Raw genomic sequence first — 72,089 nt, 5'->3', positions numbered from 1 at the left:
AAATTATACAGCAGCATATGCAGCTGTGAAATTTGCTTTGTGCCTTATGCCATATTGTTGAGTAAGTGGTAAGCTCCAAGAAGCCACTAGCAATCCACAATCTAGGAAATGACACATCAGCGCTAGCTTCTGACTAGCATTTATTAAAGCACTAACTGTGGAAAAGGCAAAAAGGCATGACATTGAAAGAAAAACTCTGCAGGTCGGTAGGTGCCCAAAATGCTAATGGAGAAAAGTGGAGAAATAGCTCCAGAAAGAAAGAAGAGATGGAGCCAAAGCAAAAACAACACCCAGTTGTGGATGTGATGGGTGATGGAAGTAAAGTCCAATGCCGCAAAGAGCAATATTGCATAGGAACCTGGAATGTTAGGTCCATGAATCAAGGTAAATTGGAAGTGGTCAAACAGGAGATGGCAAGAATGAACATTGATATTTTAGGAATCAGTGAACTAAAATGGACTGGAATGAGTGAATTTAACTCAGATGACCATTATATCTACTACTGTGGGCAAGAATCCCTTAAAAGAAATGGAGTAGCCATCATAGTCAACAAAAGAGTCCGGAATGCAATACTTGAGTGCAATCTCAAAAATGACAGAATGATCTCTGTTCATTTCCAAGGCAAGCCATTCAATATCACAGTAATCCAAGTCTATGCCCTGAGCAGTAATGCTGAAGAAGCTGAAGTTAAATGGTTCTGTGAAGACCTACAAGACCTGCTACAACTAATACCCAAAAAAGATGCCCTCTTCATTACAGGGAACTGGAATGCGAAAGTAAGAAGTCAAGAGATACCTGGAGTAACAGGCAAATTTGACCTTGAACTACAAAATGAAGCAGGTCAAAGGCTAACGGAGTTTTGCCAAAAGAATGCACTGGTCCTAGCAACACCCTCTTCCAACAACACAAGAGATGACTCTACACATGGACATCCCCAGATGGTCAACACCGAAATCAGATTGATTATATTCTTTGCAGCCAAAGATGGAGTAGCTCTATACAGTCAGCAAAACCAAGACTGGGAGCTGACTGTGGCTCAGATCATAAACTCCTTATTGCCAAATTCAGACTTAAATTGAAGAAAATAGGGAAAACCACTAGGACATCCAGGTATGACCTAAATCAAATCCCTTATGATTATACAGTGGAAGTGACAAGTAGATTCAAGGAATTAGGTCTGATAGACAGAGTGCCTGAAGAACTATGGACAGAGGTTTGTGACATTGTACAGGAGCCAGGGATCAAGACCATCACCAAAAAAAAGATGCAAAAAGGCAAAATGGTTGTCTGAGGAGGGCTTACAAATAGCTGAAAAAAAGGAGAGAAACAAAAGGCAAAGGAGTAAAGGAAAGATATACCCATTTGAATGCAGCGATCCAAAGAATAGCAAGGAGAGATAAGAAAGCCTTCCTCAGAGATCAATTTAAAGAAATAGAGGAAAACAATAGAATGGGAAAAACTAGAGATCTCTTCAAGAAAATTAGAGATACCAAGGGAATATTTCATGCAAAGATGGGCTCGATAAAGGACAGAAATGGTATGGACCTTAAAGAAGCAGAAGATATTAAGAAGAGGTGGCAAGAATACACAGAATGATACAAAAAAGATCTTCACGACCCAGATAACCACGATGGTGTGATCACTCACCTAGAGCCAGACATCCTGGAATGTGAAGTCAAGTGGGCCTTAGGAAGTATCACTAGGAATATAGCTAGTGGAGGTGATGGAATTCCAGTTGAGGTATTTTAATTCCTAAAAGATGATACTGTGGTAGTCCTGCATTCAATTTTCCAGGAAAACTGGCAGCAAGAAAAGCAGCCAGGAAATCTGGAAAACTCAGCAATGGCCACAGGACTGGAAAAGCTCAGTTTTCATTCCAATCCCAAAGAAAGGCAATGCCAAAGAATGTTCAAACTATTGCACAATTGCACTCATCTCACATGCTAGCAATGTAATGCTCAAAATTCTCCAAGCTAGGCTTCAACAGTATGTCTACCATGAACTTCCAGATGTTCAAGCCAGATTTAGAAAAAGCAGAGGAACTAGACATCAAATTGCCAACATCCATTGTATCATCAAAAAAAACAAGGGAGTTCCAGAAAAACATCTACTTCTGCTTTATTGACTATGGCAAAGCCTTTGACTGTGTGGATCACAGCAAACTGTGGAAAATTTGAAAGAGATGGGAATAGCAGACCACCTGACCTGCCTCCTGAGAAATCTGTATGCAGGTCATGAAGCAATAGTTAGAACTGGACATGGAACAACAGACTGGTTCCAAATCAGGAAAGGAGTACATCTAGGCTATGTATTTTCACCCTGCTATTTAACTTATATGCAGAGTACATCATGAGAAATGATGGGCTGTATGAAGCAGAATCTGGAATCAAGATTGTTGGGAGAAATATCAATAACCTCAGGTATGCAGATGACACCACCCTTATGGCAAAAAGCAAAGAAGAACAAAAGAGCCTCTTGTTATTGAAAGTGAAAGAGGAGAGTGAAAAAGTTGGCTTAAAACTCAACATTCTGAAAACAAAGATCATGGCATCTGGTCCCATCACTTCATGGAAAATAGATGTGAAACAATGGAAACAGTGACAGACTTCATTTCTGGGGGGTCCAAAATCACTGCAGATGGTGACTGAAATTAAATTGAGAAATTAAATTTCAACATGAAATTAAAAGATGCTTGCTCCTTGGAAGAAAAGCTATGGACAACCTAAACAGCATATTAAAAAGCAGAGACATTACTTTACCAACAAAGGCCCATCTAGTCAAAGCTTTTTTCCCAGTAGTCATGTATGGATGTGAGAGTTGCACTATAAAGAAAGCTGAGTGCCAAAGAATTGATGCTTTTGAACTACGGTGTTGGAGAAGACTCTTGAGAGTCCCTTGGACTGCAAGGACATCCAACTAGTCCATCCTAAAGATCAGTCCTGAGTGTTCATTGGAAGGACTGATGCTGAAGCTGAAACTCCAATGTTTTGGCAACGTGATGCAAAGAACTGATTCATTGGCAAAGGCCCTGATGCTGGGAAAGATTGAATGCAGGAGGAGACTGGGACGACAGAGGATGGGATGGTTGGATGGCATCACTGACTCGATGGACGTGAGTTTGAGTGAACTCAGGGAGTTGGTGATGGACAGGGAAGCCTGGCATGCTGCAGTCCATGGGGGTCGCAAAGAGTCGGACACGAATGAGCGACTGAACTGAACTGTGGACCATGTGATATTCCAAGTTCTTTCTATGCATAAGTTTAATTTTTATTGCAACCCTATGAGATAAGTACTAGTATTATCTCCACTTTGCAGATGTGGAAATGAAAGCATAGAGAGTTTATATAATCTACCTGGTGGGCTGCAGTCCATGGGGTCGCTAAGAGTCGGACTCGACTGAGTGACTTCACTTTCACTCTTCACTTTCATGCTTTGGGGAAGGAAATGGCAACCCACTCCAGTGTTCTTGCCTGGAGAATCCCAGGGACGGGGGAGCCTGGTGGGCTGCCATCTATGGGGTCGCACAGAGTCAGACACGACTGAAGCGACTTAGCAGCAGCAGCAGCAGCAGCAGCAGAACACACAACTGTGATATAGAGAAGCCCGGATGACAGTGTAGTTTACAGATGACGCCACTGTGTTCTACTGCCTCCAAAAGGAGAAAGTCAGTATTGCAGCAGATTTCCGAAGATGCGTTCAACGTCCTGTCTGAAATATCTCATTTGCGACCTTAACATTTTCCTTTGATTATGTTCAATTTGTGTTGCTGTGAATTTCCGATGATTCACCCAAACAAAGCTACTATTCATACTTTACCCTTTATGTTTACACTGAGCCAAACATATGTCTCCAGTATAAAATTTAAGGTTCTGTTCAACAATTTTTCATTTATAGGCTTAGCTTTTTTCTCACCTGACTTTAAGTTGTGAAGGTGGAGTACATATTTCATTTGGTTCCTAATCACCAATATTTGGCAAAGTTCTGCTTGAAACACTTTAATGAATGAATGGCAATGATCTCAGGCTGTCCAGTCTTTCCCTAAGAACAGACCTGCCAGTGATTTTAGCAAACTCCTTTTAAAAAGTGTAGCTGCTATCTTGAATTTCACATGTTCTGTTAAAGCTCAGAAGGAGCATTAACATCCTGGGAAAGAGTTTGTAAATCTTGGCCAACATCCTACCTGGTTTATCTGATACTTCCAAAAGTAAAATAAAATGTTTAGTATGCGTCAATGATTCTTTAGCTAAAGAAATTTTTCAGAGACCCTGGGGACCTACATTCCCTATCATACCACATGCTATATGGTGGATGTTTCCCCTCAAGATGTTCCTAGTACAAAAATATTATCAAATTTTCCATTTTAGTTAATGGGCTGGAAGAAGCACAAGCTGGAATCAAGATTGCCAGGAGAAATATCAATAACCTCAGATATACAGATGACACCACCCTTATGGCAGAAAGTGAAGAGGAGCTAAAAAACCTCTTGATGAAAGTGAAAGAGGAGAGTGAAAAAGTCGGCTTAAAGCTCAACATTCAGAAAACGAAGATCATGGCATCTGGTCCCATCACTTCATGGTGAATAGATGGGGAAACAGTGGAAACAGTGGCTGACTTTATTTTTTGGGGCTTCAAAATCACTTCAGGTGGTGATTGCAGCCATGAAAGTAAAAGACGCTTGCTCCTTGGAAGGAAAGTTTTGACCAACCTAGACAGCATATTGAAAAGCAGAGACATTACTTTGCCAACAAAGGTTCATCTAGTCAAGGCTATGGTTTTTCCAGTAGTCATGTATGGATGTGAGAGTTGGACTGTGAAGAAAGCTGAGCACCGAAGAATTGATGCTTTTGAACTGTGGTATTGGAGAAGACTCTTGAGAGTCCCTTGGACCTCAAGGAGATCCAACCAGTCCATTTTGAAGGAGATCAGCCCTGGGATTTCTTTGGAAGGAATGATGCTAAAGCTAAAACTCCAGTACTTTGGGCACCTCATGCGAAGAGTTGACTCATTGGAAAAGACTCTGATGCTGGGAGGGATTGGGGGCAAGAGGAGAAGGGGACAACAGAGGATGAGATGGCTGGATGGCATCACTGACTCAATGGACGTGAGTCTGAGTGAACTCCGGGAGTTGGTGATGGACAGGGAGGCCTGGCGTGCTGCGATTCATGGGGTCGCAAGGAGTCAGACACAACTGAACGACTAAACTGACTGTTTTTATTTTAAAAGCAGCTTATTGAGATATAATGCACATACTGCAACATTCATTATATGACATACACAGTTCAGTGTCTTTAATATATTTAAAGTTATGAAAATATCAGTATTATCTATTTTAGAAAAATTTTATTACCCTCCAAAAAAAATTTATACCTATAAGTAGTCACTCCCCCTTCCCTTAGCACTGGGAACCACTAATCTGTTTTCTATCTCCTAGAACTGACCATACTAACCACTTCAGGTAAATCAAATCCTAAAGTATGCAGCTTTTTGTGATAGTATTTTTTTCTTTTAGCATAATATTTTCATTGTTCTTTTATGCTGTATAATGTAATTTATACCTTTCTAATGTCAAATAATATTCTATTATACAGATATACTACATCTGACTTCTCCGTCTATCATTGGTTAATTATTTGGGTTGTCTCCACTTTTAACCTATTACAAATAATGCTGCTCTGAACATTCCTGCGCAAGTTTCTATGTGGCATATGTTTTTAATTCTCTTAGGTGTATACCTACAAGTATATCAAATGGTAGTTCTGTGTTTAACTTTTTGAGAGACTGTCAACTTTACATTATCTCCATATCTTTATCAGCACTTGTTTTGTTTCATTTTATTTTAGCCATCTCAGTGGGTATGAAGTGCTACCTCATGGGAAACCTAACTTGTATTTCCCAAATAACTAGTGAGGTTGAGCATCTTGTGCTTGTTAGCCATTTGTTAATTGTTTTTGGAGAAACATCTATTCAAATCTTTGCCTGTTTTTAACTGGGTTATTTGTCTTTTTATGGTTGAGTTGTAATTCTTATTTTTTATATTCCAGATGCAAACCCCTTATCAAACATGATTTGCAAAGACTTTCTCCTATTCTATGAGTTATGGCTTCACTTTTTTTTTTGACGATATTGCTTTTTTGATAGCAGAAACTATTGCATAATTCAAGTTCATGAATATTTACTCCTATGATTTTTTTCTAAGAAGTTTATGGTTATATATCTTACATATAGGTCTCTGATACTTTTTAAATGGATTTTTTGTATATGATGTGAAGTACAGGTCCAAATTCATTCATATGTGTGTGAATGCCTTGTTGTTTCAGGACCATTTGTCGAAAACACTATTCTCCACACTGAATTTTTTGGTATCACTGTATAACTTATTTGATCATGAATGAATACATATATTTCTGGGGTCAAGTATGCTCCTTGATTTACGGGTCTAGCCTAAGTCACAATCACACTGGCTTGATTAGTGTAGCTTTGTAGTAACTTCTGAAACAAGAAAGTAGAAGACCTCTCATTTTTTTTCCTTTTTCAAAATTGTTTTAGGTTCAGAGTACCATGCATTTCCATAAGAAAGTTAGAAAGAACTAACCAATTTCTGAATAAGAGCTAGCTGAGATTTTGAGAGATTGCAATGAATCTGCAGATCAATTTTGAGAATGTTGTTGTCAACAAGCTTTCTGATTTATAAAGATGGGATGTCTTTATTTCCTTTTAACAGTATTACATAGTATTCAGTAAATACTTGGGCTTCCTTTATTATTCTTTCAGCAATTTTAATATATCATCCCATTACTTTCTGACATCCATAATTTCTGATGAGATGCCAACTGTTAATCTTAAGATCACTCTTACATAATGAGTCACGTTTACTTCACTGCTATCAATAATTTACCCTTGATTTTTGGCATTTTGACTGTGATGTGCTCAGGTGTGGATCTCTTAGATTTAATTCTGCTTGACGAGTGTTGAAATGCTTGGATATATATGATAGATTGTTGGTTTTTTTAATCAAATTGAAGTTAGAACATTATTTCCTCAAATAGTCTGACCTTTTTCTCTTTCTTAATTTTTAGATACTTCCCATGTGATTATGTTCATATAATGTATTGTGTCTAGTAAATCTCTGAGAGTGTGTATTCATGGTTTAATTTTGTTCTTTTTTCCCTTTTTGTTACTTACCCTGGATAATCTTAATTATTTTGCCTCTCTAGTGATTTTTTAAAATTTTATTTCATGTACTTTTGAACTCCAGTGCTTTTATTTTTCTCTTTCTCACAGTTTCTATGTCTTTATTGATATTTTCTATTTAGTAACACATCATTCTCATACTTTCCTTTGGTTCTGTAAACATGATTCCCTTAGTTATTTGAATATGTTTATAATGACTGTTTTTAAGTCTTTATCTAATAAATCCAATGCCTAAGCTTCCTTAGGAACGGTTTCTAGTTACTGTTTGGTTTTATTTTGCTTTGCTTTTTGGTGTTTGGGCTACAGCTGTTTGGTATGTCTTGTAGATTTATTTTTTCATGAAACCTGGAAATTTAATAATACAGGCAACCCACTCCAGTATTCCTCCCTAGAGAATACCATGGACAGACTATGGGATGGCAAAGCATCAGACACAACTGAGGAACTAACACCTTCCCTTTCATTTTCTTTAGATGCCAGGGAAGCAGAAGTAAATACTTACAACTCATTTTCAACCTATTAGGAATATATATGATTTTTTGTTAACCATTGTTGGCTCTGGTGTTGAGTAATAAGAAAAGGAAGGAGGTAGGTCAGAAGTCCTGGGGATAAATAAATTTCAGACCATCCCCTTGTACATGTAATTGCAGGTGTTGCTCCTGGTGTGCAAGTAATCAGATATTACTTTCATGAAAATTTTTAATGTCTTAATTAGTCAAAGTTGCTTTCTGTTGTTTACATTTACATGTAACAGAATGAACTTTTCAGAAGCATACAGTGCAAAAATCCAGTTCAAATCCATAAGTAGCTTTTCAAGTATTCTGGTTAATGTTCTCTCTGCCCCTCAGTAATGCACATAAAAATGTACATAATGATAAATAATAGATAAAAAATAATAAATGTGCTTAATAAAAAACATTGTAACCCAGCCAAAAGAGCAGCATAATACATTTAATTTCATAGATTTAAGAACTGAAAATTAGAATTAAAAAAAAGTTATGGCATTATTTTTATTTAATGTGCAAAATGTATTAATTTCAATATTTTTAAAGAGTTTTATAGACAATTCTAGACAAATAGCTTGTATATATGAAGGAGGAAACAGACAGAGCTGGACTTCATCTTAGGCCAGGCTGCAAACATTAGGCTACACGCATGGTCACCCTCCCAATGGACTCTGAACTTTGTGCCCGGCGTCTATAGAAATGGCATAGCAATGAAAAACCAGACGCCCCAATAAAAGAGCCTCAGACTCATACTTGGACTCTCCGTTGCCTAAAAGAATATGCTAATTATCTCTGTAACAGAACAAAGTGGTAAATTCCATTATGTTTATCAGGATATGACCACAAGCCTATTGATAAATATCCACTGTTTATCTAGTCTTGTGACACATGAATCATGTGTTAACTTTGATCATATCTCTTTTTTACCTTGTCCAGACTAGTTTTAAAAAATTTGGGGAGATGAGTTTTGGCAAGTACACCTAGGGTGTATAAGGTTTTCACAAAAACTGGTCGGGGTCCTTGGCTGAGAGGAGACTCTGCCTTGGGCCCGCCGGTATAATAAACGGCACTCCACTATCTACATTGTCCTTCTGAGTGAGTTTGTTTCCCAGAATGCGTGGCTACAACATATACACAAGGGAGAATGCTTTTTGAATGACTTGGGAAATTTTTAAAGTGACTTTGTAATGCCTTTCCTGTCTCCTTTTGGAGCACCTCTCTGAAATACATAACGCAGTCAGTGCAAATCTACGGTAAAGGGAAGTCAGCTATAATGATTTCCATTTTCTTTTTCATTTAATTGGAAAAGTCTTAGTCAAAAATATGTACATATTATTATAATGCTAAGTCAGTAAGAAGAAACCTGGGAGTAGTCCCATTTGATCATATCTTAGACGCTTCCTATAGTGAAGAATTTTCTAAAGAAATAATGCATGCATTTTCAAAGCCCACGTGCTTTTCTTTGCCTTTTCACATTTTATATGTAATTAATTTCGAACATGCAAATATCCCTTTCATAACTCAATGTGCTACAATAAACTGAAGAACAATTTTTGGAGAAAGGAGGTGGTTTGGACTGAACAGATTCCATGCATTTCTGTGCTAATTTGGGTTGACAGCTCCATGATTGTTCTGTACACAAAGTTAAAACAGCAGAAACAAAGACAGCTGGGTAGCAACCACCAGGAGAAGTTCTCTGCTTCCCTCTGCTGGCTATTATGGGATGTGCATGCATTCTGTATGCTTTTATCCACAGGGAAAGAAGCAAACGCTGGGGAAAATGTTTGCTTTCTACTCATAATTCCTATACATGTTTTAGCGGATGGAATAATACCAGGAATAAATTAATTTCATTACAGAACATTTTTTAATGTGCACTGTGAATTATTTTTAGATTTCTGAGTTTCCAAAGACAATCATTTAAGAAAGGCTCCTTATTTAGTGTGATATTTTGGGGGGAATAGGAATAATTTTTTCCCTTCTATAATTTTGCTTGTATGATATTTGAAAGTAAGCCCACTTTACTTATTTCTAAGTAGCTAGTAACACTTCTGGACTTGTATCCCTTTTCATTGTTTTTCATTAAACAACTAGAGGTTTACTGTTGGTCATCTTCATGTGCTTTTGGAAACATTCCTAACAGGAGGAAAGAAAAAAAGGTAAAGGATGAGAAGTGGGCTTGCCACAAAATTTACTATGATTTCTTGGCAAGGTGAAACCAGAAATGTGAGCTCTATCAGTAAGAGAAAATCCAATCAAATCAATAAGTATTTACTGAATTCTATCTAGATAAAGTTTCTTTAGTGTGTAATCAGAAGTTAGCATCTAAGCATAGAAGCAACAGAACCAGACATGGAACAACTGATTGAAGGAGTACGGCAAGGTTGTATGTTGTCACCTTGCTTATGCAGAATACATCATGCGGAACGCAGGGCTGAATGAATCACAAACCGAAATCAAGATTGCTGGGAGAAATATCAATAACCTCAGATATGCAGATAATACCACGCTAATGGAAGAAAGTGACAAGGAACTAAAGAGCCTCTTGATAAAAGTGAAAGAGGAGAGTGAACAAGCTGGCTTGAAATCCAACATTCAAAAAACTAAGATCATGGCATCTGATCCCATCACTTCAGGGCAAATGAAAGGGGAAAAAGTGGAAGCAGTGACAGGTTTTATTTTCCTGGGCTCCAAAAATCACCGCAGACCGTGACTGCAGCCATGAAATTAAGATGCTTGCCCCTAGGAAGGAAAACTATGATGAACCTAGACAGAATTTTAGAGACATCACTTTGCTGACAAAGTTTGTATAATCAAAGCTATGGTTTTTCCGTGTACAGATGGGAGAGTTGGTCCATAAGAAAGACTGAGTGCCAAAGAATTGTTGCTTTTAAATTGTGATGCTGGAGAAGACTCTTGAGAGTCCCTCGAACTGCAAGGTGATCCAAACAGTCAATTCTAAAGGAAATCAACCCTGAATATTCATTGGAAGGACTGATGCTGAAGCTCCAATACTTTGGCCACCTGGTGTGAAGAGCTGACTCATTGGATAAAACCCTGATGCTGGGAAAGGTTGAAGGCAAAAGGAGAAGGGGGCAGCAGAAGATGAGATGGTTAGATAGCTTTACCAAATGAATAGACAGGAATTTGAGCAAACTCCAGGAGAGAATAGACAACAGAGGAGCCTGGCGTGCTGCAGTCCATGGGATCGCAAAGAGTAAGACACAACTTGGTAACAAAAAAACAAAGAATAGAAGAGAATGGCTTCTCTCTTTTTCTTGTTTGCTTTGTTTCTCTATCTTCTCTTTTTTTCTCTTTCTTTTCCCATTTCCTACCAACAGAAAAGAGTGAGAATGAAACTATTGACCTAGTGTTGGAAAGTGACGAAATAGAGTCAAAGTTGTAATGAGCATTATGTGTTTATTGTTTGACAGTTATACAAGTTAAGCATACTTGACACAGAAAATAAACTGAAAATTCTCCTAGGCAGTGTTTTCAAGTCTCACCTTTTGGGAGGGGCCAGGTAATTAACTGCTACTAAGAAAGCCCTTAGAATGGAAATAAGCAGCCTTGGAATGCCATTCTGAGTATGAGAAGATGATGTCATGAGAAATGAGAAGATACTAAGATTAAAGTGTTAAGTGTAGGTGGAATTAGTCTTTCTGTTTAGCAGGAAAAGAGGGAAAGCTGAATGGAGGGTGGAATCTTCCAGCTGTCATTTATGGGCATGGTACTCAGGGCCTACAAAGTTGCTGTGAAAGGGAGTAAGATAAATATTAGCCCCAGTCAATTGTCAGAGAGATCTCTTATCAGCCAGGTAAATAGAAGCTACCTTTAGTAGTAGAAGGAAATAATTTGATGGAGAGAGTTAAAGTCTTGCAAAACCATTAGAACGGTGCAGCACAGATCTCTAAAGCCAAAACATTCAGGAAACAAGAAAGAACTGGGCTCACTGGAAATTACTTCTGGAGTTCTTAGCCGATCCGCAAGTGAATCAGCAGTGCTGATCAGTGGAAGCCAGCTCTTCACAAATAATGTAGCCAGCACTTCTGCCTACAGATCTTTTGACTCCATACAGTCTTTATTCCTGTAGAAGTTTCATATTTTTACGTAATCGTAGTGATGATGGTTTAGTTGCTAAGTCATGTCCAGTTCTTGTGACTCCATGGACTGTAGCTGACCAGGCTCCTCTGTCCATGCAATTTTCCAGGCAAGAATACTGGACTGAGTTGCCATTTCCTTCTCCAGGGGATCTTCCTGACCCAGGGATGGAACCTTCATCTCCTAAAAATGTTTACAACTCTGTTAAACAGTTCCTGATAGGAGAATATATTTGCTTTTACAACTTTTGTTTATACGAAAAGATGTTCTCTACTGTATGTGCTATTTTCTATATTATTATTTTACTTAGCAAGAGATTTTGAACATGCTTAATATCCACAAATGCATTTGCATAATATGAGTTTTAAATGGTTGTGTTTTATATCAGGCCAAGCAGAGCCAGTATTGCCTATTGACTGAGTTTGAAAATATGGGATGGTTCCTCTAGAAATTAAACAACCTTGTGACTTTGGGTGTCATTTTACTTTCCTGAAACTTAGCCACCCTCTTTGCAAATGTGAATAATAATAATATATCCACAAATAGCATATAATGAGATTGAATAACATAATAACTGAAAATATAAGAGCTATAATTTCACCTTCACGTAGTCATTCAATACATTAGCATTGAGGCTTTTTCAACTTCTTCATGTAGTATGCAATAGTACAATTAAAATTCTATTTAAAAACTTTGAACCATATATCTAATTGCTGAAAACTAATAGATAAAAGTGGAATTTCTGCATTAAAGAATGTACGTAACTTTAAGTAGCATACTACAAAAATGCCTACCAGATAGTAAATGCCAATTTCCAGTCCTACCTTCATTGTGTGAAAATAGCTTTTACCCTAGTTCTTATCAGTGTTGAACATTATCATTTTCAAAAAGAAAAAAATATATACCAAAACATAGCCCCACATTGCTATAAACTGGGTGTTTGTTTTATTGTGCTGCCCATTTCCCTTTCTCTTTCAGAATTATATTTTTTTAGCATTTCTGCCTGGGCTGCTGAATTTTTTTTTTTTTGGTGTATTTAAAATATATTAATTCCTTGATTCTCAAATATGTTCCAAGTTTCCTCCAGTTTGACTTTTAAATCTTGTCTTTAGAATTTTAAAATGTCAAATCTGTAACTGTGCATTTCGTTATTAGCTTTAATTTCTTTCTTCTTGAAATAATATTGTCACCCATTTTTCTTTCATATTTTGAAAAAAAAATTTTTTAATTGATCTAACAGTTATTTTGACATCTGTCTTAGGATAGATTCTCTGAAGCAAAGTCTGGGGCAGAGTTGTATTTGGGTTTTTGTAGTTGCTGGGTTTGTTTTTTTTGTTTATTTGTTTGCTAGGCTTTTCTTCTGGAGGGATTATTTGTGAGTGTTTTACAGAGGGAATACTATCAGGAGAAACTTGTAAGGGGTTCAGGAAAGTGGGGTAAAGAAGACGGAGAATATAAGCAGGAATGAGGTTCCAAAAGTTTAGCTTTAGTGTCTTTATGATTCTCTGTAACTGAAATAGAACTGCAGAGCCTCTCCCACCCTGTGGCAAGGAAGTGGGATTTTGCACAACCCTCCCGCCTTCAGCATGCAGTTTCTGGAGACTCAAGTATGACTCAGTCATACCTCTGAGGGGAGAGGTGCCCCAGATCACCCGAAAGCAGTCCTCTGGAGAGGTTTGCAGATGGATTCTTTGGGAACAGAACCCACAACCTATGACAGATGGGTACACCAAACCAGTTAAGTGTCCTGTGGTAATGACCTCATGAATAAAAATGACCTCATTTTTTTTAATTTAAATTTATTTATTTTAATTGGAGGCTAATTACTTTACAATATTGTATTGGTTTTGCCATACATCAGCATGAATCCGCCACGGGTGTACACGTGTTCCCCATCCTGAACCCCCCTCCCACCTCCCTCCCTGTACCATCCCTCTGGGTCATCCCAGTGCACCAGCCCCAAGCTTCCTGTATCCTGCATCGAACCTGGACTGGCGATTAGTATGAAAACCTTTTTAAAATATGACATTATTTAAACAGTGACCACCACATCCTTTGCTGGGTTTTAGCTCCTCCCACTTCTGCTCAGTTATTTTTTGCAGCTTTCCTTAAGTTCATCATGAGCCCATATTGGCTGAGCAGACATAATTTAAGTGACAGATAACACATGGTATTCTTTGTTTCTCTTCTTCTCAGACACTTACCTGATTCTCCTCAATTCTCTCTTCCTCCCAAGTTATTTCCCAGAGCATTTTCCATTGTTCATGTAACTAGACTCCTCTTGGATACAACCACTGTCTAGGAAATGTGCCCTAGTCCAAAAGAAATCTTAAGCTCATGCCTAGACTCCCATAATATATGGGAGGGGTTTTCTTTGTTTTTAATAGTAGACATTTTATTTTTTTTAAATCTGGTGAATATGAAGAGAAAAATCACAAGATGGTGTATTAAACATCAACATTTCTCTTACTTTGTTTTCCTGTATATGAGAATTTACTCAAATTTCTTAATTTGAGTACAATTTCATTTTTCAGTGAAAGCTTTCACAGATAAACTCTTCATGACTGGTAGGACTAAGGACAAAAACCCAGAATTCTAAACAGGAAAGCAAGGAAATGAGAAATCTTGCCTATATGAAGAATAACAGAAATGAGATGTAAGTTATGTAAGAAGAAATTCTGAGTGTTAAATTTAGCCAAAGGAAATACTTTATAATGTATTTTCTACCTGAGTCTAGCACTTCTTACCCTGACTTTGCTCTGGCCACGTTAAACTGATAGCATTTCCTCAGCAGCATGCTGTTCCCTTCACAAATCATGCTGTTCCCTTCACAAATCATGCTTTTCCTTGTCAAACTTTTTTTTGTTTGTTTCTCCAAATATTTCTCCAGAACCCTAGCCTCCAGTCCAATTTCATTTTCTGTTCTCAGTGTTTTCACGGCATCACAGGCTATGCCACTCACCACATTCTGTTATAATTTTTGAGTTCTTGCTATATTCTTATTGGAGGATAAGCTTCTTGAGGGTAGAGATTATGTCTAATTATCCTTGTCCCTCAAATGACTATCACAGCATCCACACCTATTAAGTTACATTCAGTCATTCAATTTGGGGACCTTTTTCTTTAAACGGTGGTGTTTCAGTAATAATCTTTCTACTGTGTTAGTGATAAAATCAGAAGAGATCTTTGCTTGGCTCCATTTCCCTATAGATGTGAGCTTCCAAAAAGCTCATGTTATATTCCTGAAGAGCAGCCTTTACATATTTGAAGAAATTATTTCTCTTTTTCCACATGTTCTTCTACCTTAGTTATTTTTGGTCTTTGAAATTGGTTTCTACGACCAACCCAATTTGAAGGCGGTCCTTTGTCCTTCGGACCTTTATACTCCCGTGGCATGTTTCATTGTGTGTGTTAGCTTAGTCAGCCTGTAGTCCTCAGGTGACCATTCCAACATGAATCTAGGTCCTGTTGTGAAGGTATTTAGTAGATGTGATTACATACAATCAGTTTATTTTTAAATAAGGAGACATAACCCTTGCTAATCTGATCCAATAAGCTGAAAGGCTTTCATTACAAAACTGAGGCTTCCGTGAAGTGGAAGAAATTTCACCTGTGGACAGCACCTCTTTCCTAAGAGTTTCCAGCTTATCCTTTCTGACAGTCTGTCTTATGGATTTTGGGTGTACCCAACTAACCTTCACCATCATGGAAGTCAATTTTTTTCCCCAATATCTGTCTGTCCATCTATCCATCTGTCTCTCTATCCATCCACCTTATTATATCTTTTTCTCTGCTGGACCACTGACTGATATATTGAGTCTTGAGGTGAGAGCAACCGTAGAGTTCACACGAGTCTGTAGACATGAGTGCTGGCTTTTCCTCATGTACCCTCCAGATGCCATTTCCACCTTCCTTCACCTGGTCTGACCTGAGACGCTTGTCTCTGTGGCCTACATCGGTGAGGCTCCATTCTCCTCTGTATTCAGGGTGCACCCAGTACTTCTGGCAGCAGACTCGAGGGCCAGAGGAGAATGAAGTTCAGGTAACTCCTTCCCCTGCTTCTTGGCTGTTGGATGTTTCTCCATGCAAGCAAGCTTTGACAGCTCCTGTTCCCTCCACTTGTACCTCCATGTTTAGGGAGCATCATGGCTCCCTGATATTACTACAGTAGAGCAGTGCACCGTCTGGAACTGGTTGCCTTAAACCCTGCCCCACACCCTTGCAAATAAATTTTCAGTATGGTCCCTCCAGTTATCATATTTGAGCAGTCTTCCCGCTGCCTTCTGGGCTTTGTACTGATACATCAGAGATGCAGAGGAGATTTGTACATTATTCCTGATCTCCCAGCCTCTGCTAATACAACTACCTAGACCAATATCAAGAACAGATGAGATGGAGTGACTTGAAAGCATGAGCCTGACTGCAAATTGAGAGAATATGCAGAAGCCCCATCATCATGCAAATCTGTGCACTATTGCTGTGTTAGCAATTCAGAAAAAGGTAGCAAGTGATAAAAGTAAGCTTATTTGATAGTCTACATATTCTAAGAGGACAGGGAAAACATGTAACTAAAATACAAATTATCTGGGTGACTTTAAAGGATCATTGCTAAAATAAATACAACGTATAGTTCCTCAGATGTGAAATATTCTAAATTTATAACTTCGACATTTTCATCTAAGAATTTCAAAGCAGCTTTTCACCGCAAACAACAAGAGCATCAGATATATCTGGGCATCCAGGCTCACAGCACACTGCTTATGTAACCGAAGAGACTACCTGTGCTTTAACAGAACTTTTAAATAATTCTTCTAATGTTCATTATGTTAAATATCACAGTTGTCAGCTCACTTCATAATCACTAGTCTTTCTTAATAACACAGATAAAAAATAATCAAGTTTCTCAGTTCCTTATTAAAATTGCATCAATTGCATCCAGTTTATCCCATCTTCTTGCAGCAACCAAAGTCAGGAAAAGCAGTTAATATATCATGATGTACCCTAAATGCTTTATTTCTGGGCCAGCTGTCAGTATTTAAGAACTCAGCTTATTACAAAGATTTCTCAATGGGAAGATATAATAATAAATAATGATCTAAGTTATGGTACTAACAGCATTTAGAGTTGTTGAGAACATTGCTTGAGCTCGCCTTAATGGCTCACAATAAACTGAATGTAAAAGGTCATGCAAGCAAATACAATTGTTGTACATAAAATTTTTCATTAAACATTTAAGAACCTCTGATTTCCTTTAATCATTTAGAAATCTAAGGATTTTAGGCCCTACTGACTTTAATGCAAAACGTTTTACACCAGAGTTCATGTGCCAAAGTCTAGAATATGAACTTTATCTTTTACAGTGTTATATTTTAAACTAATAAAGATTTGAAAATTATTTAGAGTTTTTGTTCAGGAAGACTAGTTCTGATATATTTCCAAACATCCATTGAGTGTGTGCATGCTCAGTCATGTCTGACTCTTTGTGACCCTTTGGACTGTAGCCCACCAGGCTCCTCTGTCCATGGGATTTTCCAGGCAAGTATACTGGAGTGGGCTGCCATTTCCTCCTCCAAGGGATCTTCCCAGGCCAGGGGTCAAACATGCTTCTCCTGGGTCTCCTGCATTGGCAGGCGGATTCTTTACCACTGAGCTGCCTGGGATGCTAAATTTGAGAAGACTTGGTAATAAAAATATAAAAACTTCAATACCCAGACATGCAAAAAAACAGTTTCAAGTTGATGTCTGCTCTGATGAGCAAATTGAATTAATGAATGCCATGTACTTTTAAGTACTTTTAGACTTGTATCTGCCTGAAAGATACAGGGAAGTCTTTACAGAAAAGAGAGCCACAAAACCAAGACTTAGAGAATGATCAGAAGTTTTCCAGGAAGATGAGTGGGAAAAGCTATTCAAATAGAATTTATCTCTCTTATTATGTCAACTATAATATATATGCTAACATCTCTAAGGTGTTTATCTTTAGCTCAAATTTGTTTTCTGCCTCAGCATTCTATTCTCAAATTGCTAATAGGATATCTCCATTCAGATAACCTAGTGGAACCTTAGGTTAACTATACCTAGTCTCATCTCTATCCGATCCGTCTGTAAGGTGTTCTTTCTCTTATATTCTCCATATCAGAAAATGCCATTGCATCCTGCCTAGTTGATCAAGTAAAACTCTTTGGTATAATCTTTGAATCCCATTTTCTTTCATATCCTGAATTGAATGAGTCACCAAGCTTAGCCAATCCTACTTGTTTCATTTCTCCTAACACATTCAGATTCCCTCCTATATGTCTGTTTTTGGATGGTCCATCAGGATATTGTTATAATCCTTGAAATATTATAACAACATCCTGATGGACCATCTTGCCTCCATCAATTTCCTTCAATTTTGTTCTCCAAACCACCACTAAAACTGCCTTTCTGAAAATTACATTTGATTACATTTCTCCCCTGTTTGAAGTCTTCAGAGGGATTCTCTTTATGGCTGAAGTCATAGCAGAAAAATCCCTCCCTGACCTGGATTCTACTGCATTTCCAGCCTCACTTCTATCTCTAGACCTCAGAGTAACCCACTCTCTGACAGGCACTGTGCTTGAGGTGTCCTTGAGTCTTTATAAATGTTCTGAATGGCCTTGAAGTCTCTTTTAATCCTTTAAATTCTATTGGTCCTCTGCTAGATGCCACTTTTTCCAGGAAGATTTTCCCAATTTATATCCTATAATTCCCACTCTCCTTCCCACTTAGCTCTTCCCTCTCTATACTTTGCACATAATTGGAGGTTGACTTCCTGCATTTTAGTTGAAGGTTGGCCTACTGCATTTTACTATCTGTCTTCCAATCTCTTTCTTTGCACTAAGGTACATCTTGAGTATTTCAGAAGTCAATATATTGGCTATAACAACTGATAGATTGTCTTCTTTTTTGCAATAAAACTTTTTCACATTCAAAAGTCTATTTTTGTTTTCTCAATAAATTTAAATGTGGGACACCTTTTTGAAATTTTTCATTTAAGGCAGACATATTCTTCTTCACCCACTGCCAGATATTTCTTAAAAGAGTACTGTGAGAAATAAGAGAGATAAAAAGTGGATAAATGGCAGCATTCTCCAAATTGAATTTTTTATAAAACAAAATATAAGTTAATTCTAAAAATAGGTATTTAATGTGTATTATATTTTGATTAATGTACCAGGACTGAAATTACAACAGCTAATAAAAAAGACATCCCATACACTCAATGAGTTTCCATGAGTTTATATTGCTACATTCAGGGCTTGGAAACAAGTTACCTGAGTATGAATTGGGACTCATATATGTCCTATGTCAGCTGGTATATCAGTTTTCTCATCTCTAAAGTTATGGTAGGAACATGCATAACAAATTTAGAGTAATATTATAATGTACCATAGTTTATTAGGGCTTTCAACAGTAATTCACATTCTTTATCTTATTCAAAGAAGCATTCTTTGATTAATATTTTAATTTTATTAAAAATTGGTTTCATGTTAAAATATATTAATATTTGCAAAGTTCTTAGAACACTGCAGAGGAGCTTGGTAGGCTACAGTCCACGGGGTCGCAAAGAGTCGGACACGACTGAGCAACTTGACTTATTCACTTAGAACACTGCCAAGTACAAATATGCTTTCCATAAATGTTGATCACTATCAATGTTGTTATTTGAAGCGTGAATTGAGTCTGCCTGTCTGGAACACACAGCCAGTGAGAATCCAAATCGGGTTCTTTGGTTTCCTCTCCTTAAAACTGATAGGAACCCATCCTGAACTTGCAGTGAGGCACACACCCTACTGTTTCGGAAAAGAACCAGCACAATGACACGTGTTACAGATGCACAGAGTGCGTGAGTGCGTGAGTGATGAGCAAGTGAAAACACCAGCACATCAATGGCATCGTTCGGTCAGTAAAAACCAGGCACAGGTCTAGAACAGGAAAGTCTGTAGAGAACAAAGTCAATTATTTGCCCAGGGCTGGTGGGTCAGGGGAGGAGTGTCAGTAAATAGCGAGATGTGACTGCTAATTGGTGGCGAATTCTTTGGAGGGGTGAAGAAAATATAAAATTATATTAATGATGGTGATTGCACAACTCCAAATACACTAAAGACAATGGAACCATACACTTTAAAGGGGTGAACTTCATACTATGTAGATTATAAGTTAAGAATGCTAGTTTTTTAAGTAAACAAAAAAATTTTGGACATCTAGCAAAATGCTTTTGAAAGAGTGAATGAATGAATTTGAGAAAATAAAGCTGAAAAACATTATGTTATTTCCCAGGGACAAGTAAACCTGTCTTTAAATTGTTTTACATTTTGCGTTTTGGCTCCTTCAGGCCACTTAAAAAAATACTGACTGAGTTTTAGGCTTATTTTTTAGTAACTGTATAAATGCAGCCTCCTTATAGGCTAATTATACTTTACCATCATCTTGTGGTAACAAAAGGTAATTGCTATATTTTAAGTACATGTAAGATCCCTGGGTCTGGAACCTCTGAAGAAGGCAATGGCTACCTGCTCCAATATTTCTGCCTGGAGAATTCCATGGACAGAGGAGCCTGGTGGGCTACAGTCCACCGGGTTGCAAAGAGTCAGACATGACTGAGCAGCTAACACTTTCACTTTTCCCTTTCAATCATATTAGAATAACAATCTCATGCATTGTGCTACATTATAAATTTCAAAAACCCATCCCATTGTTAACCACACTCAGCTTTCACAGAAGTGCTATGAGATTCATGTTATCATCATACCTGTGGTGAAAAATTATAATAATATATAACATAGCCATCTGTCCATTGTGTTGACTCCACAGACTCCGTCCATCTCACCTTCCCCCCATCCCTGCAGATGAGTATAGTGAACACAGAATGCTGCCCTTCTGGTCACGAGGGTCAGTCTATGACCCCGAATGTCTTGACCCCCTTGCCTTGTGTAACAAACAAGAACAGTAGCTCCTGGGCAGGGCTTGTGACCCAAACCAACCTTGCGCGCAAGCTCCTTGGAGACTTTCAAATGTAGATAATTAAAAGAAGGTACTTTTTCTCTTTGATTATGCATGAGCTGTACATATATGTCAGTACAGAGCGGTCCAAGAACATGTGTCCTTTCATCCAGTAAAGCTAAAGTCAGAGGATAAAATCTCCCTGCAGAGAGTATCTGAGCAAAGAGGTACAGAGTACAAGCACTCACAAAGCCCAGTTTTAGGATCTTGTAGCTCTCCTCTGCACCTCCTAATAGAAGTGCTGTATATTAGGTACCTGGGCCAATACATTGTTTCCTTAATGTTCAACAAACTGGATTTCCATGGCTTACAATCAAACAGTTCCTTCAAATACAAGTAAACAAAACAGTGGCTTGTGTATCAGTTCAGTTCAGTTGCTCAGTCATGTCTGACTCTTTGTGACTCCATGAATCGCAGCACGCCAGGCCTCCCTGTCCATCACCAACTCCAGGATTCACACAGACTCACGTCCATCGAGTCAGTGATGCCATCCAGCCATCTCATCCTCTGTCGTCCCCTTCTCCTGCCCCCAATCCCTCCCAGCATCAGAGTCTTTTCCAATGAGTCGACTCTTTGCATGGGGTGGCCAAAGTACTGGAGTTTCAGCTTTAGCATCATTCCTTCCAAAGAAATCCCAGGGCTGATCTCCTTCAGAATGGACTGGTTGGATCTCCTTGCAGTCCAAGGGACTCTCAAGAGTCTTCTCCCACACCACAGTTCAAAAGCATCAATTCTTCAGCACTCAGCCTTCTTCACAGTCCAACTCTCACATCTTGTGTATGCTGGCACATTAATGAGTGAGATTTGAAGGTGAAGCCTGCACACAGCTCTTCTGATGACAAGTAGCTTTAAAATAAAATATAGGATTGCTGCCTCCTGCTGAAGAAAAACCTGAGGAAAATATAGTTCATGTTTGTTGAGCTCTTCATCTGTACCATCAGAGACCAAGATCTTTATGTTCCAGCATCCTTAGGATGCTGGATTACATCCTCTGCTGCTTGTACTTTCTTTTTTCCCTTTTAATTTCCTTTTGGCTATGCTGGATCTTCCTTGCTGTGATTGGGCTTACTCTAGTTCTGGCGAGCAGGGGCTATTACCTAGTTTTGGTGTGCAGCCTTCTCACTGTGGGCTTCTGTTATCGTGGAGCACGGGCTCTAGAGTACCAACTCAGTAGTTGTGGCACGTGGGCTTGGTTGCCCCAGGGCATGTGGGATCTTAGTTCCTGGACCAGGGATCTAAACCATATCTCTTGCATTGGCAGGTGGATTCTTAATCATTGGATCACCAGGGAAGCCTCCCATGCTTTTACCTGTAATGATTGCCAGATGATAGGAGAAAGAAAGAAAATGTAATGGAGGAAGGGGGCAGAAAAGGTAAGGGGCTTTCAGCCAACGCTCCCCACCCAAGATTTCTGCTTACATCTCACTGTCCAGAACTAAGTCACAGAGCCACTGCACAGGAGACACAATTCTCTCATTTCTAGATCATGTAACTTCATTAATGGAAAATGACAGAGGAGAAGGAGGTTGTCATTGAAAGTTGGTTCAGCTAGTCCTGCTTGGTCAGATTCTGCCAAACTTTCTCTTCAACATAGTAGACTAAGCATAACTGTTTACTTCCCCTTTTAAGATTCTCATTAAAATATATGTATATATAATAAAACATGTAAATCAATAATGGAACTGTAAGAAGAAGAAAAATAATAAGATCCATTCACACATCCTAAGATGGGCATAGAAAGCAGACGAGACAGACCTGATGAGAAATGAGAGGAGTGTAAACAACGGACTCACACAGAGAAAAGGGCTGCTGTAGTGAAAGCAAGTCCCAGGAATCAGAGTGGTCATTGGGTAGTTGTGGGGTAATTAATGAAAGGCCTATTAGCCAGGGCTATAGAGTTTGTCCTCAGACAAAAGCACTGAAAATTAACTCTGAGCAGAATAGGAGACCTGTAGGAGGGTGAAGCCCTGGAAAGTAGGGCTGGGCATGGGAGATAAAAAGAGATAACTGATGAGGAAATTCTAAAACTCTGAAACAGTAAAGAGAGGGGGAAAAAGCAAAGACAACCCTTGCTGTTAATGAAATACACTAAAAATCTCCACAATGAATGTAAAGTTTCTTTATACTGGCAATTATGCACTTCCCAAATTCAATTTTTGCCTCTCATGCAAACACCATCAAGGAGAAACAGTCAAGATATTCAGCCCAAGAGCCGCAGAGGAAGCAGTCAGCTCACTGTCAAAGGGCACAGCTAAAGAAGGAAGAAGATGGAATTAGCATTCTGTAAGATAGCATCCCTTATGGCAGAAAGTGAAGAGGATCTGAAGGGCCTCTTGATGAAAGTGAAAGAGGAGAGTGAAGAAGCTGGCTTAAAGCTCAATATTCAAAAAACTAAGATCATGGCATCCGGTTCTATCACTTCATGGCAAATAGACGGGGAAACAATGGAAACGGTGACAGACTTTATTTTCTTGGGCTCCAAAATCACTGCAGATGGTGACTGCAGCCATGAAATTAAAAGATGCTTACTTGGAAGAAAAGCTGTGACCAACCTACAGCATATTAAAAAGCAGAGATATTACTTTGCCAACAAAGGTCCATCCAGTCAAAGCTATGGTTTTTCCCGTAGTCGTGTATAGAGGTGAGAGTTGGACTATAAAGAAAGTTGAGTGCTGAAGAATTGATGGTTTTAAAGCGTGGTGTTAGGGAAGGCTCTTAAGAGTCCCTCAGACTGCAAGGAGATCCAACCTGTCAATCCTATAGGAAATCAGTCCTGAATATTCATTGGAAGGACCAATGCTGAAGCTGAAACTCCAATACTTTGGCCACCTGATGGGAAGAGCTGAGTCATTGGAAAAGACCCTGATTCTGGGAAAGATTGAAGGCAGGAAGAGAAGGAGACGACAGAGGATGAGATGGTTGGATGGCATCACCAACTCAATGGACATGAGCTTGAGTAGGCTCCCGGAGTTGGTGATGGACAGGGAAGCCTGGCTTGCAGCAGTCCATGGGGTCGCAAAGAGTCAGACACGACTGAGAGACTGTATTGAACTGAAGGTAGCATCAAAGAAATTGCCCAGAACATAGGAAAAGAGAGAGAGAGAGAAGCAATTAATAAGTGAAAAGAGTTGTGGAGAAAAGGTAGAGCAGTTTCAACATCTGTATAGCAAAACTTCCAGGAAAAGAAGAATAATAAAAGATTATACAGGGGGTATGGAATTGTGGGGAGAGAAGTAATAATTGTGACCAAATCAATAATTCATTGAAAAAGAATTTCTACAAACTGTAAAACAGAAAAGTCTTGAGATTAAAGTGGCCCTTTGAGCAGCAATGAAGAAGTAAGTGAAAAGGCACTGATCTAAGCATATATTACTGTAGCTTATGAACTCAGAACAGGGGGAAAAAAAATCAGAACAGGTAGCAGAAAATTTCTCATTGAGAATCAAGCTGACAAAATGTTATTCAATTTTTTTTTTTTAATTTGAAGGAAAAATTATTTGAAGTTAGAAATTTTCTCTTTCCAAATCATCAAGGAAACATGAGGACAAAGATATCGTAGAACAGGTAAAGATTTAAAAATGACACCAATAAAGCTATCTTAGGGAAATAAAAGCATCAAAGAGCCACAGCAGCAAAATAAAATATAAGAAAGGAGAAGAATTAGGGTTTAAGAAACATGAGTCAATACATAGTAAAGTTAATCATTAAATCTTAAAATGTATTTGTAACGTAAAAGTGAAAATTACTGATAGCATTCAGAAAGAATTGCCTTCTGATTCAAAAATTAGCCTGCCACTAGAATGTCATGTATTTAAACAACAGGTAATGAAAGTTGAAGCAAATGATATTCAAATATCCTGGCTTGTTCAAATAAAGAAGTTTGTATATACTCATTATTTCATTATGGTGCTTGAAAAAAATGTTAAAATATGTTTGGTTGAGCTTTAATTGTGACCATTATAGCAATAAAAATAAGATTTGATATTAATACACCCAAACACTAAAGGAGAGTGAGGGGGGAAATTTCTTTTTTATCTGACAGGTATATGGTCTTTGCTGTTGTTTATGTTCTTTATTTATGTCTATTCATTTAATATTCATAATATTGCTATGAACTATTTGCTATTATGGAGGAGGAAATGGCAACTCACTCTAGTATTCTTTCCTGGAAAATCCCATGGACCGAGGAGCCTGGTGAGCTGCAATCCATGAGGTCACAAAGAGTCAGACATGACTAAGCAGCTAAGGACATTTTCTATTAATATTCTGTTTCATATTGAAGGTTTATAAATTATGTTAAGTAAAAAAATTTAATTGACAAGGAATAAGTACAAACATGGGCTTCCCAGGTGGTGCTAGTGGTAAAGAACCCGCTTACCAATGCAGGAGACAAAAGAGACACATGTTCGATCCCTGGATTGGGAGGATCCCTTGGAGTAGGGCATGGCAATCCACTCTAATATTCTTGCCTGGAGAATCCCATGGATAGAGGAGCCTGGCAGTCTACAGTCCAGGGGTTGGCAAGAGTCAGACATGACTGAAGAGACTACAAAGCATGCAAGTACATAAGATTATTCAAAATATTTGTGAAGGGTTAAATTTCCTACATTAAGGAAAAGATATTCTCAGATTGAGTAAAGTAAATCCAGCTATATTCTTTTTGTATGATAAAGCATTTAAGTGATGATACTAGAATACTGAAAGCGAACAAAAGGAGATTACTTAGTGAGAGACTGGTATCCTTAGCCTTTAAAAAATCATCAAAGGGTCGAGAGAATAAATGCAACTCTTGCTTTAAGAGTATCATATCAGGACTATTGTGATAATTCTGTAAACATAAACAGCCACCCCTCCAAGATCCTCTGAGAACTGTGCTCATTGATTATTAGGTAATTTTATTCACTGTACTCAGGGAAGGGGGCTATTTGCTCCTATTATTTGAAACCATCCACTTGGAACCGGGGCCAAGATAATAAAATAAAAGAGATCCTGCTACTTGGTGCCTTTCTTTGTGAAGACCTGCTATCTCAGGTCCACGCTCCCAGACGTGTGTAGTTCACAGAAGAAAACAGAATGTTCAGTGAAGCCACACTTGAAAAGCCGGTGTTAGTTCTCTTTGTATTTTAACTTGCTCTGTAAGCGACCTAGGTCGTATAGGCTCCAAGGCACAAAAGGCTTAATTTATAAAATCTTCTAAGTAACTGATTGCTTTTACACTGTGGGTTCCTGAGCTGTATGATCAGTCACAAACACACTCGCTGGGGAGAAAAAAATCATTCATTTTCTCTGTTTGCAAGAAATGCAGAGAAATAAGGACATTCATGGGAAATAAGGAATTGCATGATCTTAGGAAACTATCAGATCGTTATTTTTGTGACATGCTGTTTAATAAGCACATAATGTTGCCAGTTCCTAATGAGGGGATTTCTCTGACTTGTCAGATGTCTATGTCAGAATGAAGCAGGACGGTGGTGTATCCAGACCTTCCAGAAATACTGTTCTCATTCTCTTGATTATACTCAAGAAGAAGAGATTGTATCCTTTCTCAATGGAAAAAAAAAATATTAAACTGAATGCTGTGTGAGCATGCAGCATGTGAAACAATAAGTCAATTATTATGGAAAGAAAAATATCTCTTTAATGTAAAGCTCTGTTTTTAATGGGAAAATTCTCTCTCTTTTTAATGAAAAACATAAAACCCTATTATTTTAGATCTAAGATAGCTTATTTGTCATACTGATTTTCTGTCTTGGGCTTTATTATAATTTTCAGAAACACATATTCTACTCTCCCTTACATGCACACACATGTGTGCATGTATACACACACACACACACACACACACACACACACATACTCTCTCCTGATTTTTTTCTATTCTTACTTTTTTGCCATGCCTCCCACAATAAGCCCAAGTTTCCAAGAGTCTACTTTTAGAACTGGGCCCCTGACTTGCAGCCTGATGCTTGGCTTTTCTCTGTATGTCCTGGGTTCTGGTCAGGAAACTGGGTTTGAGATCTTCTCACAGAACCATGGTGCTGTTCTGATTACGTGCATCATCTTGTCCCTAGAGGACTGGCCTTTTCACAAGATCAGGGAACTTCTGACTCCCATACTGCCATTTCTTATCATTTCCCCCATCCCCAGCCCATTACAGAGGTTTAAATATAAATCACAACAGCGCTCTCAAAGCTTTTGTCACCCATGGTATTTTCTTTCGGTTGAATTTCTTCATTTCTTCCGACTTCTGAGTTATCCATGAGGGTTGATACTAAACAGTATTTTTAACTGGTCCTCATATCAGACACGACTGAGTGACTTCACTTTCACTTTTCACTTTCATGCATTGGAGAAGGAAATGGCAACCCACTCCAGTGTTCTTGCCTGGAGAATCCCAGGGACGGGGGAGCCTGGTGGGCTGCCTTCTATGGGTTACACAGACTGCCGCGATGCAGCAGCAGCAGCAGCAGCAGCAGCAGCAGCAGCATATCTTTTTTTAGGTTTCTATTGACAGTGACAGTTTCTTAGATTTATTATTTTGATGACTTTGATATTTGAGGGGTATTGGTCATATATTGTACAGATTGCCCCTCCAACTCAAATATGTCTGCTGTTTTTCTCATGATTAGACTAGCAATGTAGGACTGAGGAAGGAGGACCACAGAGGTAAAGTGCCATTTTCATAACATAATATCACATGTACAGTTCTATCATCCTAAATAAGCAAGAATTTATTAAAATGGTATGTTCACACATGTGTCCAGATTTAGAGTTAGGATTTTTACCAGAACTTGCTGAGACAATTCAAATTTGACTAGTTAATCATGGTTTCCTAAATCTTGAACATGGTGAAGACCTAAGATAAATAAGGTGAAGATTCCAGAACTTCCTTAGCATAGTATTTCATGGGAAGGGATTAAAGAGTTCAGGAAAGTGGACATGTTAGAATGATTTTCACCTTAGACCTTAAACACACCATGTGATTATGTTCCCTTGGAGGACCTAGACTACATTCTTTTCACCGTCTTCAAGTGTTGGAGTTGACAGTTGAAATGTTGCATAGAGCTGGGCTTCATCATCTAAATGCAGATGATAAGATGCTAGCATGGCAGGGATAAGACAACAATTGACTATCAGAGGCAAAGCAGGCATAGGTATCATTATGATCAGAAAGACATGATTTGTAACCAGGGAATCTTGATCTATAAAGATCTGCGAGTGCTCAGTTGCTCAATTGAGTCTGACTCTGGGATCATGGGACTATAGCCAACCAGACTCCTCTGTCCATGGAATTTTCCAGGCAAGAATACTGGAGTGCGTTGCCATTTCTTCCTCCAGGGGATATTCCTGACCAAGGGATTGAATTTGCATCTCTTGTGTCTCCTGCATTGGCAGGCAAATTCTTTACCGACTGTGCCACCTGGGAAGACTTGATTAAGACCTATGGTGAATGCTAAATACATCAATCTGGTGTTAGGCATGAAATAAATGGACAATAGACTACAGAGCCTCTTAATGTGTACAATTTTAAAACTCAAAACTTGGTGAGGAAAAGGCTTATATCAGCTGTTGCAATGGAAAGTTGGCATTTTTCAACAAATACCCATATCTAATTTATTCACAGATTTATATAGCTCATTGATTAAAGAGCAAGCCAGTTACCATGATGAAGGTCACTACAATATCATTGTTAAATACCCTTTTGATCTTTCACAAATAGGGTCTGAGCCATTTGCAAAATAACCATGCCATGGGAAAATGAAAATACTCCAACTTTTGAGGAATATTAAACATATGATCTGAGATGAACTGAAAAAAGTCACCAAAAATATCTTCATGATTTTCTAAGACAGCTTAGGGAGATGATAAATAGAACTTGGCCAAAATCTCTCTCACAATGAGTTCACTAAATCCATAGACCCACATATGGTTATTTCCTCCTGACTCAAACATTTAATTGGGATAGACAAACAGCATCTGGAAGAATCCATATTATGATTCTGTAGCCAATGGAATAAGAGCCATAATTTTAATATGGTCAAGTGAAATCCCATGAAAAAGCCTTCCACTCACCCCATTCAAAATAGAAGCAATATTATAACTCAGAAGGCTTAGTTATATGCACCAGCGATATCAGCACTACCAGGGAAGAATTTACAGAAGTTGGGGTGGTTATGTTCATAATATCCCTATTTAAAATACCTGTTTAGGCCCTGGGGACAATGTCAGAACATGGCAAAGGATGGTGAGCTACTGAAGCCAGTACAGGCAATTGCTCTCATTGTAGTTCATTACTAATGCTGATCAATACAGCCTGTGTTGTGTCATATGCCATTGATCTGGTGAATGAGTTATTTATTCATACCTGCAGAAAAGAACAAAACTTACTTTACAAGCAATGTGAATTAACTCTCTTCCCTCTTAGCTGTGTTAACTTTTGCATACTCTGTCATAATGTATCAATAGTCTTGAGGACTTTGAGCATCTTAACATTTTGAAGAATATTACACTGATCCATTCTCCCCATAACATCATATTGGACTTGATGAGCAGAAATTGATGAGTACCCTAGAAGACCTAATATAGCAGGTATATACCAGAAAGTAGTAGGTAAACATCACAGAAATTCAAACTCTAGTCAGTTAATGAAATGTTTAAGCATCCAGTGGTTAGGTTTTGGTCAGGATATCACTTCTAAGATAATGGACATTTAAATAATAGCTACTCACATCCCCTGCCACTAAGAAAAATACATAGCACTTTGTAAATCTCTGTATATTTTGGAGACAGAATGTATCACACATCAAATATTGTTTAGACTGATTCTTTTTTCTGAGTAACTCAGAGGCTGATAGGTTTGAAGGGGGCACAAAACAAGAGAAGGTTCTGCCTCAGTTCCAGGTTTAGTTATCCCTTATTCTTACTGGTGGTGAAATAGAAAGCTAAAATAGTCAAAATGCTATATTTGATAAAAATATGCACAGTGCATTTACGTGAAGAAGCCATATATGCAAAAACTTGGGGGTGGAGGATTTTACGTGCTCTAGTATTGCCAAGAGACACTGATCACAAAATGCTTGGTCATTTAATTAATAAATTAAGGAGCAGCAGCTATTAGCTTTCTAAATTTCAGCATATAACTTGGAGAACAATAAGTGTGCATTTCCAAAGGGGCAAAATTTTACTTAAATTTAAACATCCAAGAACAATATTTTTCAAGAGAAAGTACTAATATAGTCTCTCTAAAGAATAAAATACATGCATTGAATTTGGAGTAAATGACACACGTTAAACATATAGATGCACCCATGACCCACAATAGGGAGTGTTTATTCTCAGCAAAGAATTATTGTGAACAATTTATATAAATGTGAAGGGAAAATCCAAAACCCCTCTCTTTTGATAAGGCACACTTTAGATTTTGACAAAGAAAATTGCAAGCATTTGAAGGAACCAAGATTTATTCCTAGTAGTTTCTTTCTATCTCTCCTAACCTCAGCCATGCCTGACAATCGAAATGCATAGGCTCATAGGGAAAGTAAGAAAGGAGATGAAAAAGAATGATTATTAGGTTCGACTAAGAAAGAAGATCTTTTCAATGGTAAATGGCTGCTTGAAAAATAATTCATTGATTTCATTGGAATATGATTTTTATAACTTTCTTTATTCCATAAAAGTCAGGGAAAGATATAGTTATAAAAAGGTCTTCTGCAGGATTGCATTAGTACCTTCAAACGATTCACATGCAAATTCTTTTAGTTCCGACTCAGAAAGAAGCCTGAGACATTTTCAATCAAGAATATGCTCTTGGTTACATATGGGAGACTCTGCCAAGAGCAGCAGAAAGAATATTAGGAGGAAAAATTGACCCAAGAGTATTTTTTTTTTAACTTTGAATACACTTTATTCATTGTTATCAAAATTAAATGAAAGGAAATTTTCAACAGATAAGAAGGTTTTATTTGGTTTTCTTTTTACCTTTATTTCTTGTTTACTATCATATATGGGGGCTTCCGTTGTAGCTCAGTTGGGAAAGAATCTGCCTGCAATACCGGAGACCCAGGTTTGTTTCCTGGGTCAGAAAGATCCCCTGGAGAAGGAAATGGCAACCAACTCCAGTATTCTTGCCTGGAAAATCTCAGGGACAGAGGAGCCTGGTGGGCTACAGTCCATGGGGTCACAGAGTCGGACATGACTCAGTGACTAAAGCACCACCACCATCTTATATGGAGAGTTCCGTATATTCATATTGAATATGTATTTTACGTCATCCAGCAAGTTTTGTGTTTGCAAGGAAAACTTTGTTGAAATGTTTACATTACCAGAGAGACAGCTTAAAATTCAGAAAACAGTTACTACGTACATGGTGCATGATGCTACTTTAAGTATTGGCAGAATTAGTCAACAGGCCAGATTTTTCTTGAAATTATCATTCTGAATTCTAGGGCATCTATCAATGTTCTTTAGAATGGTTTCTTAAATTGCATATATTTTAATTAAGATTTTTATAACAAATTTCAGCAAATAAAATTTTATATGTATACACAATGTATGTGTGTGTATATATATATATATATATATGTATTTGAAAGAGCTTAAAACACTGTTAGATACATTGGATTGTCTCTTCTTTCAAGCTCCAACTGTTTCCTATCTCTGCATATATTAAATTTTTTTTTTCACTTTAAGGGTCTATTAAATTTCTCCGATTTATATGTCAGGATTTCAAAATTTATTGGGCTGCACTAGAAACCCAAGTCATTGATAGTGCTTCTCTAACTTGCTTTAATAAAGAGTTTATGATGTGTGGTCTGCCTTCATTTTACCTAGCACTACTTTCAGTGATTTTTGTACTCTGCATATACTCAACTCCTTTCTGCTTCCTAGGTTCATAATGTGCTGTTTTGCCTATGAGGTTAACAGCTCTGGCCTCTTCTTAGAATGACTTACTTGATCAGTGAGTTTGGAACAAGCAATGGTGATGTCTAAACTGTCCTCTTTTCCTTTTCTCTTTGGGACGCACCTCCTCTCAGAAAGCACAGCTGTAGTCTCCTCACTACCCGGCAATGAGAAGCTCGCAAGTCTTAGGGCACCAGTGCAGTATATGACTGGGTGGGGAAAACCCACCTCTTTGAGGTGGTACCATATTCAGAAGTCCACTGTTCTCACATAATAAGCCATGCTCTTAAATACTTTGTCAATAATAAAGGTGACATATTAATTTCCACTTGTTAAACATCCTTGTTCCTCAAAGGTGGTCCAGAATTTGAGCTTGGAAAAGATATTTGTTAGCCTTCTAGCATACAAATAACTAGTGTGTTACTATTTATGTCTTTTTTCCATATTCCACATACACACGAATACCATAGACACATACACACACACACATATATATATAAATGTACATGTTTACATTGTATTTATTTCTTTTATCTATCTATCTATATAATAAAAATTATAAGATCATACTGTTATTCCAACTCTTGGCCAAACTCCCACATATATTTTCACTTTCCTGTTTTCTACATTTGTAACCCCCTCTATGTACAATATATGGCTTCTCTGGCACCCTCTATGGCTTCCCTGGTGGCTCAGACAATAAAGCGTCTGCCTGCAGTGCGCGAGACCTGGGTTTAATCCCTGGGTTGGGAAGATCCCCTGGAGAAGGAAATGGCAACCCACTCCAGTACTCTTGCCTGGAAAATTCCATGGACTGAGGAGCCTGGTAGGCTACAGTCCATGGGGACGCAGAGTCAGACACGACTGAGCGACTTCACTTCACTATGGACAATGAGTTACCTGATGTCATTATCCTTGGTATATTTATGTATTTAATCAATCTCTCTTTTCATATAATCTTGAACTATTAGGATGGAATTTGTTCTATAAGCTATCAGTAAAAAGACTGCCACTGAAAAAGCAGTCATTACAGAGTATGAATGAACAAATTTATTAAATTCTATCTCGTGATGTTATTTGAAACAAATGCCATCATGCCTATTTTATAGACGAAGAAATTGAAAAAACAGAAAGCTTAGGTTCTAACTGGGTAACTTTGAAAAGGAGATAGCCATACCAGTATAAGATTCTTCCTCCCCCATAAACTAACTTGTAAAATAGTATGACACCTGAATTTTTTAAAGTTAATGAATATTAAACTATAATAGTATCTCTAAAATTTACTATATTTTGAGGAAGTGAGAAAACTAATAGTGATGGCTTTTAAATCTGTTTCTCTCACTGTATCTTTCTATTGGCAGCTGGACTTTTAAAATATTCACAGTGGTTTAGTCTTTTCTTCATAAATGCAATGTAGGACTATTGAGATTTATGATAGTGGCATTCTACTTCAGTTTACAGATACTTAAGCTGAGGTTGAACTGAACTGAACTGAAGCTGAGGTTCTGAAAGAGGAAATGGCAACCCACTCCAGTATTCTTGCCTGGGAAATCCCACGGACAGAGAAGCCTGGTGGGCTACAGTGGGATCGCAAAGAGTTGGACACAAATGGCAACCCACTCCAGTGTTCTTGCCTACAGAATCCCAGGGACAGGGGAGCCTGGGGGGCTGCCGTCTATGGGGTCGCATAGAGTCGGACACGACTGAAGCGACTTAGCATGCATGCATGCATGCATGCATTGGAGAAGGGAATGGCAACCCACTCCAGTATTCTTGCATGAAGAATCCGAGGGACAGAGGAGCCTGGTGGGCTTCTGTCTACGGGGTCGCACACAGTCGGACACGACTGGTGCAACTTAGCAGTAGCAGCAGTGACTAAACAACAGCAACAAGGTGAGGCTCGGAGGTCATATATTTAATAAATAACAGAGACCAAACAAGATCCAGATATTTTTGATCCCGAGTCTATCACAGCTATATCATGGTGATAACAGCTTAATATTCTCTTGGTATATATTGGTGAAGAGCACCTGGTTTCACGATTCATCAGTTTAAGTCCTGGCTCTGGAGTAGCCCAGGATCCACAAATCAGAGACGTTGACCGTATTCTGTCCTAATTTTCCAAAGTCTTGTGACCAATTAGGGTTATGTGGAGTCTTCTTCAGTATGTTAACTTCCAGAGTTGAAGGGGTTACGCATGTCAGAGTGTGACAGTCCACTCTCTTTCCCAGGATTGTGATGTTTAAACAGTAAATACCTCAATACTAGAGAACACTGATGTCTTCAAATAATCTTTTGAGTTTCCCTTGTGGGTTATATCTCAACTGCCAAAAATGAGACAGTGTGAAGAACAGAAACCAATGCCATGAGCAGGCCTGGATGTGTCCTGTGATGGCTTGTCTGTGAGCAGAAAGATGAAAGTTACTCTCCTGAGCCCTGCAAGTACAAGGCTGGCCCAAATCCTTCACGATAAGCATCAGAGACAACTAGCTACAAGAAATTCCTCCAGCAACAGAATAAATATTGGCACGCCAGGAAATAATCTACTGATGGGAATAGAGGCCCTGAAAATCATCCAGTGACTAGTCAGCAAATCCCATCCCAAGTTCAGCAGCAAATCCTCATCCTGACACAATCAGGAAGGTGTCAAAGTAAGTATATTTCCAGTCAATATAGAAACAATTATCCCTGGTTTTGCCTCCTGTTGGCAGTTCTGTGCTTTCCCACTTATAGCTCCAGAGTTGTTGCTACACGTTTATTCTGGTGCATGCATGCTCTGTCATGTCCAGCTCTTGGTGACTCCATGGACTGTAGCCCCCCAGGCTCCTCTGCGCATGGGATTTCCTAGGCAAGAATACTAGAGTGGATTGCCATTTCCTTATCCAGATGATCTTCCCAACCCAAGGATCAAACCCTCATTTCTTTCATCTTCTGCATTGGGAGGTGTATTCTTTACCACTGGTGCCACCTGAAAAGCCCTTACTCTGATACTGATACTAAAGTAAATTTAACCAAGAGAGTCATGGGTGCTTGCTGATCGGCCCATGGAGTAGTTTGCGTAATCCTATCCCTAGATAGACTGGAGGAACTGTTTTGCAGCGGCCATGATCCTCTATCTGATAGCAATACGTGCCTATTTTTCTGTGGAATGAAGCATTGTAGTGGGGCAAAAAAAGACAGAGTAGAAGTTAGTAAACTCCAGTCCTAGTTATAATGTTTTCCCTGCATTGTGTGGGAAGTAATTTTGCTTTGGAAAACTCATAGACTGTTGTGTGGTTAGAGTATGATATTTCTGGTGGAACTGCTTTCAAGATGATAAAGTTACATGAAAATGGGTGTTGTTATTAATATATTTGCTTTATGAAAACTATTCTCATGACATGTTTGCTATCATTTCTCTTTGAAATAGACCAGTAGCATCACTTAAATTGTTCTGCATTCATGAAGAGAAAAAAAAGTGAAATTATTAGTCTCTCAGTCATGTCCAAATCTTTGTGACCCTATGGATTGCAGCCCACCAGGTTCCTCTGTCCACGGGATTCTCCAGGCTAGAATACTAGAGTGGGTTGCCATGCCCTCCCCCAGGGGATCCTCCTGACCGAGGGATTGAACTGGGTCTCCAGCACTGACGGCAGATTCTGTATGGCCTGAGCCACCAAGAAGACACAAGGGTAAAGAGCATGATAGACACTCAAAATAGCTCCTTTGATACTTGTCATTATTTAGTACTGTAGCTTTTAGCCATTTCCCCTTACTTTATAGGCCTCGCCATATTTTTGGACAGATTTTACTTTTGCTGTCAGTACAATTTAAAAACTAACTTTAGATTTTTGCTCCAAACAGCAATGCAACATGAACAACTCTGATCTTATACTTTAATTTTAAAAGGTACTTTTTTAGTTCAGTTATTTATTTGGCTGTGCCAGGTCTTCATTGCAGCACTCGGAATCTTCAGTCTTTGTTGTGGCACACGGGATCTTTTTTAGTTGCAGCATGGGAACTCTTGGTTGGGGCATGTGGGATCTAGTTTCCTGACCAGGGATCAAAGCTGGGCCCCCTGCATTGGGAGCACAGAGTCTTAGCCACTGGGCCATTAAGGAAGTAAGTCCCTGATCTTGTCTTTAAAACCATAGTTATTACTCAGGTAAATAAAACATTTTTATGTCTTGGCCAAAACAAAAGTGACATTTGTGCCTCCCCATCTTATATTAAACCCAACTGATTTATGGTAAGCGTTCACATCTACTCTTTTAAATATTATTTTATCAGCTGTGGATTAATACTTCTCATATTTCCATGCCCCACCAACCTTGTGTCATTTAATATCCATAATTCCTAAGGTACACTAAAATTAGCATGACTATTAACCTACCACCCAGAAAGTAAGTGGAGAAGGCAATGGCACCCCACTCCAGTACTCTTGCCTGGAAAATCCCATGGATGGAGGAGCCTGGTAGGCTGCAGTCCATGGGGTCACTAAGAGTCGGACACAACTGAGCGACTTCACTTTCACTTTCATGCATTGGAGAAGGAAATGGCAACCCACTCCAGTGTTCTTGCCTGGAGAATCCCAGGGATGGGGGAGCCTGGTGGGAGGCCGTCTATGGGGTCACACAGAGTCGGACACGACTGAAGAGACTTAGCAGCAGCAGCAGCAGAAAGTAAGAGATGGAGCTGAGATACTATCTACCCCCCTTGATAAAAATGCTTTTTAGAACCATGCTAATGCCAACCGCTATGGTAGTAGTAACAGGCCCTAAAAAGCAAGCCTTTCTCTTAGCACATGTCATTCTGAATCATATTCCATCATACAGTAAACACTGGTCATGGGCAGTGATGGAGTGGCTTAATTCATGGAATTTCTGCTCAGATGTTAATTTTGTCACTAACCAGCTAGTAATGAAATAGGGCTTTACATTTTCAGTAAGTTATATGTAGACAGACTAAATAGAAACACATATCAGCAGTAGATTAAGATTCAGGAACAGCTGTTCTCTAATTCAAGGCATCCATAAGGATCCATAAAGAAGCTTTTTAAGAAGTAATTTGCCAGAAATGGGCTATTAAGAAGAGAAAGCTGACTGAGATTACTCAAAGTTTAGTATGGAGTACTACACAAAATAATCAATCATACGCAAAATCTTCCCACAAAAATTTTGAAAATTTCAACTTCAAACTAACCAACTTTTAATTCACTATGAATCTTGAAGATGTCACTCAGCGTGTGTTAAGTACTCTCCACTCTTTGAGTTTTGGAAATACAACTTTCTCTCTCTCTCTTCCAGTTTCTATTGAAGTCAGATTTATCCAAGGATCCAAGAAACATTTTCTACCTATTTCAACTCTCAAATAACTCAGCTTACTAGAATATCCAAGTCGTTTTATTAGCAGAAAAATGTTTTGCTCATGAAATTTTTATTAACTATGCATAACGACCTTCCATGCATCAAAAGATTCATTGATAATAAACATTATTCATAGTTCAAATTTTGTTGCATCAAAAATAGGGAAATCAGATAAGCATTCATGATGTTCAAGGGTAAATCCACTTTCCCACTTGATGGCACCTTATGCTGGAATCACATCTCCTTCTTGAATTATCCATATGGAGTCACACTGGCTTCACCTGTGTTGTTTGGAAGCTGTCAGTTTATCTGTGATCTGCCCATTCTTTAATTTCCTCTGCTTTCCTGTGGATTATCATTCCTGCAGCTCAGTACGCTGAGTCAAATCTTTTGTTCCCATAAGATATACATAAATCTAGGCTTATGTTGACTATGGCCTCAAGCATAATAACCACCATTACCAGCCAACAGAGAAGTAGAGAAAGTCAACATTTAATATTAACTGAGCATTTTAGGATGTTGACCTGAATAGCCAGTAGAGGTCTCTGCTGCTCTATGTAAATGTCCCTTAATGTTGCTCAGTTCAGTTCAGTTCAGAGGCTCAGTCGTGTCCGACTCTTTGCAACCCCATGAATCGCAGCATGCCAGGCCTCCCTGTCCATCACCAACTCCCGGAGTTCACTCAGACTCATGTCCATTGAGTCACTTATGCCATTCTTGTCTAATTGTGACCACATGGACTGCAGCCTCTGTGCATGGAATTCTCCCAGCAAGAATACTGCTGTGGGTAGTCACTGCCTTCTTCAGGGGATCTTTCTGACTTAGGGATCAAACCCAGTCTCCTGCATTGCAGGCAAATTCTTCACCATCTGAGCAATGAGTGAAGCCTTAAGGGCAAAGCAAAGTGCATTGGAAAAAAAAAAAAAAAAGGCCTTTAAAAGAAGGGCAGGGGCCAAAGTGTGGTGTAGTCACCTGGAGTGTATTAGAAGAACATGTCTTCTTTTTAATGGTGGGAAGAAAAGAAAAAAGTAAAAGTGAAGGAAGAGCTGGTGCCAGATTTTCAGGGTCTGGCAGGGTCTGATGAACAAAGTGACTGTAAGCAAATTTCATAGGAGGATTTCAGTCAGCCTCCAAGTTAGGAATATCATTAACTCCAGGAAGTCCAGCGGGGATTGCTTCAGGGCATAGGGGACTCAGAGTTGGAGATACACAATAACAAATTCTCCAGAGAGTCAGCAGCTGCACTATCTGGTGCCCGGTTGTGTGGTTCACCTACTGTGATTCTGTCCCAAGGAACAGCAACAAGAAACAATTCTAACAATTCTAAAGAAACTGGGTATCAGAATGTGTCAAGGCAGGGATTAGTCACAGAGGAACAAATCAGGGGGCTTAAATATAGCCCTTGTTCAGTAAGGTCAGAATATTGTCATAGAATGGCTTCCCTGGTGAATCAGATGGTTAAAAAAAAAAAAAAAATCTGCCTTCTATGCAGGAGACCCATATTCATCCCTGGGTAGGGAAGATCCCCTGGAGAAGGGAATGGCTACCCACTCCAATATTCTTGCCTGGAGAAGTCTATGGACCGAGGAGAAAGAAAAGCAAATGTGCTTGTTAGAATTGGGTGTAAAGATCAGAGCTGTACTGAGTAAGTAGTAAGATGGACCAGAAGCTAAATCTCTTGAATGATGTATGTAAACTCCCTCTGCATGGGAGTCAGACTGAATTCAGAGCACATGGGGAGTCTCACCCTGCAGAGGTGAGGGTGGCTGCTGCAGGTGTACAGGATCAGGTCCCTAGGTGGACAGGTACAGGATAGACTTCAGTCTGGTTGTAATGGTTCCTCTTTGTTTTTTTCTTTGTTCTCAGCTGTGAATTGAAATAATCCTCAAAATATTGGGATTAGCAACCATGAAAAGGAGAGGAGAAGCAGGATTGGGCAAAGTGGGCAGGTGAACTAAGATGTAGCGTCAACAGAGTCTTGGATAACCCAGTGGAGTGGCACCCATCAGACCTGTCACACAACAGGCTGGGCTTTGCCTATCCCCCAGCCCCCATTCTATAACTGAATGTGGATTGCCTAATAGGGGCACAGCCCTAGGACATCTTTCAGGTAGAAAACTACAAGCCATTCTACAAGTCACCCAATAAAAGCCATTGCTAGTTTAAGAATCTCTTCTTGTTAGAATTGGCTTGTTCTCTCTTGAGAACAAGACCAAGGGATTCAGCCACTGAATTTGACAAGTAAGATGACATTGAGAATCTTGGTAAAAGTAAATGTTCTAGATTGATGAAGTTCAAGTCAGGATAAAACTCCACTTGTTGAAGGTTTTGTAAATGCTGTTTGGGGAAAATAGGAGATTTGTTAACATGAGGGTGCAGTCTTTTTGGCATCCAAGGGCTTGTTAGAATGTGTGCATATTTTCTGATTCTCAGTGAGCCAGCAAAGAAATGTCAGTATCTGTTTATAATGTTTCCAAGTGTTCTAATGGAGCAGTCGATAATCAGTGGACCAGTTCCTTTGGAATATTGTTTTGTTTTTATTGGTGGGGTAGGAAGTGGGAGTGTGTGTGTGTGTGTGTGTGTGTGTGTGTGCGTGCGCGCACGCATGTGTACACTCAGCTCAGTTGCACCCAACTCTTTGCTACCCCATGGCCTGTAGCCCACCAGCACCAGGCTCCTCTGTTCATGGAATTCTCCAGGCAAGAATACTGGAGTGGATTGCCATTTTCTTCTCCAGGGGATCTTCCCAACCCAGGTAACGAACCTGCGTCTCCTGTTTCGGCAGGTGAAGTCTTTACCGCTGCATCACCTGGGAAGCCCAGGGACTGAGTGTTATTGGAGAACAAATGGGCAAGCAGCAAAAGTAATCTCTGTGCATTCTAATTAGATGAAGCCTCAGTTAAAAAACCCTTCACTAAAAAGTCATGAAATTCAGTCTTTCCTTTTAAATTCCTCCAATCTCCACTCTTATTCAGCACCAATGAATAAGAAATGGAAGTTTTTATCAGCTGTAGTAAAAGTGGTCAGAAATCTTTGATCTCTCTACTCAAGATGCAAAATCAGAGAAGACTAAGGACCCATATTCTTAACAATGCACTTTGAAATTTTGATGTCTGAAGAAGCGCTGCTATCTGTGTGGTTTTGACTCTGTAATTACAGAGTACTTCAGGATGTACTTACTATTCATCAGGTTGCAGCACATGACCAAAAGAATCTGAACTATTTATTCTAGCCTTAAAGGATCATTACACAGCCCCGACTGTGATGGAATTATCTAATCTCTTGGGACCTCAGTTTCCTCATCTGTAATGCAGTTGGTTAGGAATAGTTCTGTCAAATGCCGTTCAGCTCTAAGACTCTATAATTAAGGTTTTTGAAAGTAAATCACATTTCATATTCTCTTTTGCAAGGTAGATCGAATTTTGTGAGTTTGCTTTGGAATTTAAGCTCCAAAAACATTATTTATGTGTACACAAAATAGTTCCAATCCCAAATAACCAACTTAAAAAACCCCCAAAACACAGTGTTAACCTAATACATTTATATTATAAACTTTGCTTGTACTTTAAACATATTTAAGGAAACCTTGTTAAATGTGTGATCATTTTATCCACAAGATGTCACTGTCTGCCACAATTTGTTTCATAATAGGCATGCTTGCTTACATTTCCCCTAGAGCCAGCTTGCTCAGTGGTAAAGAATCCACTTGCCAATTCAGGAGGCACAGGAGACGAGGGTTCGATTCCTGAGTTGGAAAGTTCCCCTGGAGTAAGAAATGGCAACCCACACCAGTATTCTTGCCTGAAGAATCCCATAGACTGAGGAGCCTATGGGCTACAATCCACTGGTCTCAAAGAGTCAGACACGACTGAGCAATTGAGGACAAGCGCGCACCCTGTTTTAGAGTCAAGCACATTGAGATATAAACCTTTTGTGATCATTTCTGTGTTCAGTAATTGCCTATGTATAATTAGTAGATTTCAAAGGTAAATATACATATCTCACAGTAGTCTGTTCTGAAAAAAAAAATGCTTGTAACCTTATCTACTGATTTTTAATATACAATGTTTCTGATATGTAATTTTATGAAAGAATCATAGAAAAAGTATCATTTCAAACACAGGACAGTATTTAAAAGGCTGAAAATAATTCCTGTACCAAACACAATATCTTCTAGGAAAATTAGAAGGGTTGTTTGCTTTATATTGTGATTGGTCTGAAATGACAAGGGAAATGTCTTGGCTAAATCCAGAATGTACTTTGCAGCAGAGTTTGATATCACCTGGGTATAGAGAAGGACCTGACATTTCTGTTTGAATACGACTTGGCTCTTCCCCCGGCCTTTATGCAATGCCTATGCTTTTGTTTACAAGGCTTTTTTCATCGTCTTTGCCTTATTAGCAATACCTGAGTTCAATTGCACCAACCCTTCTGGTGGATGACCCTGAATGACAATGCCGAGATCTCCTTAGACTCATCCATGTCACCTTGCGCTACAGAGTGGAACGTGTGAACATGGAGTTTAGTAACCGATAAAGTGTTTCGCCATGTGACAGCTGAACCTATAAAGCACACCCTTGTCTTAAACTTTGAGGATATTGTTGGTAAAGGACCTTACTGTTAACTTCCTAGTTGAACCCAGATTACAATTATCGATATAATCTGACTCCTGAAATAAATACGCAACATGTGAATCCTTACATTTGTTAACAACTATGATCAGATTTTTTGAAATGTTTCCTAATCATATATGGAGAATTGGTAGTGCAAGCAAAACAATCAAAAACATCTCCATTTTCAAATAAGCATGTAGTATTTGGGGAGGCCACCGGATGTCAGGCTTCACCCTAAAACCATTAAATGAGTTCAAAGCCATACTTATTTACCTCACATTTCCCTGGATATGAGGTTCTAATAGGTAGTTTTTATATTCTATTATCTTTTGGAGGACTATTGATTTCATCTGAGTCTAATTATATTTTTCAATGAAAGTACAGATTTTTTCTTAAAAAAGGCATAGATTTTGTTTTCTTTAATATGCCCACATATTTACTTGTTTTTAGATGACTTTCTTACTAATGTTAATATTTCTACATTAAAAAGAATGAGTGAAATAAACAGCCCCTCCTGCCTCTTATGTGAAGTTTGCTATTTGTCTTGTTTGTCTCACCCATAGCATCACATAAAGAGAACAGAATTTCTATACTGTTCTCAAGTTCTTTCTGTGGTTTCTGTGCTATCAGCCTTGCTAACGCTATGTCCAGTGGTTTGTCTTGGCTGAATTCTAGGAACTCTGACAGAAGCAGTAACAGCAGGATACACTGGAAACAGCAAGGAACCAGACATAAAAGACCTGGGTTCGAGTCCTTATTTTGCCACTTTCTAGCTGAGTGACTTTGAGATAAGTTGTATATTCTCCTGTGGCCTCAAATCTAAACTTGACAGAATTAACATAATATTGACTGCTTTCACAGATGTTTGATGAGGACAGTAGGCTCTATTTTATTACTATTTTATTGGTGCTTCCCTGGTAGCTCAGACAGTAAAGCATCTGCCTGCAATGCAGGAGACCCAGGTTCGATCCCTGGGTTGGGAAGATCCCCTGGAGACAGAAATTGCACCCCACTCCAGTACTCTTGCCTGGAAAATCCCATGGATGGAGGAGCCTGGTGGGCTACAATTCATGGGGTCACAAAGAGTCGGACATGACTGAGCGACTTCACTTTCACTTTTATTACTATCAGTTGATAACCAGCATCTCAGAGTTGTGTGGAATTTTAGGAACAGCAGTTTCATCTTCCCATGAGTTATATTCCCAAATACAGCCCGGAGAAGCTTTCTCCACTGACCATAGCTTTTACCAACAGGATGTTTTCGCAGCTTAATGAGGGACAGAGATGAAAGTGCATGAAAAACTGGAAGCGATCCATTTGCTAGGCCAGACTCACTCAACCAGATAGAAAGCTGGGCATTAGCACAATATCCTGGAGCATGAGTCTGGCATGACGCTTGTTGCCTCCTTGGCCCCGAGTCATCTCTCAACTTGCCTCAGCTTGTATGGGCTTTATTGTTTTGTTCTCCTTCCCCATGAACATGCAGGATGTCTTTGGTTAATGTGCAGCAGGTGAACAGAAGGCAAAGCTGTTCTGTCTGTGGCTACGACTGGTGTCCATCATTGGTGTCCTGGAGGGTCTTGCACTGGGGGCAGTTGGCTATGTGCTCATAGTCATCTTGGTCCTCAGCATCAGTCTACTAACAGGTAATGCTGGTGAGAAATAGTGACACACCTGGTTCATGCATCCTTAGAGAACTTAAACACCAGCAGATAATAACTGCTGCATTGCTTTAAGCTTCCCAGAAATCTTAGGACGTAGTATTAACTTTGACTTTGAGCTCTCTTTTCTTCTCATTATCTAATCTTGCTTCAGAAATTAACTCAAAATGAATCCTGCTCTACTGTATTGCTGAGGCAGACAGACTTAACTTTAAAGCTGCTGCTAAGTCACTTCAGTCGTGTCCGACTCTGTGCCACCCCAGAGACGGAAGCCCACCAGGCTCCCCCGTCCCTGGGATTCTCCAGGCAAGAACACTGCAGTGGGTTGCCATTGCCTTCTCCAATGCGTGAAAGTGAAAAGTGAAAGTGAAGTTTCTCAGTAGTGTCCTACTCTTAGTGACCCCATGGACTGCTGCCTACCAGGCTCCTCTGTCCATGGGATTTTCCAGGCAAGAGTACTGGAGTGGGATTCCATTGCCTTCTCCTAACTTTAAAGCACTTATCAGCTAACCAAATCTTATCAGCTGATGGTGGAGAATAAGCGGGATGCAGTGGCCTTTTCCTCATGGCCCAGCTCTCTTGGCCAGGAGCAGTCAAGGCCCCTCTACATGGTAAACCTCACTTCCCTCTTAAGTATAGCTATTTCTCTGGGCCTTCTGACCTCTTGTCACCTAAAAACCCCATTCGCCTCTGCACCCCTGTCAACCTGGGTGCATCCAGCAAAGGGGAAACTGACACTGCTGACAGGCTTTGCAGAGTCTGTAGGGAGATTTTTGGAGGGCCAAAAAAGTGGCTGTCACTCAAGTTATGGTGAAAAGAGATGGAGAGGCGTGTTGTAAATATTGCTCTCTATCATTAGCAGAGATAGTCATCTTTATTGAGAGATGGGGATGTGTGTTATAAAGATTGCTGTCCATCATCCAGAAAATATACTGTAAAAAGATTATTTAGGAGAGCATGAGCAGGCATGTTACTTTAACTATTTTACTAAGCAGTCATTAACCCTGTTTAGAGTATAAATATAACTTTGCAATATGACAGTAGTATAATCTCTTCAGTATATTTCAACTGAACATGTGATTGGAGAGATACATATATTTGATTGTTAAGGATTGCTGGCGAGGACAATATTTTTCTCCTACTTGTACTTCATTATGTTAACATGTGCTTTATGGCCAGACTGGGATTAATTTATTCATTTGGGTTCACAATACCAATTTTAATTCATTGCAGTTCACTTCTTTATTTGTTGAGCTAATAATCTACAAACTCTAAAGAAATTAAAAGAAAAAAAAAATCTGTGAGGCTGCAGTACCAAGTATCAAAGAAAAAAATCTTCCTCCCCATTATGATTGTTCAAGGCAGTATTTACTTATCTGCTCAGAGGATTGATTTTGTGCTTTCCCTGTGCCTATTCACCAAGGCCAGATTCCACCTGTGGTATTTCTATTTGTCTGATGAGCTAAAGAAAATTGTGGAATTAATTTACATGGATAAAGGAACACAGTGATGAAATAGGAAAATGTTTCATGCTGTTCGAAACTCAAACCAAAACCTTTACTTTCAAACACATTCAAGTCATTATGGGAAAAAAAAAGAATGGCTTTTATTATCTGAAATTTTCATAAAAATATATTCAGTCTATAATTTTCTGGCAAATGTCTGGCGAGTATTGTCATTTAAATACAAAGCAAGCCTTCTTTAAAATTACAAACTTAAACACCTTGGGTTTGTGACTAGTTGTCATTAGCCGACTAGTTTGCCTCTTGCCATCAACCCAGGGCAGTTTTTATCACGTTAAAAGATCATAAATCAACTCTTTGCATGTAAATTTTATCTTTATTTTTTGGTTGAAGGGTGGAGTTTTACTTATATAAGGATTGCAGAAATTAACCTTTTGACAGTTGAAGATGAAATGAGAATAATCTTTGGCCAATAAACAGTGAGCGGTGACTTAAGGCATCAAGCTAAAATTAAATTCATGGTACTGTAAAATAGTAACCTCATTGAGGATCAAAGTCATGCTTTTTTATCCAGCGCTTCTTTGTGACAAACACATTATGTCAGCTCCGCTGGCTCATTTGTCTGCTGCAGTTCCACTTTATCAGGCTGGAGTAAAAAGAATTGATGTGTCTGGATAGATAAAGTAAATGGAAACTCAGGACTCATTCCAATATGCTGTACTTTGATATATTTTGCAAACCTGAGAGCAGCTGGTGTAACACTAGTTACTGTTTGTGTTTAAATATTGTACATTAGAAGAGCTTTGAAAAGGTGTTTTATAATGTTCCTTTTTTTCCTCCCTTTTTAGCACCTATTGGCTTTCAGATTGTTCTTTTTTCTTTAATTTCCTTATTGTGTTCATGAGTATTTTCAGAGCCTGGTCTTTCAAAAACTTTTGTCTCATTACCAAGCCAAGTAGAACAAGATTCTTTACAAAGTGCTAGTGGAAATAAATTTCAGATTGGAATTGTCACTCTCCTTTGCCATATATCCTCATTCTTTACTGTTTTAGATCCGGTCTTTCTTAAATTAGTAAGATTTATCTTCCAAAATTTCCTATCTTTCAATTTCAATCCTTCTGATTGAATTCCAAAATGCTACCAAATTCAGCATAACAGATAAACCTTCAACTTTAGATCAAGAATTGATAATGAATACAGTAAATTTATTTTCATATAAAGTTACATTTGACATAAATTATTTCATCAAAACAAAATGTTTAATATATTTTAATAAAACCAAAGAAGCTCCCAAAACTTATAAATATTAGAACCATAATTTATCTCAGATCAATAGACTCAAGCAAGTACTAAAATATGGATACTGACACTAAAATTGCTCTTGCTTTATAGGTTTGGATGGCAAATAGGTTTAAGATTGTAGCTCAAGATGCAACAGGAAAAAGAATAAATTATAATAATGAATAAATTCCTAAAAATTAATTATTTCTATACTTTGTCCATTCTTTCTTTTAAAACTTTTTATACCATCAAATTACAGTAAATTATTGGGAATATCACTTAGATAATTGAAACACAAATATTCCTGTTTCATTATTTGGATACTTTAAGATGTGTGGGATTTTGGGGGTGTGGGGGTTGTTTTAATTTTTAATAAATACTCTGCTTTTTCATTCAGTACTCTGTTACACTTGATGAAATCTTGATTTAGAATTAGAGGGCAGGAGTATGATTGTGAAGCCTCAGAATGAAGTTAAACTGGTACCAGATATTATGGATACTAAGTAAATTAGTAGAAAGAGACATCAGTGGGGTGGGGGTGGGCCTGTGGAGACAGGGAGTATCAGGAATGAGTGGCTAAAATGACCCACAGATCTGTCTTTTACCAATACATTTAGAGGAACTAAATCAGCTACTGATAACTCTGCTGATTATGGGCTTTCTCAAGCTGCCTTTATGAAGAACAGGGAGACACGATGATCAGCTCTTATCCCTGAAGAGGAACTTGATCCTGATGGAAACATCCTAATGGAAAATGTGCTGCTGGGATGAGAGCCTGTGATGGAGTGGCAGCTTGGCCATGCCACAAGTCACTTAGCATCATCCGTGTGCCGCCTCACTCGAAATTTTCAGACAGATTTTTACACGTCGAAGAAAATGCAGTGATATAAGATGGCTAACATAGGGTCTACCCTTCTCATGATTCCTCAGGCACATGTCAGATAACATGTGTCTTTAGAATACAGTAGACTCTTTGAAAACATAAGTGAGAGAGAAAGCAAAGGTAAATTCATTGCTTTCCTTAAAAATATACATGATTTTTATGTTTAATTTTTATTGCAGATATAATTGCCAGAATATTTTAATCCAAAGTTGGGGGGACAGTGTGAAAGAAAGCAGAAAAAGCAAATTGGTATATAAAATATATCCATGTAAAAATAAGTGTATTTTAAAAGTATACTTTAACATCAGTCATTTCAAACATGGATGCTGAATTCTATGAGTTTAGTTCAACTGAGATTTTTTTCAATAATAAAATGTACACACTACCATTTTTAAAATTATACTTTTAAAACCTCTTATTTACAGAGATGGCCTTTGGTATGTGCACAATATATAATCAGCATTTAGGATACACTGACAGGGACAAAAAATGTCATATGTGTCCAATACGTACATATCTATACCCTCTTACACTCAAACAAAACACTCAAGATTCTAATCCTAACAACCAAGAAGGTTTTTCTTTGTTTAAAAGATTATTTGAAGAGCCTCTTGATTCCTATATGTCTGTTACTATGAAAAGTTTTCATGAAAGAGAGAACCAAGACAAAAAGAGAGTATTTAAAGGCTTTAAAGAGGATGAGGATTTCATGTTAATGAAGCTCCAGTCAAGTTGAGCTGAAGAAGGGCCAAAATATAGAGCTAGACCAGTAATAGGAGTAAGGATGGTTGAGAGCTAACAGGAGAGGGACGGGCAGAACAAGACAGGGTGTTATTTAGGATGTGTGCAGTGTGGACACCGTGTGGCTTGCTCTCAGCAGCGTAAAATGCCATGCCATTGTTTGGTGTCTTCAAAATGCCATATAGGCCACACAGTTTGTGCGGTGACATTTTCTAAGTTCTATCAGTGGGGAAAAATTCTGTGTCGAGTGTCATGAGCCCTCCTATGGAATGCCTGTGCACATATTCAGTGATGTCGCTGAAACCCTATCTCAAGCAATAGATGTCAACCAGTCTATCGTCTAAATGCCTCACTTGATGTGGTGGAAATGCAGTGGGACTCCTCCCCATTTATTGCACTTTCTTCTCTGCATTTGGCCAGAGCCATTTTCTTTGCAATATATATAAATGACTTAAATAACTCTGCATTTGCCAGTTCTGACTTGTGTAACCAGATGACCCAAAGAGTGCAGAACCTGCCCTGAGCCTTACTTGGAGTGACAGCCACTAAGCTGGAGTGACTGCATGTTACAGTGTGAAAATTTGGAAGTGAGAGTCCTGAGCACGGAGTCCTTGTCTGACCCTGGCCCTGCTTCACTGAGTGACTGGGCATGTCATCTAATCTCTAGGAGGCTCAGTTCCTTTACCTGTAAAGTGAGAATGATGGGCTAATCTTGACACTTGGGATTTTAGTTATAAAGTTCCTTGAGATGTGAGGAAGAGGCATTCTAATTTCTCTCTCATGGAACCTGATTTCTAGTTAAAAAAACAGTTGGGAATTTCAAAATCTGCTCCTGTTGATAAGAAATAATAATGGTGATTTATCTGCCTTTTGGGATATAAAGATTTCAAACAAGACTTTGAAATGGAAATACTCAGAGAGAGTTTGAAACAGCTATTTAAACAAAAATCATTTCTGTCAGCAGAAATTGTGCATACTTTGTCATATTTAAGTTTCCTAAGAGTCCTGTAAGGTAATAAAAGCTGGCCCCATTTTACAGATGAGAGATCTGAACCTCAGAGAACTGCATTGCTAATTGGTGCCAGAACTTGCACAGCCTGCTGGTCCAAGCTCATGTGATTTCCTGTGCGTTACAGCTGCTGGGAAGGGATGAGAGGAATGTCTTGCAGGCATACAGTATATCAGGCCTACAGTATAATAATGATGTACCATGTTACATCATTATTTAATCCTTGCTTTGGTGGCTCAGCCGTAAAGAATCTGCCTGCAATGTGTGAGACCTGGGTTCGATCCCTGGGTTGGGAAGATCCTCTGGGAAAGGGAAAGGTTAACCACTCCAGTATTCTGGTCTAGAGAATTCCATGGATTATACAGTCCATGGGTTTGCAAAAAGTAGAACACAACTGAGTGCCTTTCACTTTCACTGAATGAAAGGCAGATTATTCTCATCAGTATTTGAGATGGTAAAATTCCATCCCACTGCCTGCTCTTGTAAATAAAGTTTTATTAGAAATACCTGTTCATTTATTAATACATATAATCCCTGACTGCTTTCAGGCCACACCAGTTGAGTAATTGTGACAATCAAGATGACCCACAAAAATTAAAGTATTTAATATCTGGACATGTACAGAAAGAAAGTTGTTTGATCATTGAGTTAAACAAATTCTTTGGGAAGAAAAGAGATCATTGATCACAAGAGAAAAGACATTTGGTTGTTAGCCTTAGCACAAACATAGAAACCTTTAAAAGAGGTAAACCAACTGATGAAAAAACTGCAATGAAATAATAATGTTGCTATTAAGCTAATATGACTGATTTCTTCCTGTAGCTGAAAACTGACTCTGAATGTGATTTGAGGAAAAAAGTTCTAAAAGTATTTTGAGCAATTGCAGCATTATTGGAATAACTGATTAAGTTATTTATTATGCTTTTATATTTATCGTGTTTATAAAAAAGGTTTATTTCATTATTATAATTGAATTAAGATGTTTACTTTGAAAAAAAATGTACATTTATTTGTGCAATTTCTGGTAGTTTTTTTTTTTAAGTGTGTGTCATTTTCAGACTTCTTTTATCAGAATTACTCTTGGTAGGATGAGGTAAGCTAAAATGTGACATGAGAAGATAAATATACATATAAGGTGTTGAAATTCTTTTTTTAATCTCTAAAAACTTTCTCATTATGTCCTGATGCATTTGCCATTGCATAGGAGAAAGCAGGGAATAGAATGTGAGCCAACTCTAAATTGTTATGTGGATGCTGCCTGTCAATCTTCTCTGATTGCCACTGTGCTTCAAATCTGCTTCCTCTTTTCTGAATTATTTCTTATTGCTTTTGGGGACCCAGAACTCCCCATTGTAAAACATGATCCAGATCTGCTTTTCATCCCCCAGATCTACTGTCTTCAAACTTGCTCCATCAGACTTAGGAGGATTGTTTCCTCTTCACAGGGCACTCTGAATCTCCAGCAGTCATAGGGTCTTCTATATGGTTGGTACATTTTCAGGTCCCAAAGCGTTCTCCCTTAGGAAGACCAGGAAGATTGGTTGTGCCTTTCTATGTGCTCTGGCGCTGCTCTAAGTGGCGCACGAACATACACGAACATATGTATCTCTCACAATCACGTATCCATAGTCAGTTACTATCGCTAGTTCCATTTTCCTGATGAGGTAACTGAGCAAGAGAGGTTGTCCAGTCAGCATTTAGTGCCTTAGTGGAATTGGAACCCAGGTGTTCTCGCTCCAGGACCTGTGCTCTTTTTCACCACATGATACTGCTTGATTCTTATACACGTCCTAATTGATTTAATCCATACAACTGTCCCATGGGGAAGGCAAATGGGACAAGCAGGTTTATTATCCCTTGACCTACAGATGGATAACATGAGTCCACCTGTGCTGTAGCTAGAAGAAAGCAAATCCAGAATGAGAATCAAAACCTTTTTCTAAAAACATGTTGTTTTTCACAAAATCATTCCTTCTGGGAAATAATGGAGAAGGCAATGGCACCCCACTCCGGTACTCCTGCCTGGAGAATCCCATGGATGGAGGAGCCTGGAAGGCTGCGGTCCATGGGGTCACTGAGGGTGGGACACAACTGAGCGACTTCACTTTCACTTTTCACTTTCATGCATTGGAGAAGGAAATGGCAACCCACTCCAGTGTTCTTGCCTGGAGAATCCCAGGGACGGGGGAGCCTGGTGGGCTGCCGTCTATGGGGTCACACAGAGTCGGACATGACTGAGGTGACTTAGTAGTAGCAGTAGTAGGAAATAATGGAACAAACACATTTATTCTTGCGACTATAAGACTTTATAAATTGTTAACATTTTTTTGGACTAATTGTGTTCTATTTGGTGATACCTGAAAAAATGGTCAACTCATAGGAGTAAATTTCTAGTAGTCATACCGGGAATCATGATGGGTTGGTGAAGACACGGGTTTTTGCAGAAGGGGTTAGGATCTCTCAAAACAAGGTAGAAGGGATGTGACTACCTGGACTTCCTTGTGCAAATTAGAAAGGAGCTACAGATGATTCTACTAGCCTCACATCATCTACTAGCCTCAGAATTTGTGGAGTCATCTATTTAGCATCCTGAAAGGGAACTGACATCCATCAGCTTAACTCAGTCCCCAGACTGTACGGGCAGTAATTAACTGAATGAGTACACAAAGTTACTAGAGAACTGAATTGTTTAACAGATGCCCGGAGTGAACACAAGCTGACATCTACAGCTGTCCATGCCCAATCAAAAGACTTTATCAGTGGCTTGCTATCATGATTTAGCGACATGGACATTGTATTGAGACCTAAATGATGTAATAATTATGTCTAGCAGTGGAATATAAGGGCAAATGGTGAGGTTGAGAAAAAGAGGAAGAAATATCCTTTATTTCCTGTCTCAAACTAACTTTTTTTTTATTTTATTTTATTTTTAAACTTTACATAACTGTATTAGTTTTGCCAAATATCAAAATGAATCCGCCACAGGTATACATGTGTTCCCCATCCTGAACCCTCCTCAAACTAACTTTTTAACTAGACATCGTTCATGTCAAGACACAAATGGATTCAGAACAAATGAGAATATGGTTAAAAAAAAAACAGCAACAACAACTGCAGTCCAAAGGATCTAAAAAAAGCAAGAATACATTATGGATGGGAGAATCCTTTGGCTGTGTATAGACTTTTGACCATGATGTTCGAAACAGGCTGTTTACCCAGAATTTGGCAAATTCCAGTGAAAGTGAAAAGCCCTAAGTAATCAGTTGTTGATGTTGATAAAGGTGACGAAAATAAAAGCTTAGAATGGCAACTAATGTAGATGGTACCATAAAAGCTTTCAAGACAACGGACGCAACAAAACATAATGTGATGCCAATACAGTGTGGTCTGTTTTTTCCTTTGAGGAAAGAAAAGCCAAATTTATGCCTAGTTTCAAGCAAGAAATATATATTTCTGGTTTCAGAAAGATAGTGGAAGACTCTGTCATGTATGAAAAAAAAAAGTCAGTGGAGAAATCACCTGCAGGAGCCATTTCAAAGAATACCAATTACCTTGTGGTTTCCACTATCATCCCAGACCCAGGAAGAGATCTTTACCAAGTGATTGACCTCCATGGCCCATAGCACTAGTATCCTAACTATTTAGACGCAAAATAATTCCTCCCTCCAATCACTCTCAATTATCAGTGCCTAAATGAAGCATTTCCCAGCTATTCTGTTTCCCAGAATGAGAATATATATCCTCACTCAGCATACATAGCTGCATTGTAAAATGTTTCATAAAACAAAGCTTGTGCTTTCTCTGGGCAATGCAGTTGATATTTTTCACCTCTGTGCTATTTTATTCTAATATGTTATCTTTCATTTGAAAAATATATAGTTTTCACTTACAAAACTGATTTAACCACTCAATAATGATTCTCAATTACATTATGAGAACTTGAGGCATATCTTCTTAAGTCTATTAATGCATCTTCAGTTAAAGAAATTGGGTGATACAAATGCCAATGTAAAAAACCAAGTTTGCTTTTCAGAAATAGCGAAGCTTGCTTAAAGTTTCTTAGATTACCAGATTCCATCTTCATCAAGGCCACTTAAGGAGAGATTTTAAGCAAGCTGCATATTTTATGACAAATAAGTCAGTTATATAAAGAGATAAAATATTGGTATAGGAAGTATTATTTTACTAAAGCATTGTAAATATTAAAGAAACTTTCTATATGCTTAGGTCATGAGAAGCTGTTTTTTTAAAATATTAATTATTCTTGCCATAATGTAAATATTGGATTAAAGCAATTAGAAAGAAAGGAAAGGCAAACCAACTGCCAGCATTTGGCTTTAATGCACAAAAGATTTTTTTCCAGATTTTTCCAAAGCTGCCTCTTTTAAGAGATATAAAAAAGAATGTAACAAATTGATCTAGAACTTGCTAAACTGGCTCCAAATTTTTGGATCATATTAGATCTTCCTAGTCTGAAAACTATCCATGCACTGTGATTTGTACATGATTAACTCTGCAAGATTCTTACTAATGGAGTGGGGAGGCTGCCCTATACAGGTGATGACTACTCAGGTCAGAGACTGTATTTGATTTATCTCTGCATCTCCATCACTTAGCACATGGCCTCTCATACCATAGCTACTCAACATGAGTAGCTATGTGAATAAGTGAATAAATGCTAAGTGACTTAAATGTGTTTCATTCATCCTCTTACCAACACCTATATCCTAAACACAACTGGGCGGCAAAGTCAGGAGTTGGTACTCAGGAGGATGATAAGGCTTAGCCATCCTAGCATAACCAATTCAGATACTCGGTTGAGTTAGTTACAAAGTAGAAAGAAAACAACAACAACAACAAATGAGCCCTTTATTTTCTGAGGTCATGCTCAACTCTATCTATAGGATGTCCTTGGAAAACTCTTTAGAACTACCATTTTTTAATCACTAACAAAGAAATATGCTAAATTACAGAGTTCCATCACCCCAAACCATTGTCATCAAGAAGGATAAAGAATCTCTGGTAGATTCAGTGGTCCCTCATGTATAGTCATTCACAGAATGGAAACCATTTAAATAGCTTATCACAGATGATACAGGTACATCCATTGTCACTGTTTGGGGAACAGTTAACACTTTTTGAGAGTATTTACTGTTCTCTGAATGTACTATCCTGGCATTTCCATTTCAGCATCTTTGAATATATTATCTTGTTTATCATTCATCAACTTCCTGTTAACTCCTGAACTTGGTGTGTTGGCATTCAATCTGTTCTGCAGGGTCTGGCTCACTTGTTACATCTTCAAAGAAAGCTGTTATGAAATTCTCACATGGGTAGTGTCTCCATCTCTTGCCCTGAAGCCATTTATAATTTTCCTTTATATATTATTGCATACAATATTTTCCATTTTAGAGTCTAAGTCTTTCTGACCTGAGACCTTATATAATGTGCTCAAGATTATACACCTGGAGAATAGAATCCAGCAGTGTTTTGAACACAATCGATTTTCAACCATTAAGCACACATTCATTCATTCAAAAGTACTTTATTGAATGTTTAACCCAGTTGATAATGTTTAAAGCACTGAGAATATCATTGTAAACACAAGCTGAAATCAAGATTGCTGGGAGAAATATCAATAACCTCAGATATGCATATGATACCACCCTTAAGGCAGAAAGCAAAGAAGAACTAAAGAACCTCTTGATGAAAGTGAAAGGGGAGAGTGGAAAAGTTGGCTTAAAGCTCAACATTCAGAAAACTAAGATCATGGCATCTGGTCCTGTCACTTCATGGCAAATAGATGGGGAAACAATGGAAACAGTGACAGACTGTCTCTGCTCCCTAAGGGCTTCCCTGGTGGTTCAGCGGTAAAGAATCTGCCTGCAATTCAGGAGACACAGGTTCAATCCTTGGGTCAGAAAGATCCCCTGGAGAAGGGAATTGCTACCCACTCTAGTATTCTTACCTGGAGAATTCCATGGGCAGAATAGCCTGGCAGTCTACAGTCCACTGGGTTGGACAGAGTCGGACACGACTGAGTGACTAAGCAGCAGCAGTTGCAGCTGCTCCCTACGTGCTTATATTTACACTTGAATGTCTAAATTTAAAAAAATAGGCAAATGAATGAGTGAATTATGCTATTATTTAGAATAATTTTGAGGTTTGGATGTAGCTGAGTGAAGCTGGAAATGTTAAGATATATAGAAATGTTAACAATAATACTTATCTTATAATTTTATTTGAAGAATTAACAAGCATATAAATTATTGGCACACATCTGTCACTCATTTAGTGTCAGTTTCCTTCCACTAACAAAAGGATAAGAAATCCTTTCTTTGCTATTGTTTGGAATATATCAACAAAATAGCACAAATGAAGGTCCGTCCCTTTGTGTATTAATAGCTTTCATTCCAATGTGGAGATACAGTAAATACACAGGAGAGTAAATTAATAATTTACAAGTGAAAGTGTTAGTCGCTCAGTTGTGCCCAACTCTTTGCGACCCCATGGACTGCAGCCCACCAAGCTCCTCTGTCTATGGTGTTTTCCAGGCAAGGATACTGGAGTGGTTTGCCATTGCCTTCTCCAGTGGATCTTCCCAACCCAGGGATAGAATCCAGGTCTCCTGCACTGCAGGCAGATTCTTTACCAGCTGAGGTACCAGAGAAGCCAATAAGTTACAAAGTATGATATAAAAAGAGAAATATTACAGGAAGGAACAAATGTAAAGCAAGGTAAGGGGAATGGAGAGTGCTATGGGTTTGGGTAGCTTTATAGAGCTATTTCTGCAAAGTCTTCTCAAGCCAACCACAACAGATAACAACTGTTAAACAGCTGATGCATACTGAAAGAGTCCTTCTTGTAGGTCATATTAAATATTTTTTATATGTAGACATAACAGAAGGTGGCTATTTGGAAGGAAGAATTGACTGTGGTCACTGACCTCTATCTAGTGTATGGTTGTCTTAGGTCAAATAATCTTTTTTTGACTGTCAAAAATACATAAACAAATAAACAGTCACCTAATTTATATACAGTCTCCCTTTATTGCAATTATATAAACATTTCTTGGAATGGTTCTTTGGGGTACTATTTGTAAGACCTCACCTCTTGAAAGGTGATGAATATCTGGATATTCACCACCAAAATATTTATGGACAAGGTAAGTCACAAATAGGGAAAGAAGTACATCAAGGCTGTATATTGTCACCCTGCCTTTTTAAATTATATGCAGAATACATCATGAGAAACGCTGGACTGGATGAAACACAAGCTGAAATCAAGATTGCTGGGAAAAATATCAATAACCTCAGATATGCATATGATACCACCCTTAAGGCAGAAAGCAAAGAAGAACTAAAGAGCCTCTTGATGAAAGTGAAAGGGGAGAGTGGAAAAGTTGGCTTAAAGCTCAACATTCAGAAAACTAAGATCATGGCATCTGGTCCTGTCACTTCATGGCAAATAGATGGGGAAACAATGGAAACAGTGACAGACTTTATTTTTTGGGGCTCCAAGATCACTGCAGATGGTGACTGCAGCCTTGAAATTTAAAGTTGCTTGCTCCTTGGAAGAAAAGCTATGATCAACCTAGACAGCATATTAAAAAACAGAGACTACCTTGTTGACAAAAGCCCATGTAGTCAAAGCTTTGGTTTTTCAGTAGTCATGTATGGATGTGAGAGTTGGACCATAAAGAAAGCGGAGTTCCGAAGAATTGATGCTTTTGTATTGTGGTGTTGGAGAAGACTCAGTGTCCCTTGGATGGCAAGGAGATCCAACCAGTCCATCCTAAAGGAAATCAGTCCTGAATATTCATAGGAAGGACTGATGCTGAAGCTGAAACTCCAATACTTCAGCCACCTGATGTGAAGAATTGACTCATTGGAAAAGACCCTGATGCTGGGAAAGATTGAAGGCAGGAGGAGAAGGGGACAACAGAGGATGAGATGGTTGGATGGCATCACCGGCTCAATGGACATGAGTTTGAGCAAGCTCCAGGAGTTGGTGATGGACAGGGAGGCCTGGCGTGCTGCAGTCCATGGGGTCGCAAAGAGTGGGACATGACTCAGTGACTGAAATGAATTGAAGTCATTCTCTAAAAGCTGTAATTCAGTCTCTGTTAGTTGCCATGTAACCAACTATGTTAGGATAAAGCTAACATGTGATGATCAAAGACATCCACAAATATAGTGTTTTGAATAATATAAATGTGTATTTTGTAGACAAATGCTAGTTCTGAATTAATAAGTCCAGCCCAGTCGGGCTGCTCAGCCATAGAGACCCAGGTTTTGATCTGTACTCCATATTTATATATGTAACTACTGCTACACTGATTTGTTTTTTAGGGTTAAGTTTAGATGTTAGAGTGCAGGATAGGGAGTCTTTCCTGTATGATTGATATCTATACTTTTGTGACTGCTGTCTATTTTGAATACCATTCCAGTTCTAAATCTCTGTGCAATGTGTCTGTCTTTTGAGCTTGATTTTGTGTAACCACTCCTCCCCCCATGCACATGCTTCCTCTTTCTAGATCCCTGTGCTTAATCACACCTGCTTTTTTTAGGCTTAAAAACTTGCCTTACTCTTTCACGTTTATGCCTTTCTCTCTGTCTAGAGTTACATTCTTGCAACCCAGCCTTTGCATATCTAACTCCTCCTCCTTCTCAGAACCTCACCTGAAAGGCCAGTTCCTTAGGGAAACCTTCTATGGTCCCAAAGAGCCTCCACCTAAGTAGGTTGAATTTTCCTTTTATATATACAGTTCCCTGAATTTCTCATTTGTGATATTCATGATCATCAGCTCAATGTCAGTCTTTTCTGAGAGACTTTTCTAAGCTTCCTGAAGTCAGGAGATGTTTCTGTCTTGTTCACTGTTTCAGTGTTTTATCCTTAACATGTTGACTTAGCAAGTCATACTGGAGATACTCAGCAAGTATTTGTTGAATGAATGAAGGAGTGATGAATGAATGAATGAATAAAGGAGTGTCCCATTGTCAGAGAGGAAGTATTCTTGTAATATTTCACCTGACTTCTGAGATAGTTGAGCTTATTTTGGCTTCATCACAGCCAAAAAAAATATTGCATCAATTGAATCAGCATTTGATGAAATACCTACCATTTACCAGGCATAGTGTGATATATTGAGAAAGATACAGTGATGAATAAAGTAGGATTCATTCCTTACAGAAACAACAATTGAGGCATTTTGGAGCCTTCCTGTCACTTGGACTTGACTTAATCACGAATGAATATACAGGAAAAAATGTGTTACAAAATTTGTACCAGTACACACTTAGTAAAATTTAAAATAAAAATATCTGAATGAATATTTGGGGTTTGTTATTCTTATTTTTAAGAAGCAATATGTCTCAGTAAAAGTTGAGTAATTTGGACTAATTCTCCACTTTTATTTGGTCTTCAGATAGCTTTGTTTTTAACAGAAACTGGTTGACTTTGGATTCCACCGTAGGGATATTTGTAACAGAGAAAGACGCAACTTCACAGGATAAACACAGAGCCCAAAGTAAATGGCCTGTTAGGAAAATCTTTACTTCTTCAATAGTACTTTTCACATTGGCACAATTATTAGATGAGATTAAATGAGCTTTGAGGGCTCATGAAAGCAGTTTGCTTTCTGTGGTTCTTGGTGTCTGGTGCACAGAGAACTTGAATATATAATAACTCTTGAGGTGGGTTCCAGATTGTTTATCTGAAAGTAGGTTATCCATTTGAGAATGTGTTGTATCATATTTGAACTGGAAGTCATGTGCAGGCTGTAAAATTTCCAATTAGAATCAGAACATTTCCATACCCACCCACATGCTTATCTGGATGAAGTCAAACTTCCACTAATAATTGAATTCTGTTAGCTTCTTTAGATATAGATTTATGTAAATAATAAATTATTGGATGAATACTTTTCTTAATTTTATCGAACCTTTATTTATGCTTAAAACTTAGGCCCATCATTTTTAATAACTGTTCCTATAATGCTGATCACAAACCTCAGCAGAAGCAGGAGTTAATTAAAATTAGCTGCACTAACAGTGTTTTTCATACCTTTCATTTAAAATATACATGAGTCCCTAGCATGATGAAGCTTAAAGAAAATTCTTATTAAATCTTGTTTTTCTTTAAAGTAGTGTTTTGAATATTTACTTATTTATTTTTGCATCTTCTCTCCCCTCCCTTTTGCTCTCTGTGTTCTGTCTTATTTTGTTTCAGCTTGCATCTGTTTTTCAGTTTATTGCTCTGGTGATAAATTTTAATTTATATTTATTTTTTATTTCCAGAGTATTTATTCTATTTGTACCCACTGACTCACAGGCCAGGATGGTGATTGTTATACAGTAGTTTACTTTTAAAAGAAATAGGACTGCTCAAGCAGCTAATACGGGAAGATGTATCACCAGCCTGAATAATTGTGACAACCATAGACCGTATCAGTGTCTGTTTGTTTGCACAATACCCTCCTGCATTAAGAAAGCCGTCCCAGCTGTCTTGGGCTCTGGAGTCGCCCATTTCATCACTTGACACTGCGGCAGATGTTATGGATTGATAAGAGACTTCACTTCATTCACTCCACATCTAAGATTACCTCTGGAAAAAAAATCTAATACATTATAACCCTCCTGGCCATTTGTTAAAAAAAAAAAAAAAAAGATCAGCAATTTATTCCCCTTTTTAGCATTAAATTGTGGGGTTTTTTTTTTTCGCCTCTTTGAAAGCACATACTATTTTAAAATGGCCATTTAACACATCCATTGCATGGTTTTCTGTAGGCAAGAAAATCAGCGCAAGGCAAGAATGTAATGATTTAATTGAATTAGGACCCGATCAGATTTAGAGTTGATGACTCATATTCCTATTATATAAGAAAGATGCTGTTTGCCTTTAATAATAGAGATGCGTACTACATTCACAGCTTCGTTAGAAATAAGTGCTTCTTGACTTCTGAAAACCTGAAAAAGAAGAGCTCAGTCTGGAATTTGAAAGGAAGTATAAAATCTGTATTAAGTTGAACAGATTTCTTAGCTAAACAGCAGATTCTCCCCTTTAGTTTAGAAAATTCTAGGATTCCTGTAAATGTACCACAAATAGGATTGACCATTGCTTAAAGATCGTTTCTATGAAACAGTCTGGAGTGGGCATTTCCTACATACAAATAGAGTTTATCAAAAAATGTGGATAAAACGAATAAAAATGTACAATGGGCCTGTTTCTTAGATGTGCAAATGCTCTGTGCACGAACAGTGTGATTTTATTGTTCAGGCTGTAGGCTAGCATGTGAGTGAAGTGTGTTTCAAAATTGTGTGGCAGGAGAAGGGTGTGTGTATCAAGGACACTGTTTTTAATCTCAGTCTTGAACTGGCACACAGAACCTTCATTTTTGCCTTCTCCATTGAGGTATTCTCACCATTTATTCCCATCTATTCCTAACTTAAAATTAGTTCCTTGGGGTGGGGGGACTGTCAGTCTGTGAATCCCGCGTTAGTCCAACCACAACCACCCGTAGGCAAGGTCATCATATCCCAAAGTGGCCAGAGCTACTCAGCGTATCAGGGCCAGGAGAGAAAAGAAAAGGGATAGGAAAAGCGCATCATGAGACTAGACAGTCCCCAGGAGAATGGTTGTTCATTTTCTCTTTCAGGCGCTCAGCATTTTAAAGTTCACGGGGTCTTTCATATTTATTATGTCATTTTTTTTTATCGTATGTTGCACTAGAATGATACAGTCAGGGCAGGTAACAGCCCTTGTTTACAAAGGGAAACTGTGTCTCAGAGAAAGGAGAAGACTTTTTTTAGCTCTCACAGCTGATCAGCGGCAATTACCAGTCTCAGCCCTGTGTGTGTTAAATCGTTTCAGTCATATCCAACTCTTTGTAATTCCATGGACTATAGTCCACCAGGTTCCTCTGTCCATGGGGTTCTCCAGCCAAGAATACTGGAGTAGGATGCCATTCCCTTCTGCAGGGGATCTTCCCAACCCAGGGATCCAACCACGTCTGCTGTTTCCCTTACTTTGGGAAACGGATTTCCTACTGGTAGTGCCACTTGAGAATCCTTATCTAAGATATGGTACTAGTAAAACTGGTCTTGAAGTCTGCACCGCAGAGTGGAAAACATTCACTTCTATATTTCACCACTTGTATATCACTGATGTTTTCACATTTGAACATTGAAATCATTGAAATGACAGTTCATCTTAGAATCAATGGTATCTCACTTTTATCATTATTGTTTTTTTTTTTTTCTTTTTTAAAGTGAAGTCGCTCAGTCGTGTCTGACTCTTTGCAACCCCATGGACTATAGACTACCAAGCTCCTCTGTCCACGGGCTTCTCTAGGCAAGAATACTGGAGTGGTTGCTATTTCCTTCTCCATTCCTTCTTTTTTAGGAATGCAATTTAATTGTGTTTGTTGCAATGTCAGGCATCTAAAACGTAATCAAATGATCACTAGGAGTCTGCTGTGAAGTGAATAACCAAATAATGCACACACACACCCTGCCCCCCCCACACACACACAACACAAAACTTTGACATATCTGGATCCAGTTAAAATAACCCAGAATTTCCTAGAACAGTGGCTCTAAAAAGGAGACTCTAGCAAACCTCTGCTGCTGCTGCTACATCACTTCAGTCATGTCTGACTCATTGCAACCCTATGGACTGTAGCCCACCAGGCTCCACTGTCCATAGGGATTCTCCAGGCAAGAATACTGGAGTGGGTTGCCATGCCCTCCTCCAGGAGATCTTTCCAGCCCAGTGATAGAACCCGAGTCTCCTGCCTTCATCTCCTACATTGGCAGGTGGGTTCTTTACCATTAGCACCACCTGGGAAGCCTAGCAACCCTTTGCTGTTGCTGCTAAGTCACTTCAGTCATGTCTGACTCTGTGCGACCCCATAGATGGCAGCCCATCAGGCTCCCCCGTCCCTGGGATTCTCCAGACGAGAACACTGGAGTGGGTTGCCATTTCCTTCTTCAATGCATGAAAGTGAAAAGTGAAAGTGAATTCGTTCAGTTGTGTCCAACTCTTAGCGACCCCATGGACTGCAGCCCACCAGGCTCCTCCGTCCATGGGATCTTCCAGGCAAGAGTTCTGGAGTGGGGTGTTGTTGCTTTCTCCGAGCAACCCTCTAGCTGAAAACAAATAAAAAGGATTTTGCTGAAAGAATAATACATCATTTGAGTAAGCTGACTTTTTATAAAAGTCACTCAGTGTATAATTTATAGTTATAAGATGATCATTAGCATTGAAGAACATGTTTTAATTTCCATTATATACAGCAAAGAGTGATGATTAGGGAAAGAGACCAAACTATACATAGACCAGAAGTGTGGATGTTGATGGGAGAAGTTTCTCAATTATCTGTGAAGGTGGGAGGATGCTGGAGAGGCAGCAGGACGCATATCCTATTTGAAGATGTCCTTAAAAGGGAAACCCAGAAAGGAAACTTGCATTTATTTTTTATCTGATCTAGATTGCATTTTCTACTTTATAAAATCATGTGTGTTCCTGGAATGTCCTAGTCTGTGTTGATAGAACTTTGAGGAATGAGAAATATAATAGGCCCTGGGCAGATCTTGTTTGTAAAGTAAGTAAATGTTCTCCATTTATCTATCCTATAAATTTGAATTGTCAGGTTGATATACACCTACACTTAAAATGGTAACGATGATGATGATATGAAACCACTAAATAGCCCCAGCTCTGTGATCAGTCTTATGTATAACATGCTCAAAGATAAAACTCATGACCTTAAGAAGTTTGCATTGTAAGACAGAGATAAAAATGTAAGGAGGGTTTGCATTCTTACGAGACCAGACGTGGAATGTTTTGGAGGTGAAAATGGAAAATATTCTCTGAGTTGGCTTGAAAGGAAGGCAGTCACATGTTCCTTTTGTGTCAGGAAAAGGTAGTGATCTTTAACCATCCTGACTAAGCTCTGAGGTTTTCCAGGCTCTTCTTAGAAACTCTGCGGTCTTTTTTTCTCATGCCTCCCCAGCAGGTTATTAGTGGCAGCAAAAAGGACTTTCCTCTCTAGGGTTTAATCATTGTTGTTCAGTCGCTCAGGCATGTCTGACTCTTTGCGACCCCATGGACTGCAGAACGCCAAATTTTGCTGTCCTTCATTATCTCCTGCAGCTTGCTCAAACTCATGTCCGTTGAGTCAGTGATGCCATCCAACCATCTCCTCCTTCTCCTCTTGCCCTCAATCTTTCCCGGCATCAGGGTCTTTTCCAATAAGTTGGCTCTTCACATCAGGTGGTCAAAGTATTGGAGCTTCAGCTTCAGCATCTGTCCTTCCAGTGAATATTCAGGGTCAATTTCCTTTAGGATGGACTGATGACTGGTAGAGTTTAATGGCCACCTACAAAGCCTCTATTGACCTGAGAGAGAAGCCCCAGCTTTCCAACACATTAGTTGTGTCTTGTCCTGGGTGTGACTGTGATCTATCTGATTGCAGAAGAAATACAGGGGAATTACACTGGTGATCTGAATCACTTTCATTTTTTTGGCAAACTTTGCAGAAGACAATGGCTTGCTCTTGGCCAAACTAGGGGCTAAAATCCTTATTTCCACATTATTACACAGAGGAAGAATTTCTTCAAATGTACCAAGCAAAGGAAGAATATAAATTCTTTTCTTAGAGCCATGGAAAATTTTCAAGAATTGCTCACGTACTTAGCCTCAAAGAAAATTTAAATAAAGTCCACAAAGTAGAGCACTTAGATATCAGAAATAATGACGAAAATCACTGAAAATTTCTTAGCTGTTTGAATTTGAAACAGATCTCCCAAAGAATTCCTGGGCAAAGAAGAAATCACAGACTATTTCTCAGGAAAAAGCAATAGGAAGAAGAACACTTCATTCTGATGCTGGCCACAAACAAAAGTATTCATAAAACCAAAATCTATCGTTTGTCAGTGTCACTAAAGAGGAATCAGTGTAAACTGAAATTGCATTATCAGTGGAAGGAATGGTTTGGGTAGAAATGCTGTCACTTGGTGTTGCTTGAGTAGGAGCTTTGGGGAAAACATCAAGACAGGTTTTACGAGAAAAAAGGAAAATAGCTCTTAAAAGCCATGCTCAGAAGTGTTTGGGACAGCTCAAAAGAAGAAACATGAGAATTGTTTGAGAAGGAGCACCTAGAAGATGCGGAGGTCACCTTGAAAATGTGGGTGAGATGACAGGTTGCAATAAAACATGAAATGCCAGGATTCTTGGTAAGACTGAAGTACAGTTAACGTGCAGCATCTGCTCTATCTTTACACATCAGCTGACTGCTATTTTTTCAAAGCCTCCAGAGCATGACGATTGCAAAGCAGAAAGTTCACATTCTTTTTCTCTCTCTGCTTTTCCTTCTCTTTAATGAGTAGTTTGGAAAGTGGGCAACAAACAACAAGAACACACACATTCACACACAAACAAGAGAATCTGTGCCCTGATCGGTGGTAGAAGGAGATGCCTTGGTTTTCCCCCAAAATATGCCATTGCTTCCTTTGCAGAAAGCTGCAGGGTAAGCCACTTGGAAAAGAAAATCCACTTTGACTATTTCAATCTTCGGCAGTTTCTTTTTGATACAGCTGCTTTGGAGGCGTATTGTTGTGTCTGATAAAAGGTTGTTATTGGAACAAAAAAATGTGTTTTTTCCTTCCCATGTAATATGTAATAAAACTGCTCTATGAAGTCTCAATGAAGTCTCTCAATTGAGAAAAATACAGACAATTTTCATTATAAGTGAATGTCTCCAATTCATTCCTTTTCTATGGGAGGAAGACATGCAACAGTAACTTACTGTGGGCCACATTTCATAAGATATAATCTATTCCATTATTCTTGTGTATGTTTCCTATGAAAAATGTTATGAAGTTTTTTCCCCTCACAAAAATACATATTCCCTTATCTCATTAAGTCCCTATCTCTCACAACACCCATTCCCCAGCTGCCGCTGGCCCCCCTGCTTCCTCACCAGGGTCTCCCCAGATTGCATTGCTATTTAAAAAGTATAAAAGAAATGCATGCATTTTGTTCACACGGTCAGTCTATTATTCAATTTAAAATCTCGGGAAAATGTAGATGAAATTCTGAGAATGAAATGAACCTGGGTTTGGTTGACTGCGTCTGGTGAGATTTGGGCACTATCAACCAACTACTGTGGCTTAACGTTTTTTTATTGTATGTAAAAAGTAATATTTGTTTCCATCGATTGTAGTGTTCAGGCTTAGAGATGACCTTATACTGGTCAGAGCTGCCCATTTTTTTGTTCCCAATTATGTGGTGCTGTGCACTTGTGTGAGTGAAGTCTGGGATATGTTACAACCTGGAAAATTGCATTTTATCTAATACATTTAAAAATTTTTTGTGCTTGCATCTTTATATATGTTCAAATATAATGTTGATAGCTGCATATTTGTGAAAATCCGAGCACTGTAAAGTATGTAGATGAAAACTGAAGGTTTCCTACTTTCTCTCTCTCCTACCAATTTACAATTTTCTCCTACATACTCACTGTTAAAGGTTTGAGATATATCTTTCACACACACACACACACACAAATATCCATTCTTTTTGTTAAAATTATAAAACAATATTTTGCTTACTGTTCTGCAAAGATAGTTTTTGCATGTAATATTATGAATTCTCATATATTCCATATAGATCTATTTCTTTCTTTTGAGTAGCTTTATACTATTTTTACTTTTAAAAATCAAAGCTGCAGTGAACATCATTTTACCTAAATATTTGACTGCCAGACCAAAAAATATGTACTTTAAAATTTTGATATGACCCAGAGGGATGGAATGGGGAGGGAGGAGGGAGGAGGGTTCAGGATGGGGAACACATGTAAACCTGTGGCGGATTCATTTTGATATTTGGCAAATCTAATACAGTTATGTAAAGTTTAAAAATAAAATAAAATTTAAAAAAAAAATAAATAAATAAAGAGGCACAGTGTTTCAGTTTCCTGTTAAGGCTTTTTCATTTGAATGAAATCTAACTGTATAAGATTTGTATTTAAGTTAAAAGCCCCTTGCTTAAATTTATATTAAAAGAACAATTTTCTTCAAAAAAAAAAAAAAGTAATTAATTTGAAATTTTAATATGGTAAAAGTTTTGCTTTAAAAAATATTTAAAGGTCCTATAGAAAGTATCCCAATTTACATTCTCTGTTACCTACTCTAATAGCATTATTTGAGAAATAAAAAAATTCTCTTCTTTCTGACTTGCATAATATAGATATCTTAGTATCAGACAAATGATGTGGAACGACTCATTTTATTAAGAGTAAAAAAGATGAAGCCCTATAGAAATGGGTTTTAGTCACAGCTCTACTCATTGCTTGTGTACATAAGTGGCCACAGACATATTATTAAACCTGAACGTCCATATTATTGTCATGGAGGTAGGGGCAGAAGTTCTAAGTGCTCACAGAATCTCAATAAACAAAAACACAAACATGGAGGAAAGATATTTTCAATTAAAGGCACCAGAGAAGGATGCATTCATAATCTACACCTCAACACATACTTATAAATGAGATAATACAAATAAGGTGAGATGAGAGCAAATCTCCTTAGTGTCACTTCACATATATTAAAGGGTCAAAGAAACTAAAATTTGTTTCCTCATCATTCATGATGCTTAGAAGATTTCATGCCTTATCTCACATGTATAGGCCACTGAGACATGAAAGATCAAGTAATAAAGTTCAGTGCAATTTATAGACATTAGTCAAATAAAAAGTTAACAGCTGTGCTCTTAAGAGGTCAGGGTCACTTTTGTGTGCAGAGGGCCGTTGTTACTGATTTATATGAAAAATGTATTATGTCTTAATACCTAGGTTTACCTAGGGAACTTTGGCTGAGGAAATAAAATTTAAGAAAATGACATATTTACTCTAGATGCAACATTAATATAGTGCCAGCAATATTGTGTTTTGTGGAAGAAAATGTAAAATGTTAAAATGAAGCTGTTACAGTGCAAGATAATTTTTATTTAACTCAATGGTCTGGTTTAACCTTAGAGACACAGTGGCCTTATTGAACTACATTCATTCCTTCATGGTAATATCAAAATAGGTTCTACCAATGTCAATCAACAAATACCATTGGTGTATTCTTATATATATATTGAAAATGTGTGAATAAACAAAATGAAATGCTTTCTTTGAGGAATCAATACAAAAACACCATCAATTTATCTCCATCATGTATAAGAGGAAAGAAAATCAGCAAGCTTGGAGACCAGATAGCATTTGTGTAAACCTAGGAACTGAGTAACTAACAAATGTTTCTCAGCCTCATCCATAAAAATCAAGACATGATGTAAGCCAGTATTGATAATCAGCTAGTCAACAAGTGTGTTTTGAATTTCTACATTTGAAGTCAAGACAAATCTATTATTAACAACTTCCTTTATACCTGTGGCGGATTCATTTTGATATTTGGCAAATCTAATACAGTTATGTAAAGTTTAAAAATAAAATAAAATTAAAAAAAAAAAAAAAAAAAAACAACTTCCTTGAGAATCCTTGTGATTAATTTCTATCAGGAAAACACTTTAATTAACCTGTTTGGGGACTTCCCTTGTGGTCTAGTGGTTAAGACTCCATGCTTCCACTTCAGGGTTTTGGTCCCTGGTTGGGGAGCTAAGATCCTGCATGCCATGCGGTGCAGCCAAAAATAATAATGACAATAATAATAAAGTCTGTTGGTGTTAATGATGATAATAATAGTAAACCCTTTTGTAGCACTTCTTGTGAGCCAGGCACAGCTGTAAGTATTGTATGTACATTATTTAATATTCCTGAAGTTTCTTTATTACAGGTGAGGAAAAAGACACAGAGAGGTTAAGTAATCTTTCCATTGTCACACAACAAAAAAGTAACAGTCTGGATTTAATCCCAGTCTATGTGGCTGCAATCCAGATCTCTCCTTTATGCCTTGACAAATAGGTTGATCCCTCAAATGTGTAGGTATTAACTAGACCAACTGTCAGAAAAGTAGATACACAGTTGTAGGATAGAAACACAATTTAATTGCTTTCCAAGAAAACAATTCCAGCTAACACTGAATTTTTTTCTTTTTATCTCCCAACTCATTCTTAATTGACTAATTAAGATAATCATTAATGATGGATTTGATAACTTGGCTAATTTAAAGATTAATAATTGTATTTCCATTTGAGTTTTACAAATGGTTTCTCTAGTGGTATGCCAAAATCATTTTTGTATTATCTCGAGACAGCTTTACTATAACATACAGCAATGTTTATCTTGGTAGTGAGTCTTCTGTAAACAATCAACCAACACTATATTATGGAAACCAATCTATATGCAATTGAAACAATCCCCAGGTTCTAACCTGAAACACTAGGAAAACAATCTGAATGCGTTAGTCACAGCACTGTGAAGACTATATCTACCCTATTTCTGATGAATGTATACATGACATCAGAACCTATAGGCATCTAGGGGTTCCCTGATGGCTCAGGGGTGAGGAATCCGCCGGCCAGTGCAGGAGACACGGGTTTGATCCCTACTCCAGGAGAATCTCACATGACGCAGAGCAACGAAGCCCGAGAGCTACAACCACTGAGCCCACGTGCCACAATTACTGAAGCCCATGGGCCCTAGAGTCAGTGCTCTGCAACAAGAGAAGCCTCTGCGATGAGAAGGCCAAGCACCTCAACTCGAGAAGAGTCGGTACAGCAACGGAGACCCAGCATAGCCAAAAAAAAAAAAAAAAAAAAAGAACTATAAGCATCTAGAAAAGTGAAAGAGAAACTAGAAAACCCCATGACTTAATACATGCAGAAAATACAGCTATAAAGAGGAAAATGATTCACACAAAATGTAAAGGCAATTACTCATGCTCAGAAGTCACATACTCTTAGCTGGTACAGATGTAAATCTGGAGCTGTAAAGCTTATCTATGTTAATTTTCTAAAGTACCCTGCAGACACTCCTATTAGCTTCAAGATGAGAATATCTTGAGGGTTAAGGTCATTCATATCATTATCACTTATCTGGAGAAGCTTCTTTAGAGTGTATTGTATTATGATCCATCGAAGATTGATTACTGAACTATCAGATAGATGCTCTGCCAATTAGCCATATATTTTCTCTTTAATCCATTTGCAAAATAACAAACAAAAGAGAATCGATATGGGTACAAATTATGGGAAGTACAGCCCTGTCTTATTTATCTGTGTAGTCTCAGCTCTAACACCAACTGTAAGACTGAGAATGCATGGTTGTTCAGGAATCAGTTGTGAAACTGAATTGTAAAAATCAGAGTTTAAGACATGCTTCCAAGCTTCAGAGTGATTACAGTTTATTTGAAGAGACAGTGTATCAGAAAAAATAGAAGAATGAAACATCAAATGACTCCTCATAAAACCTAACAGTAAATATGAATTCATAGCGTGGGAAGATGAACCTGAACCAGAAAAAATAAAACTGAGAAGGCTACATTTTTAAAAGAAGATTTTGGCTGTGTATTTAAAGTTATTGTAAAACTGTGGATAGCACTCCAATGGGAAAGTGAACCTGTGGGAGGTGTTTGGACATGGAATCCATTAAGTTGCGCCAAATCACATCCAAATTAATAGCAAAACTTTGTAAGAATCCAGACCAAAATGTCTAAAGATCTTGTTTCTCCAAACGACTTGTTTGAGAGTAAATGAAATGGTGATGCAACATGTAAATTTGAGTTCTTGCATCTTCCTTCTCTTGGAAGTTAGGGGGGAAAAGCAAGTCTATAGTGACTATGTCCTGGATTAAAGGCTCAGATTCTGTGACAGGCTCCCCGTAACCAATCCCCGTCAACCTTGGCATTTTCCTTGTCAGTTGACATCCTCATATTTTCTCCAACCCCATTGATACACCATGTTTCTTCAGGCTAGTCCGTAACTCTTACTCTTTTCTCCTCTTGCTCCATCTTGAAAATAAATTTCACTTACATGTTCACATATCCTAAGAAACAATTGCATTCAAAGTCAAGAACAAGTGAAATCACTTAGAATTATCTCTGTCTCTCTCTTCCTTCCTCTCCTGGGCTTTATAACTGAACAACATGGACTTTTCTTTAGAGACTTTGCAGGAGTTATTTTTCCAGTTCTTGGTCTCATATATATAACCGTTCACAGAGCACATGTATATATATATATGTGGGGAGCTCTCCATATATATATATGGAGAGCACGACAACTCAGTATTCTTACAAGGAGAATCCCAGGGACAGAGGAGCCTAGCAGGTCTGGGGCTTGTAGGAGGAGCCTACAGTCCATGGGGTCGCAAAGAGTTGGACACTATTGAAGCGATTTAGCATGCATGCAGAAACACACACACACACACACACACACATATATATATATATATGAAAGGAGAGATGCCTCATTTGTTGATGTGTGTGGTGGTGTGATATATAACTTTGTAAGAACACAGTAAAGCCCTTGCCCCCTTTATCTGTGAAGAAACTGACTTTTAGAAAGAAGAGCACATTGCTTACAAATTTTGTTAAAACTGGATGTTTCAGTCGACAGCATCCTAGAGATACTGATTTCACTTATGTGCTCAAATATAATTCTGTGCTCTGAAGCTTGTCTCCCTACCTCCCTTCCCTCTTTGCTCTCCCCTTGTGCCCCTCCCCACCCCAGCCTACAAGTCTGCAGAATGAACTTGGAGTCTGTCATTTGGGGAGGGCAGAAGCCATGTGCCATTCATCATCTCTGAGTTCCCACAACTTGAAATGCAGTAGATATGTTATCAATATTTATTGAATTTTAGTAGCTAAATGAAAACTTGGACAACCAAACATGGCAATAGATTTTATGCAAGAATGCATTATGAATGGCTTAGGAGTAAATGCAAGGTTCCAGAGGCCAAAGGGCCAGGGAGTCACCGGACGACACAGCCCACTGGACCTTTGTCCAGTTAAGCCTGACTCTCCACTTCTCCCCCTGGCCTTGTGTTTACTGATCCTGTATATTCTACATATGCCATCTCTTCTAATGCTAACAAGTAAAGGTAGGAATTACTATCTGTGTTTTACTACCAACAAAGTGCCCAGTAGATGAATCACACTCAACAAAGAGTATCCTTGTTCAGTCATTAAACAGTTTCCTATTTAATTCAGAGTGATTTCTCTGTCCACACAGAACATCTCTCAGAGGGTGTAAGTACTTTTTGAGTTTCCTCATCTAATATTGAAATTATCTTTTTTCACAGATCTAAGAGGTACCCCCACAAGTAGGGAAGTTGATATGAGTCCAGAGTTTTGTTGACTTTTTTTTCCATGACCCTTAATTGTAGCAGAAATACTTGTTGGTTATGTTGATGTGTGTGCATGCTAAGTCGCTTCAGTCGTGTCCAACTCTTTTTGACCCCATGGACCGTAGCCCGCCAGGCTCCGCTGTTCATGGAATTTCCCAGGCAAGAATACTGGAGTGGGTTGACATGCCCTTCTCCAGAGGATTTTCCTGACCCAGGGATCAAACCTGCATCTCTTATGTCTCCTGCATTCTTGACCAGGCATGTTCTTCACCACTAGGCCACCTGGGAAGCCCTGGGTACATGGATGGATGGAGAGAAACTTGGGTATGTGCAATATGGAGATGGGAAAAGATGGACAGTGACTTCTGAACATCTCTTTCTACTCTGTCTCAGTAGGGTGGTGGCTCAGAGTGTGCACTGTGCTGCTGTCACTTCAGGAGGATAAACTCAGATTCTCAGGGCTCCCACGAGTCAGAGAAGTAAAAGCAAAGTCAGTGTTTGGCACTGTATTCCAATGTGCTCCGTTACTCTTCCTGTATGATTTAATGTAATTATTATTCTATATCATAGTTAAACCTTACAGACACTCTCAAGTCACCCTGGAAACACCAGAGTCTAGTTATCCTTTTGACACAAAAAGGCAGCAAATTCAGGGACAAACAAATGTCCCCTTGGGGCTCATGCTTCATTATTCTACTAAATTTAATTGAGGGAAATAGTTTTATGTCTCTTTATGGTCTGAGAGGTGTGCCTTGTCTTTGCTTTACTTTGTCAGAATGAATCTGGTTATTCAATATTTCAGAATCAGACTTTAAGGAAAGTATTCATTACCCATAGATACAGAAGATTTAGAAAATTACAGAGATTTTAGTCTGGGGCTGAATATCTTATAATTCTATATGCTACCAATGAATTTGAATAGCATATAGAATTATAAAAGATCCTAATGAGATCTCTGAGAATTAAATACTACGTAACACCTTTTACCCTGTTTATCCCACCTCTTCACTTGTGTAAAACTATATTTTACTTTTTTTTTTCTAAATAATTGAAGGAAAATGCCTTTCTAATCAGAGAATACAGA

Source organism: Bubalus kerabau, chromosome 13 (assembly GCF_029407905.1).
Source record: "Bubalus kerabau isolate K-KA32 ecotype Philippines breed swamp buffalo chromosome 13, PCC_UOA_SB_1v2, whole genome shotgun sequence".
In the NCBI taxonomy this organism is placed as follows: Eukaryota; Metazoa; Chordata; class Mammalia; order Artiodactyla; family Bovidae; genus Bubalus; species Bubalus kerabau.
Note: the sequence above shows the minus strand (reverse complement) of the source record.